This window comes from Erinaceus europaeus, chromosome 14 (assembly GCF_950295315.1).
Source record: "Erinaceus europaeus chromosome 14, mEriEur2.1, whole genome shotgun sequence".
Classification (NCBI taxonomy): domain Eukaryota; kingdom Metazoa; phylum Chordata; class Mammalia; order Eulipotyphla; family Erinaceidae; genus Erinaceus; species Erinaceus europaeus.
Window position 1 is genome coordinate 25185462 of NC_080175.1, and position 71703 is coordinate 25257164.

The window sequence follows — 71703 nt, forward strand, 5'->3', positions numbered from 1 at the left end:
AGACCTGCTTCACCGCTTGTGAATCAACTCCTCTGCAGGTGGGAGCCGGGGGCTTGAACTGGGATCCTTACGGCAGTCCTTGCACTTTGAGCCACACGCCTTAACCTGCAGCACTACCACCAGACTCCCCTGTTTTTATTTTTTTAGATAGAGCACTACTCAGCTGTAGTTTATGGTGATGTTGAGAATTGAATTTGAGACCTTAGAGCCTTAGGTAGGAAAAAATTTTTGCATAACTACTATGTGGTACAGGGGTATATAGCATAATGGTTTTGCAAAGTGACTCTCATGTCTGAGACTCCAAAGTTCCAAATTCAGTCCTACCCCCTCCCACCACCATAAGCCAGAGCTGAGCAGTACTCTGGTAAACAAAAATCAAAACAGCAGTATTTTCCCTGGACCCACAGTAAGTATCTTTTATTTTATTTTATTTTATTTTATTTATTCCCTTTTGTTGCCCTTGTTGTTTTATTGTTGTAGTTATTATTGTTGTTGTCGTTGTTGGATAGGACAGAGAGAAACGGAGAGAGGAGGGGAAGAGAAAGATAGACACCTGCAGACCGCTTCACCGCCTGTGAAGCGACTCCCCTGCAGGTGGGGAGCCGGGGTTCAAACCGGGATCCTTATGCCGGTCCTTATGCTTTGCACCACCTGCGCTTAACCCGCTGCGCTACAGCCCGACTCCCACACTAAGTATCTTATAAGCTTGGCTGTGTTAAAGTTATGCAAAGAGGGCAGGTAAAATATTTCACCTAGATAGTGTACTGCTTTTTTTTATTAGTGATTTAATAATGATTGAAAAGATTGTGGTATAAGAGGGGTACAATTCAATTCAATTCCCACCACCAGAGTTTCATATCCTCTCCCCTCCATTGGAAGTTTCCCTATTCTTTATCTCTCTGGGAGTATAGACCAAAGATCTTTATGGGATGCAGAAGGTGAAAGGTCTGACTTCTGTAATTGCTTCTCCACTGATCATGGGTGTTGACAAGTTGACTCATACCCTCAGCCTGTTTATGTCTTTCCCTCCCAGAGCTCTGGGGAGGTAGAGTTCCAAGACATACTTGGTGAGGCTGTCTGCCCAGGGAAGTCAGGTTGACCTCATAGTAGCATTTACAACTTGGTGTCTGAAGAGCATTAAGATATAAAGCAGAGCAATTTGTTTAGTAATCAGGAAGCTAAAGATAAAAATAGAGCAGATGAAATTTGGGATCTTTATGTTAGAAGGAGCTAGGAAGTCTATTTTAGGTATATTCCAAGGGGCCTATGACCTTACCAATTTTTTTGCTTGAGCTCCACAGCTAACATGCAGTGGTCTAGGAGTATTGTCTGGGGAGATGGTGTTAGAGTTGAAAATAGGACTAGAAAACTGGATAAGGGCAGAGAGAAGCTCCCAAATATGGGGGAAAGTATATAATTGCCATTAACTATAAACCCCATCAATCTGATTTTGGGCCCATTTCTATTTATATTTAGCACAGGAGTCTATGTAAACTCTGCATCCCTGTCAGTCTGAGCTTACATTACATGGTCATAGCTAGGAACTTTCTAAGCTGCATTCATGTCAGGACCAGTCTTCCTCAAATGGCAGATTATGTTGACCTACCTTCCCTCCTGGGAGTGGGGCAGTTTTTACCACTGTTGTTCTACATTGAGGGCAATGTCCTGTAGAGGCCCGCAGGAGGGTTTATGATGTTGTTCCTGATGGAGATGACCAGTGATGGTGAAGAGAAGGATCTGTTAGAGGGCTAGGCCCATCATATCTATATGGGAATCCCAGGAGTCCCTGACAAAGGCCCTGGATAATGGGGTGGCCTGGTAGTGACCAAAATGGTCATCACTAAAGTGGACAGTGCACTACTTTACCTTGTGTGCACCACAGGTTCAAGCCCAGGCCCCATTACAGTGAAGGAAGCTTTGGTGCTGTGGTCTCTTTCATTCTCTTCCTTTGTATCATAAAACAAAACAAAATGAGACAACAATAAAAACAGTTCATACAAAGGGGAACTAGGAGGAGGAACTACTTGTGTATTCTCATTATAATTTTTTCAGCTACTTATTATTCATAATGCAGCATCATTATGGCACCCAGTGTTGTGATTAGCACACCAACTCAGTCATTTTTATTTTTGCTTTATTGGTACTACAGTGTAGTTTTAAAAATGTCTCATTTACTTATTCCCTTTTTGGATAGAGACAGAGGGAAACTGAGATAAAGGGCGGGGGTGAGAGGGAAAGAGAAAGAGTGAGACACCTGTAGCCCTGATTCACTGCTTCTGAAGCTTCTCCCCCACAGGTTCTTGCTCAATCGAGGGTGCCACCACCTGGTCCCTACAGTGTAGTTTTTAAAAGGATATGTATTTATCTAGTTATTTTCTTAGAGATGAGAGCATCGTTCTGGCATATATGACGCCAGGCGATCAAGCTCAGAGTCTTCTACATGTAAGTCCTGTGCTTTACTCCTGTGCTGCCTCCAGACCACATTACATTGTAGTATTTTGTTTGCTTTGCCACCTGGGTTATCAGTGGGGCTCAGTACTTGATGGACTCCATTGCTCTTGGAGGCTTTTTTTTTTTTTTTTCATTATTTTTTGCCTCCAGGGTTATTGCTGTGGCTGGGTGCCTGCATTACAAACCCACTGCTCCTGGTGGCCATTTTTTCCATGTTGTTGTTGCATAGGACAGAGAGAAATCAAGAGAGGAGGGAAAGACAGAGATGGGGAGAGAAAGATAGACACCTGCAGACCTGCTTCACACTTGTGAATCGACCTCCCTGCAGGTGGAAGCCCGGGCCTTGACCTGGGATCCTTAGCCAATCCTTGCTCTTTGAGCCATATGTGCTTAACCTGCTGTGCTACCATCCGCCCCCCTATTTTTGTCATTCTTTTGTTCCTTCTAGATGGAAGTGAGAGACAAAGAGGAAGAGATAGAGAAAGAGAAGGATAAATATCATAGCACTGCTCTAAACATGAAACTTTCCATCTCTGGCATTCCTCTGTCATGGCCTAGGGATTCAAACTTGGGTCATTGTGTATAGTAACATGTACTTTACTGGGTAAGCCACCTGTCAGCCCCCTACAGTGTAATCTTAACAGACGCTAAATGCAATATATTTATTAGATATATAGTAACTCTTTCTACAAAACAATATGTCAAGGTCAATCTTGAAACATTTAATTTTTTTTAATATTTATTTATTCCCTTTTGTTGCCCTTGTTGTTTTATTGTTGTAGTTATTGCTGTTGTTCTTGATGTCGTCATTGTTGGATAGGACAGAGAGAAATGGAGAGAGGAGGGGAAGACAGAGAGGAGGAGAGAAAGATACCTGCAGACCTGCTTCACTGCTTGTGAAGCGAGTCCCCTGCAGGTGGGGAGAAGGGTCTGGAACCTGGATCCTTCCGCGGGTCCTTGCGCTTTGCGCCATGTGAACATTTATAATAAGGGTCCAGGCGGTAGTGCACTGTGTTAAATCGGCAAGGACTTGCTGAATGATCCTGCTTCCAACACCCGGCTCCCCGCCTTCGGGGAAGAGGAGGTCGCTTCACAAGCAGTGGAGCAGGTCTGCAGACGTTTCTCTGTCTCACTCCATCTCTATCTTCCCCTCTTCTCTCAATATCTCTCTGTCCTATCCAACAACAGCAGCAACAATAACAACAACAGTAACAACAGCAGCAACAACAATGGAAAGAAAGATGGCCACCAGGAGCAGTGGATTCGTAGTGCAGGTACCGAGCCCCCAGCGATAACCCTGGAGGCAAAAAGAGAGAGAGACAGAGGAAGAGAGAGAGAGAAACATTTATAGTAAAAGAAAATATTTTCCTTATTAAACTCTAAGGGCCCATATAGAAAAGCTTTTTGGGCTTTCTCTTAGGCCGCGGACATGCTATCCAGGCTCAGGAAGACCCGCAAGCTCGGGGCCACATGAGCCACGGCCTCTGCTGCATCGGCAAGCACGCAAGCACCCAGGAGGCGAAGGCAATGCGGGCGGCCTGCATCACCACAGGATCAACTTGGACAAATGCCACCCAGGCTACTTCCGGAAGGTCGTCGGCATGCGCCATTACCACCTGAAGAGGAATCAGAGCTCTGCCCGACTGTCAACCTGGACAAGCTGTGGACCCTGGTCAGCGAGCAAACGCGGGTCAGTGCCGCCAAGAACACACCGCCAGGGCCGCCCCCATCATAGACGTGGTGTGGCCAGGCTACTACAAAGTCCTGGGGAAGGGCCAGCTCCCGAAGCAGCCTGTCATTGTGAAGGCCAATTTTTTCTTAAGTTTTTATTTATAAAAAGGAAACATTGACAAAACCATAGGATAAGAGGGGTACAACTCCACACAATTCCCACCACCAGAACTCCATATCCCATTGCCTCCCTTGATAGCTTTCATATTCTTCGTTTTTTAAAAAGATTTATTTATTCCCTTTTGTTGCCCTTGTTGTTTTATTGTTGTAGTCATTATTATTGTTGATGTCATTGTTGGATAGGACAGAGAGAAATAGAGAGAGGAGGGGAGACAGAGAAGGGGGGAGAAAGATAGATACCTGCAGACCTGCTTCACTGCCTGTGAAGTGCCTTCCCTGCAGGTGAGGAGCCAGGGGCTTGAACCGGGATTCTTACAGTGGTCTTTGTGCTTTGTGCCACCTGTGCTTAGCCCACTGTACTACCATCCGAATCCCACTTTCCTATTCTTTAACCCTCTGGGAGTATGGACCCAGGGTCATTGTGGGATGCAGAAGATGGAAGGTCTGGCTTCAGTAATTGCTTCCTTACTGAACATGGGTGTTGACAGGTCGGTCCATATTCCCAGTGTGCATCTCTCTTTCCCTAGTGGGGCAGGGTTCTGGGGAATCGGAGCTCCAGGACATATTGGTGGGGCTGTCTATCCAGGAAAGTCTGGTTGGCATCATGGTAGCATCTGGAACCTGGTGGCTGAAAAGAGAGTTAACGTATAAAGCCAAACAAGTTGTTGACTAATCATGAACCTAAAGGCTGGAGTAGTGCAGAAGAAGAGTTGGTGGAGGGTCTCCATTCTGTAGATAGCTAGTAGGCCTATTTTAGTTATATTCCAAAGGGCCTGTGGCTATACTAGTTTTTTTTGTTGTTGTTGTTTTCCCTGAGCCTGAAATCTGATATGCAGGTGGATCCTAGTTATTGTCTGGGGAGATGATGTCATGGCTGGAAAAAGGACCAGAAAGCTGGATCAGGGAAGAGAGTAGCTCCCAAATGTGGGAAAGGTGTATAAATATTGTTGACTTGTAAACCCCATCGATTTGATGTGATCTGGGGCCCATAATTAGCTTAGGAGCCTATGTGACCTCTGTATCCCTGTAGATCTGAGCTCACATTCTGTGGTCATCAGTAGGAACATTCCAAGCTGCCCCAATATCAGGACTCATCTTCCTCAGGTGTAGCATAGAGTATGTTGTCCAGCCTCCCTTCAGAGGATGGAACATTCTCTACCGCTGTAGACAATAGTCTACAGTTAGTCAGTATGAAGTTCATAATAAAATAGTGTCTACTTAGACTTAGATACTCTCCTCACCTATTTTTTATTATACTTCCCTCACTCACTCCCAAGCTACCCTTATCAAAGCAAGGACTGCAAAAGCTGAATAAGGGCAAGAGATTGGTATACTTTAACAATGACTTTTTAGTCACTATCAGGCCACCCCATCAGCTGGGGCCCTATTCGGGGAGTCCTGAGATTCCCAAACAGACATGATGGGCCTAGACCTCGAATAAATAAATCCCTCTTTCCATTGTTAGCAGTCATCCATATCAGGAACAACAAAACAGACCCCTTTGTGGGCCCCCATAGGACCTTACCCTCAACTTGGATCAACAACAGTAGAGAATGTGAAGGCCAAATTCTTAAGTAGAAGAGCCTAGGAGAAGATCAAGGGTATTGGAGGAGCCTGTGTCCTGGTCGCTTGAAACCACATGGGAGGTTCATTAAACACCATGACTGTGAAAGAGAGAGAGAGAGAGAGAGAGAAGCTTTTTTTTTCTGGGAGGGGGGTTAGGCGGTAGCACAGCAGGTTAAGCGCACATGGCGGGAAGAGCAAGGACCAGAATAAGGATCCTGGTTCCAGCCTCTGGCTCCCCATCTGAAGGGGGATCTCCTCATAAGCAACAAAGCAGGTCTGCAAGTGTCCATCTTTCTCTCCTCTCTGTCTTCCCCTCCTCTCTCAATTTCTCTCTGTCCTATCCAATAACAACAAGGGCAACGAAATGGGGAAAATGGCCTCCAGGAGCAGTGGATTCGTAGTGCAGGCACTGACACCCTGCAATAAGAGACATGACAGCACTGCTTCACCACACATGAAGCTATCCCTTTGCATTGTGCTCCCATGTGGGGGCTAGGGGCTTGAGCCCAGGTCCTTGAGCATGGTAAAGTGTGTGCACACTCCAGGTGAGTCATCTCCTGGTCCCAGTGCAAAACTGTACTTGCTATCATCATATATATTTTGAGGTACTGACTGGCCAGTAGGAAAAAAGACTTCTGACTCTGAAAGTAAATAGTTCTAGATAAAACACACCATTTCCCACGTATCTTTGTGTTTTTCATAGAGTTACAAGTAAATATTGCTTCTGGCTTTATGAATTACTTGAGATGATGACCTACCTTTCTCTGTCTGGCTTATCCTAATTTGAATAATGCCCTCGAGGTTCATTTCATGTTGCTTTGTTATATGGAACTTGCAAGCATGTGATACTGAGTTGGGTCCTAGGCATTACATATCCAGATTTATGCTGTTTTTTTGTTTTGGTTTTTTTTTCTCTCTCTCATAAATAAAAGTATCTGTAAACAAAACCATGAATGCATATGTGGGCTTGGAAAGTTGGCAGGGAGCAGAGCTCCTGTATTGCTGGCGTGAGAATATGAATTCTTACCCCAGTATTGCTTATGTCAGAGAGAAGCTTGACCTTTCCTTTCTTCTCCCTTTCCCTCTCATTCTCATTATTAAATAAATAAGCTCTAGACTGGTAAAATAGTTTACTTGGATAGTGTGTTGCTTTGCCATGCACAGATCCAGGTTCAAGTGTGGCCCCCACTGCACTGAAGAAAACTTAGGAGTGGGGTGGTGACACACCTGGTTGAGCGCATGTTACAATGGGCAAGGACCTGGATCCAGCATCCGGTCTCCACCTGCAGGGGGAAGCTTTTTAGACAATAAATAAAGATTATTTTTTAAAAAGTTAAAAAAAGAAAGAAAACTTCATAGCTGTGGCCTCTCTGTCTCTAAATGAATAGCATTAAGTTAAAAGCATTAAGCAGAGAGTCGGGTGGCAAGGCAGCGGGTTAAGCGCACGTGGCGCAAAGCGCAAGGACCAGAATAAGCATCCCAGTTCAAGCCCCCGGCTCCCCACCTGCAGGGAAGTCGCTTCACAGGCGGTGAAGCAGGTCTGCAGGTGTCTATCTTTCTCTCTCCCTCTCTGTCCTCCCCTCCTCTCTCCATTTCTCTCTGTCCTATCCAACAACGACAACATCAACAACAATAACTACAACAACAAAACAAGGGCAACAAAAGGGAAAATAAATAATAATAATAATAAATAAAGCATGAAGCAGTGAAGGTGTGTCAACTTTTCAAAGGGGCCACCTCCCAGGCCTTTCAGTGAGAAATTTGAGAAGGATTTCGCTAAGACGCCACCAGCAAGGCCCCTGCCTCCCTCCACACCTGAGGAGCTCAGCCTCCGCCCTACAAATAGGTGAGAAGCTGTGAACTACGTTTCCCAGCAGGCCCAGCGGACTCTGCGCCTGCGCATGGGCAGCGCAGGCAGGTCGGCCGAACTCCCGCGCTATCCCGAAGCCGGCTCTCGCCTTGCCAGGTCTTTGCCTGGAGAGTAATGGAAGGGGTCTCGGTGCTGACCAGGGGCAACGCGGGCTCTGCCAAGGCCGAGGGGGCCGAAGCCATGCCGCCTCCGCCTCCCATCTCCCCTCCCGCCCTCACCCCGGCGCCCTCCGAGGGTGAGGAGGGCCTGCCGCCGTTGCCCGAGGCTGGGGCCCCCGGCTGCTCGAGCTCCCGGCCCCCGGAGCTGGAGCCCGAGCGCAGCCTGGCGCGTCTGCGGGGCCGCTTCGAGGAGGATGACGAGGAGCTGGAGGAGGAAGAGGAACTGGACGAGGAAGAGGAGGAGGAGGAGGAAGAGCTGAGCAACTTCTCGCTGAGGCTGGAGGGTGGCCGGCCCGACTCGGAGGACGAGGAGGAGGTACTTGGCGCCCCTTGCCCGACCACGCTGGTGGCCCCGGGGCCTCCCGGGCGCCTGTGGCCTCGGGTCCCGGACTCGCTCCGTGAGGCCCCGGCGATCGCCCAGAGCTGCCTCGCTCCCGCTCCCTGTTGATGGGGATCCAGACCTCTGCGGGCCGGGCAGGAGGAGGCTGCTGGACGGGGGAGACAGTGCATTTCTGCAGTGGATTTTCCCACCTAGTCAGTATCCAGTTCTGGAAAGATGATTTTTTTCTTTCCTTTTTCTTCTTCTTAGCCTGGTAGATAATACACCTACCTCATCAAGTCAGGCCATCCATCCGCCCAGCCAGTGAGAATCTATTAAACACCAGTTTAATAGAAAGCGTGGCTGTGGTGTGATTTATAAAATCAGGTGCTCCTCATCTAGCACTATAGTGTCAGGACAGCCAAAGGAACGAGATGGTTGTTTTGTTTTGTTTTGTTTAACCTCGTGGTTATATTGTGTCATTGTAACTTTCCGCTGCGTTTGAAAATTCTGTACTTTGTTTCCACGCTGCAGCACCGTTACATTACTTGTAATGGAATTGGGGATTCTGATTTAAGAAGTTGAGAAGACAAGGATTTGTATTTTAAATTTTTTCCATTTGCATTTGCAGCGCCTGATTAATCTCTCTGAACTGACTCCATACATCTTGTGTTCGATCTGCAAAGGTTACTTGATAGATGCAACAACCATTACAGAATGTCTTCATACCTGTAAGCATACCGTTCAAACTTCTGCATAATATACTCGGTTTTTTGAAATGCCTCTCTAGCATCCTAATTTAAACATTTTCTTTTTCAACAGTTTGTAAAAGCTGCATTGTGAGACATTTTTACTACAGCAACAGATGTCCAAAATGCAACATAGTAGTACATCAGACTCAACCTCTTTATAACATAAGGTAAGGGAAATACTTAAGTAACATTTATATTTTGAGGATACTTCTGAAAGCTTGATTGGGAATAAATTCTTGACCAGTCTCAAAATTATTACAGAGGAACTGTAAATTCTTTAAAGGGACATATGGAGAGCACTTACTATGTACCAGGCACTGTGTATTTGCTGGACACCAAAAGAAAGAAAGAGAGAAAGAAAGGAAAAAGACATCGACCTCTTTTCCTGAGAGTTTGAATCTAACTACTAAAATTTCTGAGGCTAGAGTAGCCTTGTCATTTCAGCATATTTGAAATTCTGTTTTTTTAGACATAATAACTGAAACAACTGATGACTTTAGAAAAGTCGGTCACAGGTCATTGTGACTTATTTCTCAAAAATTTTATGTTCAGTTTCATAAGGGGAAAGACGTATTAAGAGTTGCATTCATTCATCAGTTGCTATAAAGTTTCTAGTGCTTTCATAGATGCATGTTTTGTAGGGGCTGGGTGGTGGAAAGCACATGTTACAATGTGTAAGGACCTGGCTTTGAGCCCCTAGTCCTCACCTGCGGGAGAAAGCTTCACAAGTGGTGGAGCAGTCTGCAGGTCATTTTCAGTTTTCTTCCTCTCTGTATCTCCCTTCCCCTTGATTTCTGGATGCCTCTATCAGCTAAAGATAATTTTTTTTTTTTTTAGCTAAAGATAATTTAAAAAAGGAAAAAGATTATTTTGCAGATGATAGATAGAAGTTCAAAATTGTCTCTGCCCTCAAGCTCACTTTCTTGTTAAGGAATATGACCAGTACCCATGGAACAAGTTGGCACACTGTTCTAGTCTGATTACTTACAAGTTCAAATACATATAGTTAAAGTTCTCAAAGTGAGTTATATCAATCTATCTACCTAAAATAACTTCCCTCTGAGAAAGGAGTTCTTCATTCCCAAGAGAAAACAGTACCCTGCAAAGAACATCATTCATGTTGTACTAAAATGCATTTTCCTGAATTCTGAGGTATTCTCCATCCTTTCCTTTTATTAGGTTGGACCGTCAGTTACAAGACATAGTGTACAAATTAGTGGTCAATCTAGAGGAAAGTAAGTTTCTTTTATTACATAGTGTGAATCCCAGAATCTCTGCTAATTCTACTAGTTACATTTTAAGTGTAATTTAGTCTGTGTTTTATCATTTTTTAGGAGAAAAAAAGCAAATGCATGATTTCTATAAAGAAAGAGGTCTAGAAGTACCTAAACCTGGTAAGTTTGGGTGTATATCATAATGTATTTATAGATTAAAGAATATTAGCTTATAAAACCTACTCCCTTTTAATCTATGGTGAGAAATGTTTCGATGGTTATTTTATGATCAAACAGCAAAATTTTGAAGGTAATGGTATAGTGTAATCCAATTTAATTATAAGAACTAAAGAGTACAGACACTAGAACTAGATTGTCTGAGCTTGATGCTAGCTCATCCACTTACAATGACTGACAAATTATTTTGGTTTCTTAGCCTCTTAATCTATAAAAGAAGGGATTGTGACAACACTCCATAAAATAGTTGTCATAAGAATATACTGAATAGGGAGTTGGGCAGTAGAGCAGTGGGTTAAGTGCAGGTGGTACAAAGCACAAGGACCAGAGAAAGGATCCCAGTTTGAGCCCCCAGCTCCCCACCTGCAGAGGGGTCCCGTCACAGGTGCTGAAGCAGGTCTGTAGGTGTCTATCTTTCTCTCCCCCTCTCTGTCTTCCCCTCCTCTCTCCATTTCTCTGTCCTATCCAACAACAATGACATCAATAACAACAACAATAATAAAAAAGGGCAACAAAAAGGGAAAAAATATATATAAATATTTTTAAAAATAAAGTCAGGTTGGAAAATAATATTTAAAAAAAAAAGAATATACTGACTAGTGGGCTGGATGGTAGTGCAGTGGGTTAAGTGCACATGGTGCGAAGCATAGGACTGGCCTAAGGATCCTGGTTCGAGCCCCTGGCTCCCCACCTGCAAGGGAGGTCACTTCATAGGTGGTGAAGCAGGTCTGCAGGTGTCTATCTTTCTCTCCCCCTCTCTGTCTTCCCCTCCTCTCTCCACTTCTTTCTGTCCTATCCAGCAACAGTGACAACAACAATAATAACAAGGGCAACAAAAGGAAAAAAATAGCCTCCAGGAGCAGTAGATTCAGAGTCTAAGTACTGAGCCCCAGTGATAACCCTGGAGGCCAAAAAAAAAAAAAAAAAAGAGCAAAGCACTTAAAACAGTGTCTGGAACATAGTAACTGTTTAAACATTCATTTGTATGGACATAGTAATGTCACCAAATGGAAGTCAAATAAATTTGGAATTCAGTCCTCTTCCTCCTCCTCCTAAGAAAACTACCATTATTTATTTTTTTATAAAAAGATTTATTTTCTTTTGATGAGAGAGAGAGAGAGAGAGAGACAAACAGACAGACACCAGAGCAATACTCAGCTTTGACTTATGGTGGTACCAGGGTACAATCCTGGGATATTCAGGCCTTAGGCATGCAGGTCTGGTGTGTTGTTGCTGGCTGTTTCCCTTGTCTTTGTTCTGTTTCCTTTGTGGGTGGTTTTAGGCAAATTACCCAATCACAATAAACTGTTATCTTAGGTTTTTTCATAGATAAAAGAAATGTAGGGGCCTGGTTCTCCAGTAGTGCCTTGCTTTGCTATGTATGTGACCCACATTTGAGCCCAGCCCCATTGCACTTAAGGAAGCTTCAGTGATGCTGTTTCTCTCTCTTCCTCCCCCCTCCCTCTCTCCCCTCCTTCTCCCTCCCTCTCTGCCTTCTTCTGTCTGAGAAAGAAAAAAGTAGCAGTAGTATCTATCATGAGTTTATAAAAAAGACTTCAGATGATGCATGTAAAAGGTTCAGCATGATTCCTGGTAAATAGCAGTGCTTATGAAGGGTTATCTCCAACTGTTATCGCTAAGATGAACTCTTACTCTCTCTGTCACTCTGCTACACCAGCCACACGTGTCCTCCTTACAGTTGCAGTAAGCGGTCCCCAGAATTCCTGGTTGTATTTCACTGGACTTGGTAGATTAACTGACAGTATTAACTAAGGTATATTGAGTACTTTATTATTTATTTATTTTAAAGATTTTATTTATTTATTTATTGATAAGAAAGATAGGACAGAGAGAAAGAGCCAGACATCACTTTGGTACATGTGTTGCTGGAGATCAAAGTCAGGACCTCATGCTTGAGAGTCCAATACTGCACCACCTCCCAAACCAAACTTCATGGTCTTCTAACGATCCAGCAATTATATTTATCTAATTACGTTTCAAAGATCTCAGTCTATACAGTTTTTTTTTTTAATTTCTAACTCAGCTTTTTGTTTTGCTATTAAATAGCAGTTCCACAGCCAGTTCCTTCAACCAAAGGAAGATCGAAAAAAGTCTTAGAATCCGTGTTTCGTATTCCACCAGAGCTGGACATGTCTTTACTACTAGAGTTCATTGGGTGAGTATCCTAAACATTTTGTTTAATCTTTAAATAAAGTCTTAAATTTTTTTTTTCCCTCCAGGGTTATTGCTGGGCTCGGTGCCTGCACCATGAATCCACCACTCCTGGAGGCCATTTTTCCCCCCTTTTTGTTGTAGCCTCGTTGTGGTTATTATTATTGCCATTGTTGATGTTGTTCGTTGTTGGATAGGACAGAGAGAAATGGAGAGAGGAGGGGAAGACAGAGAGGAGGAGAGAAAGATAGACACCTGCAGACCTGCTTCACCGCCTGTGAAGCGACTCCCCTGCAGGTGGGGAGCCGGGGCCTCCAACCGGGATCCTTACGCCGGTCCCTGCACTTTGCGCCACATGCGCTTAGTCCACTGTGCCACCACCCGACCCCCTTAAACATTTTTTTTAATCATCTTTACTTATTTATTGGATAGAGACAGCCAGAAATCAAGAGGAAGGGGGAGGGAGAGAGACATAGAGACACTGGCAGCCCAGCTTCACCGACTGTGAAGCTTTCTCCCTGCAGGTGGGGACTGGGAGCTTGAACCCAGGTCCTTGTGCACTGTAACATGTGCACTCAGCCAGGTGTACTACTACCCAGCCCATAAATAAAGTCTTTACAAAGTCTTTTTTTTTTTTAATTTTTAAAAAAATATTTATTTTCCCTTTTTGTTGCCCTTGGTTTTTTTTTTGTTTGTTTTTTTAAGATGTATTTATTTATGAGAAAGTTAGGAGGAGAGAGGAAGAACCACACATCACTCTGGCACATATGCTGCCAGGGATCAGACTTCATGCTTGAGAGTCCAAAGCTTTATCACTGTGCCACCTCCTGGACCACTGTTTTTTGTGTTTTTTTTAATTGTAGTTGTTGTTGTTATTGATGCCATTGTTGTTGGATAGGACAAAGAGAAATGGAGAGAGGAGTGGAAGACAGAGAGGGGGAGAGAAAGATAAGGCACCTGCAGACCTGCTTCACCACCTGTGAAGCGACTCCCCTGTAGATGGGGAGCCAAGGCCTCGAACCAGGAGCCTTACACCGGTCCTTGTGCTTTGTGCCACATGTGCTTAACCTGCTGCGCTACCATACAGAGTCTTAACAGTTAGGAAATCATCCTGAACTCAATGTAGGTCAGGTTCTCCCTAGGTGAATCTTGTAATTTTTGTTTCCACCAGGAATTCATAGTGCTGGACTGGGGTTTTCTAATGGAGTGGGGGTGGGGTGGAGGACACCATAGCAATGATTTCTTCCATTGTGGTGGGAGCTTGGCTCAAACCTTGTTTGTGCACATGTCAGAGCAGGCTCACTATCCCAATGAACTATTTTCCCAGCTCCTGCTGTCTTAAAATTAGTTATCAAATATAAGTCTTAGAAAAAGGTCCAGAGGACTGACTGGGGAGACAGCATAATGATTATGCAATTGACTTTAATGCTTGAGGCGCCAAGGTCTAGGGGTTAGTCCCCAGCATTACCATAAGCCAGAATGAGCAGTGCTCTGTGAAAATAATTATGGTGATAATGATAATAAATTAAATAAATTTTTTAAAAAAGAAAACAGTCCAAAGAATCATACCTTCTACTTCCATCATCTGATTTAAGAAATGAATGTGCTAACTTAGTAGAACCTCCTTTTTTTTTTTTTTTAGTAGAACCTCCTTAAACACTTTCTTTTTTTAAAATTGTTGTTGTAGTTATTATTATCGTTGTTATTGATGTCGTTGTTGTTGGATAGGACAGAGAGAAATGGAGACAGGAGGGGAAGACAGAGGGGGAGAAAAAGATAGACACCTGCAGACCTGCTTCACCGCCTGTAAAGCAATTCCTCTGCAGGTGGGGAGCCGGGGGCTCTAACTGGGGTCCTTATGCGGTCCTTGTGCTTTGTGCCATGTGCACTTAATCCACTGCCCTACTGCCTATCCCCCAATATTACTTTCTCTTCATTCTCCTTTCCTTTAAAAATTATAATAATCACTCCCGGGGCTGGGTGGTGGCACACCTGGTTAAGCGCACATGTTACAATGTAGAAGGACACAGGTTGGAGCCCCCAGTCCCCACCTGCAGGGGGAAAGCTTTGCAAGTGGTGAAGCAGGGCTGCAGGTGTCTCTCTGTCTCCTTCTCTCCCACCCCCTTCCCTCTTGATGTCTGACAGTCTCTATCCAATAAATAAAGATAATAAAAGAGAGATTTATAAAAAAAAACTAAAGAAAATATAATAATCACTCCTAAAAATAGTGATTGTAGTTCTCGTTCATATCTCCTCCCTCCCTCCCTCCCTCCCTCTCTCCCTCCCTCCCTCTCTCCCTTCCTTCCTTTTTGTAAAGATGAACTGAGGATCTCTTGTTTGAGAGTCCAAGGTTTTATCCGCTGTGCTGCCTCCTGGGCCACTATAGTTTATCTTTTCTTTTACTTTTGAACAAATGTTTCTAGAGGGTTTTTTCTGTTTGTTTTGTTTTGCTTTTACCAGAACACTGTTCAGTTCTGGTTTATGGTGGTGCAGGGGATTGATTGAACCTGGGATGTTGGAGCCTCAGGCATGAGAGTCTGTTTGCATAACCATTATACTATCTACTCTCTGCCCAAGGGGTTTTTATTTTGTAGTTATAAAGTTTGTTCTAGTTCTGACACTTTACTGACTGTATGACTTTGACAAATTACTTCAGAGTCTCAGTTTCTTCATCTATAAAGAAGAGATTTTTGTCTATATCTTTCTCTTTATTTTATTTTTATTTATTTTTTGCCTCCAAGGTTATCACTGGGGCTTGGTGCCAGCACTACAAATTCACTACTCCTGGAGGTCTTTAAATTTTTTTTTTTTTTATTGGATAGGACAGAAAGAAATTGAGAGGAGAGGGGAAGATAGAGAGGGAGAGAGAAAGAAAGACACTTGCAGACCTGCTTCACTTCTTGTGCAGTGACCCCCTCTGCAGGTAGGGAGCTGGGTGCTCAAACCAAGATCTTTTCATGGGTCCTTGTGCTTTGTACTATGTGTGCTTAACCCTGTGTGCTACTGCCCAGCCCCCTCTTTCTCTTTACATATATGAACTACTTCTCTAATAATGTATGTCTACTGTGTCTAGCATATGTTCATCTTCAACTGTGCAGAGTTTTACCAAATTGTTTTCCTAGGTAGTGGAGCATTTTCCTTGTTCATATAAACTACGTGTTTCAAACCCATTATAGCATGACAGCGCACTCCATTACACTGCAGTTTTGTTCTTAAAGAGATTATCTTAATGAGTTAGCATATATCAGACTGTAGTTTCCAAGATACATAGTTGACAGAATAACTAAAATGTCTTTCTTGGAAAATACAGCTTTTCCATTTTATGTCATTAATAACCATTTTAATTCCTTTTTTAAAAAATTTATTTATAAAAAGGAAACACTGACAAAACCATAGGATAAGAGGGGTACAACTCCACACAATTCCCACCACCAGAACTCCGTATCCCATCCCCTCCCTTGATAGCTTTCCTATTCTTTAACCCTCTGGGAGTATGGACCCAAGGTCATTGTGGGATGCAGAAGATGGAAGGTCTCACTTCTATAATTGCATTTTAATTCTTAATTACTTCCTCCTTATAACTATCTCAGGTTGTGTGTATCATTTATTGAGCATGTAGTTTGGATTAATCCAGTGTGTCTCAACTACTGTTAAGTACTTCTAAGAGATGAGAAACCTTTTCTAGACTCTATATATAGTCCCAGTAGTATCAGCTAGTTATAATGAAAGATCTATTGAAGGAATGAGAAGAAAATATCCTCAGGCCAATAAGTTCTGTTATTAAAGTACATGTATCAACCTAAATGTTTAAAATGAAATGAGTCAAACAGTGGTGTATCACAAATGAATGTGTGTTGATAGAACAGTGTGTGTGTGCTGTTATGCAGCAGTCTTCAGTATTTTCTAATTCAAGAAGCAAGATGAAGATGAGAATACGTAGTATGTGCACAATTATGGTTTATTTTAAGAAGGTGGAGGAAAAATGTACATATGTTATTTTTTAATTTATTTACAAGATAGGAGGAGACAGAGAAAGAGAATCAGAGTATCATTCTGGTACACATCCTGCTGGAGATGGAAGTCAGGACCTCATGCTTAAGAGTCCAACACTTTATTCATTGTGCCACTTTCTGGATATATCTCATAACTCGCTCCTGAAAGAACCTAAAAGAAAATTGCCCAGGTAGTTGGGCGGTAGTGCAGCAGGTAAAGTGCACATGGCGCGAAGCACAAAGACCAGCATAAGGATCCCGGTTCAAGCCCCCGGCTCCCCACCTGCAGGGGAGTCACTTCACAGGTGGTGAAGCAGGTCTGCAAGTGTCTATCTTTCTCTCCCCCTCTCTGTCTTTCCCTCCTCTCTTCATTTCTCTCTGTCCTATCCAACAACGATAACATCAATAACAGCAACAATAACTACAACAACAATAAAAAACAAGGGAAAATAAATAAATATAAAAAAAATTAAAAAGAAAAGAAAATTGCCCTTGGCCATTCCTTGTAGAAAGCCACTGTAGTCAATCTAGAATGAGAACATTTCCCTTTTTATTGTATTTGAATTTTTATCATGTAGCTTGAGCTTTTAATGTTAAGTTAGCAAAAGATTGAAAATTGCAAGCAATTTATATTTCTAAAATTATTTTGGTAAAATGTGATCTTTTCTTTTTTTTTTTTTTTTTAATTTTTTTAAATATTTATTTTATTTATTTATTCACTTTTGTTGCCCTTGTTGTTTTGTTGTTGTAGTTATTGTTGTTGTTGTTGTTGTTGGGTAGGACAGAGAGAAATGGAGAAAGGAGGGGAAGACAGAGAGGAGGAGAGAAAGATAGACACCTGCAGACCTGCTTCACCGCCTGTGAAGCGATTCCCCTGCAGGTGGGGAGCCGGGGTTCGAACTGGGATCCTTATGCCAGTCCTTGTGCTTTGCGCCACCTGCGCTTAACCCGCTGCGCTACAGCCCGACTCCCAAATGTGATCTTTTCTATGGGTGCACAGTAAGAACACTGCTTTTGAACAGTGGCAGTAATGCACAGATAGCAAGTTTATCATCAGTGTGTTACATCATTCTTCTTTAAAAAAAGAAAATTGGGGCCAGGTGGTGGCACACCTAGTAAAGTGTATGTGTTACAATACTCAAGGACTGGGTTTAAGCCCCTGGTCCCCATTGGCAAGGGGGAAACTTCATGAGCAGTGAAGCAGTGCTACAGGAGTCTCTCTTTTTCCCTCTGTATGTCACCTTCTGTCTTGATTCCTCTCTGTTGCTATCTAAAATAAATTGTGTGTGTGTGTGTATGTGTGTGTGTATTTACTAATGACAAGGGAGAGAGAGAGACGGAGGGTAGATAGCATAACAGTTATGCAAACAGACTGTCATGCCTGAGGCTCCAAAGACCCAGGTTCAATCTCCCGCACCACCATAAGCCAGAGCTGAATAGTCCTCTGGTAAAAAAAGAGAAAGAAAGAGAGAGATAACACAAAGCAGAGCATTGCTATGGCACTTATGTAGGGATCAAGCTCAGGACCTCAGGTTTAAGAGTCCAATTCCTTATCCACTGTGCCACCTTGCATTATTACCTCATTCTTACTGCTCATTACCTCATTATTACTGCTCCACAGTAAAATTCAATAATTAATCATGGTAGTTTTCCCTAATGAGTAAGACTTGACCACAGTGCCCAAGACAGTCATTATCAGCTACTTAAGTGAAATTGTTAACACATGTCCTGCTGTAGAAGCTAGAGTCCTGGGAGTCGGGGGGTAGCGCAGCAGGTTAAGCGCATGTCGCACGAAGTGCAAGGACCAGTGTAAGGATGCTGGTTTGAGCCCCCAGCTCTCCACCTGCAGGGGAGTCGCTTCACAGGCGGTGAAGCAGGTCTGCAGGTGTCTCTCTTTCTCTCCCCTTCTCTGTCTTCCCCTCCTCTCTCCATTTCTCTCTGTCCTATCCAACAACTACGACATCAATAACTACAACAATAAAAAAACAAGGGCAACAAAAGGAAATAAATAAATATAAAAAAAAAGGGGGAGTCAGGTGATAGCACAGCGGGTTAAGCACACGTGGCGCAAGGCACAAGGACCGGCGTAAGGATCCTGGTTCGAGCCTCTGGCTCCCCACCTGCAGGGGAGTCACTGCACAGGCAGTGAAGCAGGTCTGCAGGTGTCTATCTTTCTCTTCCCCTCTCTGTCTTTCCCTCCTCTCTCCATTTCACTCTGTCCTGTCCAACAACGATGACATCAATAATAATAACTACAACAATATAAAAAACAAGGACAGCAAAAGGGAATAAATAAATAAATATAAAAAATTTAAAAAAGAAACCCTTTAAAAAAAAAAGAAGAAGATAGAGTCCTAAATGTGAATAAGGAGATCTAAATTCTAGCCTTTCTGTTTTCTAGTTTTATAAATTTGTTTATTTATACTGTGTTTATTAAGATCCTGTATCTCAGCATAGCACTCTACTAGCTACTGGGAATGTAATGTACCTTAATTCCAAATCTTAAGAGGAATCTTAAAGGAGAGATTAGATTGGACTGGGATGTAACTCAGCCATAGAATCTTTGCTTCATGTATATAGGGCCCATGTTCCATCCCTAGTACCACCACCACTACCCTAACTTTACTTACTTTATTTGGTAGAACAGAAAGAAATTGAGAGGAAGAGAGAGACAGAGACACATGCAGCACTACTTCATCACTGGTGCCTTGAACCTGGGTCCTTGTGCCTGGTAATATATGCACTTAGCCAGATGCATCACCACCTAGCCCCAGTCTATTTCTAAAGAGAACCAAAAGACAAGAATCAGCATATTTAGTTACAAGGGGAAATATATTTGACTTATAAGTAAACAGATTTGTCTTGAAGATTTATTAATAGTGAGAGAGAGAAGGAAAGAACCAGAGCATCACTTTGCACAAACAATGCTTGGGATCAAAGTCTAGGCCTTGTGCTTTCAAGTCCAACACTCTAGCTACTGTGCCACCTCATGGGACTGCAAGCAGGCAGTTTCTAACAATGTTGTTCACAAATAGAACAAACTGAATTACTGCTTAAGAAGCATCTCTCTTTATGTAGTTAAGCAAAAAGCAGATGTTCATATATTATGGGACTCTATGAATTCCCTTCCTTCCTCCACCAGGGTTCCCCCTTAGACTCAGAGCCTGCACCACTCCCTCACTCCCTGCAACCATTGTTTTCCTTTCCCTCTTTCTTTCTTTTTTTCCTTTTTGATAGAAGATAAGTGACAGGGAGAGAGAGACAGAGAGAAGAAGAGATACCAGCCCTGCTTCACTGCTTATAAAGACTTCCCCTTGCAAGTAGGGGCCAGGTGACCTGTGCACTCTGCTGGGTGAGCCTTCATCTAGCCCCTGGAGCTCATTCTCGCAATGAGTAGAATGTTTTATTACTCTTAAGATTAAATAGCCATATAGTTAGTTATGTATGATTTATGCATAAACACATTTTATGTTGATACCAATATATACATATGTATATGATCAATATTGTTGCTACTATTATTATTATTATTTTGGCTCTAGGGTTATCACTGGGGTTTGATGCCTGTGCTACAAATCCACTGCTCCTAGAGGCTATTTTCCCCCCATATTTGTTGCCTTTGTTGCCCTTGTTGTTGTTGTTATTTCTATCATTGTTGCTGGATAGGACAGAGAGAAATTGAGAGAGGAGGGGAAGACAGAGAGGTGGAAAGAAAGATAGACACTTGCAGACCTGCTTCACTGCTTGTGAAGCGACCCCTCCTGCAGGTGGGGAGCTGGTGGCTCGAACTGGGATCCTCACACTGGTCCTTGTGCTTCGCACCATGAGCACTTAACCTGCTGCACTACTGCCCAACCCCTGTATGATCAATGTTATACTTTAATATACTTACATTGTAGTAATGCTGCAGAGGTGATTCTACCGTGGTTGTTCCTATTCTTCACAGCATGATGTAGAAGAAAGAACATGAATTTTAGCACTCACTGGTTCTGTGACCTTAAGCAAGTTATTAATCTTCTCTGAGCTTAATCTCCTGTATCTGTAGAGCGAGAATACTAATAGCTGATACTCAGAGCTATTGGGAGGAGGACTAAATGATATAGGAAGACTTAGAAAGCATGGTGCAAAGTAGGTACTCGACTAAAGGTGATACCTCTTGTCTCCTTAATGATATAAAAGCAACTGATTTAGTCAGGAAATCCTTTTTTTCTTCAGAATGAAAGACACCTGTGCAACTCATGTACAAATGCTTATGCTATAAGTAAAGCAAGAGGAAAACTTGTGACCTTGGAGAAACCTGTCATTTAAAGGTTACTACAGAGGAATAAAATACAATAATTGTGATATGAGTGCTTAACCAGGTGCACCACCACCTGCCCTTACATTAATTGTGATAAAGCAAAAAGTTTACTTTTTAAGCTAAAAATGTTAGCATTCTAAATGTGGGTAAAATGTAAATACTAAGAATATATTTTGGGGGTCGGCCAGTAGTACACCTGGTTAAGCATACATAGTATAAAGCACAAGGACCTGTGCAAGAATGGGGGTTCAAGTCCCCAGGTCTCCACCTGCAGGGGGGTCACTTCATAAGCAATGAAGCAGGTTGGCAGGTGTCTGTCTTTCTTTCCCCCTCTCTATCTTCCCCTCCTCAATTTCTTTGTCCTGTCCTATTAAAAAAAAATCAGGAAAAATGGCTTCCAGGAGCTGTGGATATGTAGTGCCAGCACTGAGCCCTGAGCCCGGAGCCCCAGCAATAACTCTGAAGGCCAAAGAAAAAAAAATACACACACACACACACACACACACACACTCTCTCTCTCTCTCTCTCTTACTTTTTGGGCAGTAAGTAGACAGCATAATGGTTATGCAAAGAGAATTTCATGCCTGAGGCTCCAAAGTCCCAGGTTTAATCTTTTCTGCACTACCATAAACCAGAGCTGAGCAGTGCTCTGGTTAAAAAAAAAAAAACAAAAAAACAGTGGTCCGGGAAGTGAGGCAGTGGATGAAGCACTGGATTCTCAAGCATGAGGTCCCGAGTTCAGTCTCCAGCAGCACATGTACCAGAATGATGTCTGGTTCTTTATCTTTCTCATTAATAATTAATTAATTAATTAAAAAACCAAAAAAAAACCCCAAAAAACAAACAAACAAAAACATAGGGGGCCAGGTGGTAGCACAGCAGGTTAAGCGTACATGACAAGAAGCTCAAGGACCAGTGTAAGGATCCCAGTTCGAGCCACTGGCTTCCCATCTGTCTGGGAGTCACTTCACAAGCAGGTCTGCAGGTGTCTGTCTTTCCTCTCTGTCTTCCCCTCCTCTTTCCATTTTTCTCTGTCCTATCCAACAACAATGACAGCAATAATAATAACAGCAACGATGAACAACAAGAGCAACAAAAGGGGAAAAAAATGGCCTCCAGGAGCAGTGGATTCACAGAGCAGGCACCAAGCTCCAGAGATTACCCTGGAAGGGAAGAAAAAAAAAAAAACAGAACTCCCTCTGTCTTCCCACTAGGTAGCAGGAACGACAACTATAATACTTTGATTTCCTAAAGTGCTAGGTTGTCGTGTTTTAAGTTTAACTTGATGCTCCTCAAATAGTTTTATTTGTGTTGTTTTACTTTTGTTATGTGACTAAACATATAGTTTGAAATATTTTATTAATGAATTCTGCTCTCATTTTTCAGTGCTAATGAAGGCACGGGACATTTTAAGGTATTTTATTTTTACTTTTCATTTGTCTCATAATAGGATTCTGTAACAGACAATTCTGCCAAATAATCAACAGATGGCAATTCCACCCAGTTATAACACAGTGTTGTAAATAAAAGTTGCTATGATATGAAATGAATTAATGCCCTCATAAGTTTATAAAGAAAAGAGTTTAGTAGAGATTTTTTGCTATTTAGAAGAGTGGTCTTAAAAAAATTGGCAGGAAGGCAGGAGCAGTGGCACAGCTGGCAGAGTGCGCACATTAAGGACCCAGGACCAAACTCCAGGTCCCAGTTTATAGGAGGGAAAGCTTCACAACTGGCAGAGCACTGTTTCAGGTGTCTCTCCTTTCTGTTATCCTTCTCAAAGAAAAAAGGTGGACTTACTATGTGGACCTGAGCCCCAGCAATGACCCTGATGGGGGGGAAAAAACCTCTGACACTAAATCGTGTTCATCTGGTGATTAAAAAAAAATGCTGTTAAAGAATTGGGGGGTAGAGTGGGCATTGGTGCACTCCGTTAAGCACACATATTACCAAATGCAAGGACCCAGGTTTGAGCCTCTGCTCCCCATCTGCAGCGGGGACACTTGACAAGCAGTGAAGTAGATCTGCAGGTTCTTATCTTTCTTTCTCCCTCTGGATCTTTCCCTCCCCTCTTAATTTCTCTATGTCCTATTGAATGAAAAAAAAAAAAAAAGGAAAGAAATGGTTGCCAGGAGTGGTGGATTCATAGTGCTGGCACCATGTGAGCCTAGCAGCAATCCTGGAGGCAAAAAAAGAAAAAAAAAGATTTCTTTACATGATTGGTGTTTAGAGTTAAGTATAAGCTTAAAATTGTATTTGCATGCAACATTTTTGCCTCAGGTTAGTTAGCCTGCCCTAACTTGTGCTTCAGTCACTGACTGAACTTTAGACGTAGACAGAACTTCTTGCTAACATACTACAGTTCAGAGTTGTCCTAAAGGTTTTAGTAACACAGGTGCCATTGAACATTGACCTCAGTATAGTTCCCATAATATGAGTCATCCAGAAAAAGGTGACTTTTTCAGTTTTTTTTTCAATATTTTTTATATTTATTATGAGATTGATTAGAGACAGAGAGAAATTAAGAATAACAAGCAAGGTGGGGAAAGAGAGAGAGAGAGAGACCTGCAGCACTGTTTCACCACTCTTAAAACTTCTTCCTTTTTTAAAATTTTTTTAAAAATTTTATTTATTGCATAGAGACAGCCAGAATTCAAGAAGGAAGGGGGGATAGAAAGGGAGTGAAATAGAGAGATAGCTATAGCCCTGCTTCATCACTTGCAAAGCTTTCCCCCTGCAGGTGGGGACTGGGGGCTTGAACCCTGGTCCTTGCACATTGTAACATGTGTGCTCAACCAGGTGCACCACCACCCAGTCCCCTTAAAGTTCTCTGTAGGTGAGGAACTAGGGGCTTGAACTCATGTCCTTGCACACTGTTACATGTTCACCCAACTAGGTCACCACTGCCCAGCCCCTATTAAGATGACTTTTTTTTTTTAAGGGTTAAATCAAGGGGGCCAAAAAGGATTAAGTCAGATCTGATAGTTACTTGGGATCATAAATATATAAATAAATAAATAATTCATTTTTTAAATTTTTATTTAAAGATTTTATTTATTTATTTATTTATTTTAATTGGGGAATTAATGCTTTACATTCAACAGTAAATACAATAGTTTGTACATGCATAACATTCCCCAGATTCCCATTTTAAAATACAACCCCCACTATTTCATTCATCATTTTTCATGGACCTGTATTCTCCCTACCCACCCACCCACCCCAGAGTCTTTTACTTTGGTGTAATACTCCAATTCCATTTCAGGTTCGACTTGTGTTTTCTTTTCTAATCTTGTTTTTCAACTTCGGCCTGAGAGTGAGATCATCCCATAGTCATCCTTCTGTTTCTGACTTATTTCACTCAACATGATTTTTTTAAGGTCCATCCAAGAATATTCATGAAAACAAGAGGAGAAATGGGGAAAAATTACTAATTGGAATAGTCTCATTTTGGTTGTTAAGAATATTTTTTATTCGTAGGGCTGGTAAGATAGCTCACCAGGCTAGCGTGCCTGCTTTGCCATATGGAGGAAGCTTTGTGCTGTGGCATCTCACCCTCTCTCCCTCTTCCTCTGCCTGCAGATGGCAGCCTGGAGCAGTGAGACCCCAGCAGCAACAACAAAAAAACGGGAATTGTGTTCCGTTCTGTTTTCTTTGTTCCTTTCTGTCTTTCTTGGCTCCATGCCAATAGAATGCTACCACTGGTGCTTACTCTCTCCTCTTCCTCCTTCTCCTCCTCCTCTTTTTTCCACCACCTCCCTCCCTCCCTTCCTCTTCCTCCTCCTCCTCCTTTTTGCTACCAAGGTGATCTTAGCACTCAGTGCCTACATGAAGAATCCACCACTCCCAGTGACCTTCTTTCTTTCTTTCTTTCTTTCTTTCTTTCTTTCTTTCTTTCTTTCTTTCTTTCTTTCTTTTAATTTTTATTGTCTACTCTATTTATAAAAAACAAACATTGACAAAACCATAGGATAAGAGGGGTAAAACTCCACACAATTCCCACCATCAGAACTCCACATCTCATCCCCTCCTCTGATAGCTTTCCTATTCTTTAACCCTCTGGGAGTATGGACCCAGGGTCATTGTGGGATGCAGAAGGTGAAAGGTCTGGCTTCTGTGGTTGCTTCTCTGCTGAACATGGGCATTGACAGGTTGATCCATACTCCCAACCTGTCTCTCTCTTTCCTTAGTGGGGCAGGGCTCTGGGGAAGTGGGGCTCCAGGACACATTGGTGGGGTTGTCCATCCAGGGAAGTCTGATTGGCATCATGGTAGCGTCTGGAACCTGGTGGCTGAAAAGAGAGTTAACATATAAAGCCAAACAAGTTGAACCTAAAGGCTGGAAGGAATAGTTCAGATGAAGAGTTTGGGGGTCTCCATTTTGCAGATAGTTAGTAGGCCTATTTTAGTTATATTCCAAAGGGCCCATGACTATACTAGTTTTTTTTTTTTTTCTTTTCTTTCTCTGAGCCTGAAATCTGATATGCAGGTGGATCCAATTTATTGTCTGGGGAGATGATGTCATGGCTGGAAAAAGGACCCGAAAGCTGGATCAGGGAAGAGAGTGGCTCCCTAATATGGGAAAGGGGTCTAAATATTGCTGACTGTAAACTCTTTCTTCCTTTCTCTCTTTTTTTGGCACCAGAGTTATTGCTGGGACTCAGTACCTGCACTATGAATCCACTACTCCTAGCAGCTTTTTTTTCTTCTTCTTCATTTTGTTAGACAGGACAGAGAGCAGTTGATAAGAGTAGGGAGAGAGAAAGACACCTGCAGATCTGCTTCACCACTTGTGAAACAACCCCCACTGCAGGTGGGGAGTTGGGGGCTCTGCTCCAGGTAGACTATTTTTTTTTAACCTTTTAGTATCAGAAAGGGACAGAGAAGCATAGCATCACATGGCACTATCACATGGTGCTGGGGCTCAAACCTGTGTCCTCACACATGGTAAAGTTTGCACTCCAGCAGGTAAACCATCTCCTGGATCCCTGAATTATGTCTTAGTACAACTGTTAAATTATGAAAATAACTGACATCCCAGGAGTTGGTACAGTGACTAGTCAGACAAGCATGAGGTCCTGGGTTCTATCTACAGGCATTGCATAAGCAGAGTGGTGCTCCGGTTCTTTCTTAATGTTGATAATAAATAGACAAATCTTGGTGTACTGGACCAGAGTAAAGGACTGAGGAAAGAGCAGAAGAGGAGGTGGAGAGGGTGCTAGGGTCCTAGTGCATGAGGATGGAAAAGGACCTAAGTTGGGAATAAAAATATTCTGCAGACAACCTGTCACCAGATGAGAAATTGGACTTTTGTTATCAGAAGCCATGCTGCAGAGCATTAACCCACCAATAAAATGATAAAAATCATAATAGTAATAAATAAATATTTAAAAAGTAGCCATGTCTAATCCAGTAGAAAATGAATGGGAGCATTGTTTTTATTTTTATATATACATTTTAAGAATAAAAAAATATATGTGATAAGAATAATTTATGATTATGTTTGAATGTTAATTTGAATCAATCACTGGATAGTACATATTTTTACTCAAAGAAATATTTTTAGTGTTTGTTTTTGTCATCACTGGGACCTCATTGCTCAGGGCTAACTTTTTTTAGCTAGAGAGACAGAGACAGTGATGGAAAGAAACCACAGCTTACTTCAGTTCTGTGGGAGCCAGGATCAAACCTGGCAAAAAATGGCACACTATCCAAATAAGCTATTTTGCTAGTCCCTTTTATTTGTTTGTTTGTTTATTTAATGAGAGAAACCCACAACATTGCCCCCAACATGTACACTGCTGGGGATTAAACTTGGGACCTCACACATGCGACTTCTGTGCTCTGCCTCTAACCCAACTCCCTAACCTCTGAAATCTTTTATTTTTATTCTGTCTACAGTGATAACACTAAAAACAGTTATTTTTATACTAGGTTAAAAATTGATGATTTTCTAGATATTTTCCAGACATCAAGACTTAAAAGTGTGATGATGATACCATATTTTGAAAAAGAATTATTTTAGAGAAACACACTGAAGTATTCACAGGTGAAATGGTATGTCTACAGTTTGCTTTAAAATAAATCTGAGAAATGGGAGGGGACAGGAAAGTAAGTGGTATGGGAGGTAGATAGATGTATTTAAAATAAGATTAGAAAAAAAGATATGTCTTGAGTTGATAAAACTAATAGCTAGGGGCCAGGCGGTGGCACACCTAGTTAAGCACATACATTACAGTGCACAAAGACACAGGTTCAAGCCCCTAGTTCCCACCTGCAGGGGAGAAGCTTCACGAGTGGTGGAGCTAGTCTGCAGGTGTCTGTCTCTTTCCCTCTCTATCCCCCTCCCCTCTCAATTTCTCTGTATTTATTATCTGTCCAGTAATAAATAAATTTTTTTTAAATGAATAGGTAACTGGCTTTTTTATATTAATCTCATTGTCTTGAGATATTGTTTTTAGTTTTAATTGATGAAGCCTGTTAATTTACAGAATTTATGTTACTTATTAATGAGAGGAATAGGATGATAGAGAGAAGAAGAATCAGATCACTGTGGTACATGTGCTGTCGGGGATCCAACTCAGGATTTACCCACTACACCACCTCCTGGACCATATATTTTCTACTTACTAAAAAAAGAAAATCGGGGGAGTCGGGCGGTAGCGCAGCAGGTTAAGCGCACGTGGCGCAAAACGCAAGGACTGGAGTAAGGATTGCGGTTCGAGACCCCAGCTCCCCATCTGCAGGGGAGTCGCTTCACAGGCGGTGAAGCAGGTATACAGGTGTTTATATTTATCTCCCTCTCTCTGTCCTCCCCATCTCTCTCCATTTCTCTCTATCCTATCTAACAACGACAACATAAACAACAACAATGAAAAACCAACAAGGGCAACAAAAGGGAATATATATAGAAAATCGGTTCCTTTTAAAAAAATATTTATTTTCCCTTTTGTTGCCCTTGTTGTTTTATTGTTGTAGTTATTATTGTTGTTGTTATTAATGTCGTCATTGTTGGATAGAACAGAGAGAAATGGAGAGAGGAGGGAAGACAGAGAGGGGGAGAGAAAGATAGACACCTGCAGACCTGCTTCACCGCCTGTGAAGCGACTCCCCTGCAGATGGGGAGCTGGGGTCTCGAACCAGGATCCTTGTGCAGAAAATCAGTTCTTATACCTTAAATTGAGTTCAAGCAAATATATACAAGTAGGCTGATGCCTGGTGTTAAACTTTTCAACAAGTATATCTGTGGCATAAAACAGAAGCCTTATTAAATTGAATTTCAGGAACAAGGAGGAGACTCAACAGTAGCATGCACAACTCACATGACCGAGGTCCTGGGTTTGATCCTGCCACTAAGAAAGCACTAAACAGAACTATACGCCTGTGGAGTGGTGCCTTGAATACTCCCCTCTTCCCCAATCTAAAATGAAAAATTGGCCCAGGAAGATTACTGTAGCGGCAAAGCACAGACAGAAGATGTTGGGTTCATTCTCCATCCCTGTTTAAAACAGTAACAAACAACAAAAACCCCAGTATTTCATCAAGCAGTAATACTCCATTTTTTTTTCCAAGAATCTTTTTTTTAACTTTAAAAAAAATTTTTTTTTTAATATTTATTTTATTTATTTATTCCCTTTTGTTGCCCTTGTTGTAGTTATTATTGTAGTTATTATTGTTGTTGTCGTTGTTGGATAGGACAGAGAGAAATGGAGAGAGGAGGGGAAGACAGAGAGGAGGAGAGAAAGATAGACACCTGCAGACCTGCTTCACCGCCTGTGAAGCGACTCCCCTGCAGGTGGGGAGCCGGGGTTCGAACTGGGATCCTTATGCCGGTCCTTGTGCTTTGCGCCACCTGCGCTTAACCCGCTGCGCTACCGCCCGACTCCCTTTTTTAACTTTTAATTATGAGAAAAGAAAAACACTGAAAAAAGCACACAGAATATAACCTCCGTGTACCCAGAGTTAATTAATTAATACCCAATTATATTTCTATTTTCTAGCAATACTCTGATAAATAAGCTTTTTTGCCACTTCATCTATAAACATTTCAGTATTATTATCAGACAAGCCTTGTTATTTTAACGCACTATCAGGAAAATGAGCTCAGGTCCTCATGCATGTGTGACACCATTCTCAGCAGCGTCCTCAGCACATTTCCCCCCCAACTATCTGCATTTCTATCTGTCTATCTATCTTTGGTGTTTCCCCTGTCCAGGTCAGCTCTTTTGCATAGAAAGGCAAAGTGAGATAAACTCCCTTCAGTGCTGTGGGCTCCAGGCTCAAACCTGGATTGTACACATGACAACGCAGACTCACTATCCTGTGAGCTATGTTTCCAGCCCCATTCTTTTATTCCTTGTGAGAGACAGAACAAAGAGGTACTACAGTATTGTGCCACCATTTATGCAACTCCTCCCACATGCTGTGTGTGACGCACCCATATCATGCTGGGTCTCAAAACTAGGGCCTCACTGGCAAGAAGGTGTGTGCTCCACCACTAGGTGGAACTATTTCCATACTGAAATGACATAACCCTCCCTCCCCTCCTCTCCCCTTTTATTTCATTCAACTAGAGTACTGCTAAATTCTGGCTATTGTGTCAGGGGTTAAACCAGGAACCTCTATCATGGTATCATTGTGCCAACTACCCAGCATGATAAATATTACAGTTACCATGTATCATACTGGAAAAAGTTGTACTATGTGCACTTAGCCTGGTGCACCACTGCCCGGCCCCCTGAAAAAAGTTGTAAAAATGTCAGTATCATTAAAGATTATAAAGTGACGGAACTGTTTACTATAAAGGAGATTATAGTGGCTGAGGAGGAGTCTCAGTGGGTAGAGCAGACCCCTTGAATGTGAGAGATCTTAGGTTTGATCCCTAGCCCTGCATATGATGGATAGTGTTCTAGTCTCTAGTTCTCATAAAATAAATACATCTTCTCTCTCTCTCGCTCACACTCTTTTTTTTTTTTTTTTTTTCGTCTCCAGGGTTATTGCTGGGGTTCAGTGCCTGCACCATGAATCCACTGTTCCTAGAGGCTACTTTTTCCCATTTTTTGCCCTTGTTGTTGCCATTGCTGTTGTCGTTGGATAGGACAGAGAGAAATTGAGAGAGGAGGAGAGAAATATAGACACTTGCAAACCTGCTTCACCACCCATGAAGCAGCCCCCCTGTAGGTGGAGAGCTGGGGGCTCGAACCGGGATCCTTAGGCTGGTCCTGTGCTTTGTGCCATGTGCACTTAACCCACTGTGCTACTGCCCGCCCCACCAAAATAAATACATATTTTAAAAAATAATAAAGCTGTGATCTGGGAGGTGGTGCAATGGATAAAGCATTGGATTTTCAAGCACGAGGTCCCAAGTTCAATCCCCGGCAGCACATGTACCAGAGTGATAACTGGCTCTTTCTCTCTCTCCTCCTATCTTTCTCATTAATAAATAAACAAAATCTTTAAAAAATAATAACATACAAAAATAGTAAAGCTGAGGGGCAGAGGGCGGCAACTTGGTTGAATGCACACATTACAGTGCACAAGGACTTGGGTTTGAGCCCTCACTCCCCACCTGTAGCGGGGACGCTTCACGAGTGTTGAAGCAGGACTGCGGGTGTCTGTCTTTCTCTCTTCTCTTTTTTTAAATATCTTTTTTCTTATTTATTTATTTATTTATTCCCTTTTGTTGCCCTTGTTGTTTTATTGTTGTAGTTATTGATGTCTTTCTTGGATAGGACAGAGAGAAATGGAGAGAGGAGGGGAAGACAGAGGGGGAGAGAAAGATAGACACCTGCAGACCTGCTTCACCGCTGTAAAGGAACTCCCCTGCAGGTGGTGCGTTGGTGGCTCGAACTGGGATGATTATGCTGGTCTTTGCGCCACGTGCGCTTAACCCACTGCGCTACCGCCCAATTCCCTCTCCTCTATCTTCCCACTCTCAATTTCTCTCTGTCTACCTAACAAAAAAAAAAGAAAAAATAGAAGAGAAATAAAGTCAGTTGTAGAGACATGTCAACAAAATGCTATGTGTGATTCTTCATTAGCTCTTGGATTAAAATAAGATGAATTTATAAAGGATACTTTTAGAACAATTGAAGACATTTTAATTTTAATGTATATATAGATTTATATTAATAAGTGAAAAGAAGTCCTAATGTTTTTAATGTAACACTGAAGAATGAACTGAGGACTGCAGCAAGCAGCCTATTTGAACTTAGTATTTTTTTAGTGATTTACAAAATTGTAAGATAATAGGGGTATAATTCCATACAGTTCCCACCACCAGAGTTCTGTGTCCCATCCCCTCCACTAGAAACTTCAATAGTTCTCTCAAGGTCACTAATATGAGCTAATTATTTTTTGTTTGTTTGTTTGTTTGTTTATAAAATGGAAACACTGACGAGACCATAGGATAAGAGGAGTACAATTCCCACCACCAGAACTCCATATCAAATCCCCTCCCCTGATAGCTTTCCTATTTTTTAACCCTCTGGGTTGTATGGACTCAAGGTCATTATGGGGTGCAGAAGGTGGAAGGTCTGGCTTCTGTAATTGCTTCTCTGCTGAACATGGGTGTTGACAGGTCAAGCCTGTCTCTCTCTTTCCCTAATGGGGCAGAGCTCTGGGAGAGGGGGGCTCTAGGACACATTGGTGGAGTTGTCTGTCCAGGAAAGTCTGGTTGGCATCAGGGTAGCATCTGGAACCTGGTGGCTGAAAAGAGAGTTAACATATAAAGCCAAACAAGTTGTTGACTAATCATGAACCTAAAGGCTGGAATAGTGCAGATGAAGAGTTGGGGAGGTCTCCGTTTTGTAGATAGCTGGTAGGCCTATTTTAGTTATATTCCAAAGGGCCCATGACTATATTAGTTTTTTGGGTTTTTTTGTATTTTGTTTTTGTTTTTCCCCTGAGCCTGAAATCTGATATGCAGGTGGATCCTAGTTATTGTCTGGGGAGATGATGTCATGGCTGGAAAAAGGACCAGAAAGCTGGATCTGGGAAGAGAGTAGCTCCCAAATATGGGAAAGGTGTATAAATATTGTTGGCTGTAAACCCCATCAATTTGATGTGATCTGGGGCCCATATTCAGCATAGGAGCCTATGTGATCTCTGCATCCCTCTAGATCTGAGCTCACATTCTATGGTCATGAGTAAGGACGTTCCAACCTAGCCCAATTTCAGGATTCATCTTCCTCAGGTGGTAGATAGAGTATGTTGTCCATCTTCCCTTCGGAGGTCTCTACCGTTATTGATCCAAGTTGAGGCCAAGGTCCTATGGGGGCCCACAAAGGGGTCTATTGTGTTGTTTCTGATAGAGATGACCAGTAACAATGGAGAGAAGGATTTATTCGAGGTCTAGGCCCATCATGTCTGTTTGGGAATCTCAGGACTCCCCGAATAGGCCCCTAGCTGATGTGGTGGCCTGATAGTGACTAAAGAGTCATCGTTGAAGTATGCCAGTCTCTTGCCCTTATTCAGCTTTTGCAAGTCCTTGCTTTGATAAGGTTAGCCTTGGAGTGAGTAAGGGTTGGCCAAAATTATTTTTGGGGTGCAGAAGGTGGGAATCTGGCTTCTGTAATTGCTTCTCCTTTGGACATGGGCATTGGGAAGTTGATCCATACCCCCTAGCCTGTTTCTGTCTTTCCTTAGTGGGGTAGGGTTCTAGAGAAATGAGGTTTCAGGAAGCATTGGTGAGGTCATCTGTCAAGGGAAGCCTGAACTTACTTTTTAGACATTTTTTATTTGAGAGAGGAGAAATAGCACAGCACTGTTCCACTTGAAATGAAGTGTCCTTGTGAGAACGCTGAGATACTGCAGTTAATGCTTTGTTACCTGAATTTAGTGTAGGATTCCTATACCTACATTAAAAAAAACCATAAGAAGTTGTCAATTTGGTCTGGTTCATATCAGTGTCTCATGATGACAACTAGGCTCTCCTTTTTTTTTTTTTTAATATTTATTTTATTTATTCCCTTTTGTTGCCCTTGTTGTTTTATTGTTGTAGTTATTATTGTTGTTGTCATTGTTGGATAGGACAGAGAGAAATGGAGAGAGGAGGGGAAGACAGAGAGGAGGAGAGAAAGACAGACACCTGCAGACCTGCTTCACCGCCTGTGAAGCGACTCCCCTGCAGGTAGGGAGCTGGGGCTCGAACCGGGATCCTTATGCCGGTCCTTGTGCTTTGCGCCACCTGCGCTTAACCCGCTGTGCTACAGCCCGACTCCCTAGGCTCTCCTTTTTTATGTACTTTTCAAAGAAAGGGAACTAAGCAGAAATATTGTTTTTCTTTTTTAAATTTAACTCAAATTTCATAGTAACTATTCTTTTGTAAGTCTGTTGAATCACCTTTATTATAAAATTTACATTAAGGTTTATGTATATTTTATATATTTAATCTGAAAAATAGTTTCATCTGAATTTTTTTCCCCCCTAGCCATTGGAAAAGAAGTTTGTCCGAGTTTCAGGAGAAGCAACTATTGGGCATGTAGAAAAATTCCTCAGAAGAAAAATGGGTCTTGATCCAGCTTGTCAGGTATTGTACATGTATATAAAGGGCCAAGTAAAATTGTCAGACTACCTTTAGCATTTTGAAGAGCCATGCCTAGGCTTTCATGTAGCTTTTCCTCATAGTAGTATCTGTAGGTGTTGGAGATACTGATTGAATATTGCTGCACAGTGATTCTCACTCCAACTTTAGTCATATTTGACTTAATGTTTGTTTCTATTTATTTACTTATTTTTTAAAAATATATTTATTTATTTTCCCCTTTGTTGCCCTTGTTGTAGTTATTATTGTTGTTGTTAGTGAAGTCATCGTTGTTGGATAGGACAGAGAGAAATGGAGAGAGGAAGGGAAGGCAGAGAGAAGGAGAGAAAGATAGACACCTGCAGACCTGCTTCACTACCTGTGAAGCGACTCCCCTGCAGGTGGGGAGCCGGGGTTCGAACCGGGATCCTTATGCCGGTCCCTGCGCTTAACTCACTGTGCTACCGCCGGACTCCCTTTCTTTCTTTCTTTTTTTTTTTTAACCACAGTTATTGCTAGGGCTTGGTGCCTACATGGCTTCATCATTCTTAGCTGTCTTTCCCCTACCCCCTTTTTCTTATTTGATGGAGGGTGAGAAAAAGAGAAAGTTAGAGAGAAACAGAGAGAAGAGACACAACACTGCTCCACACTCATGAAGCTTCCCATCACACAGGTGGGTCTCCCTTTCTGTTTCTATGTGAAACTGAAAAAGGAAAAACAGGAGCCCACCAGGAGCAGTGAAATTACACAGGCACCAAAAAGCTCTGGCAGGGAATCTTTCTACTAATTTTTATTAGTAACTTATGAAATTATAAAACAATGGGTATAATTCCACACCTTTCCCAGCACCAGAGTCCCACATTCCCATTTCCTCCATTGGAAACTACTGTAGCTCTCCCAAGACCACACATCTGGGTTGACTATTACTCCTAAATTACACACACACACACACACACACACACACACACACACACACACACACAGATTTATTTTTTTGCCCATTTTTTCTATGGTCCTGTCATTTTCTTTTTAAGTCATGCCTACACCTCTTACTACTTCCAAGTGTTCTTCTCTTTCTTATCTTTCTCATGAATAAATAAATAAGTTCTTAAACAAACAACAGAAAAGATTTACTGTACTATATTTAACCTCACCATGCTTTATATCATCTAATGATGTCTACTAACACCAATACTAGTACAAAAAACATTTGATCAGTACAGGACAGTGATGCTGATCTATCTGGTATAAGGTCATAGGCAACTTAGTATTAAAAAAAAAAAATAACATTGGGGGCCTTGTGATAGTATACCTGGCTGAGCACATATGTTACAATGTCAAGGACCCAGGTTTGAGTCCCCAGTCCCCACCTGAAGGGGGGAAGCTTTGCAAGTGGTAAAGCAGTTCTGCAGGTGTCTCTCTGTCTCCCTCTCTATCACCCCTCAGACCCTCTTGATTTCTGGCTGTCTCTGTCTAATAAGTAAATAAAGGTAAATGTAAAAACAACAACTTACATTTAGAAGTGCTTAAGCAATTTAAGCCCAAAGTCAGAATTCAATCAGTTTATAAATTTGAAACATTAAATACCCCACCCAGCATCAAACCTTTGAGATACTTAGAAGACAAAACATTATATAGGTATTAGAGAGAGTTGATCAAAGATATCCATGGTACATTGGGTTTTTGCTTGTTTATTTCTTTTTCTTTTTTGTTACAGAATTACATACATAACATAATCTCATTTTTTTTTAAATATTTTATTTATTTATGAGAAAGACAGAGGGAGAGAGAAAGAACCAGACATCACTCTGGCACATGTGCTGCCGGGGATCAAACTTGGGATCTCATGCTTGAGAGTCCAAAGCTTTATCACTGCGCCACCTCCCGGACCACCATAATCTCATTTTTACAGACACAAAAAAAAATCTACACACACACACATTGCATCTAGAACTGTACACATCAAACTGAATCACTGGCTAATCTCTAGGAGTTAAGATTTGAGTCCAAAAGAAAAATATAGTAACCTGGAACTGGGAGATAGCTCACCCAATAGACTTTTTTTTTTTTTTCCTGCTCTGAGGTGACTTTTTAGGTAGGAAAAGAGCTTTCTCAATAAAATAAATAAATAAATATAGGCTGTGAAAAAAAAAGGGAAAAAAAACCCTACTGGGTGAGGTGTCTCCCAGTTCCAAGTTACTATATTTTCCTTTTGGACTTGATCTTAAGCAGACAAGACGCTTCACAAGTAGTGAAGCAGAGACAGCAAGGATGGCATTGGGAGCCCTCCAAATGGAGCAGTGCTGTAATATATAGATATATCGATATAAATAGATAGAGATAGATAGATAGATGGTCTATCTCCCCATCTCTGTGTCTCAATCTCCCCTCTTGCTCCCTTTCTTTCCCTCTCTAAATTAAAAATGAAAAAAAAAAATGGGTCTGGGAACCCGATCTATGGTATTTCACATGCACCACAAAAACTTTTTTTTAATTAATTAATTAATTTCCTTTTTGATGCCCTTGTTGTTTTTATTGTTGTTATAGTTATTATTGTTGATGTTGTCATTGTTGGGTAGGACAGAGAAAAATGGAGAAAGGAGGGGAAGACAGAGAAGGGGAGAGAAAGATAGACACCTGCAGACCTGCTTCACTGCCTGTGAAGTGACTCCCTTGCAGGTGGGGAGCGGGGGCTCAAACCGGGATCCTTTTGCCAGTCCTTGCGCTTTGCGCCACCTGTGCTTAACCCGCTGTACTACTGCCTGACTCCCCCAAAAACTTTTTTAAAAAGATTATTCCTGGGGGCCAGGAGGTAGCGCAAGGGGTTAAGCACACATGGCGTGAAGCACAAGGACAGGCAAAAGGATCCCTACCTGCAGGGAAGGTCGCTTATCTATCTTTCTCTCGCCCTCTCTGTCTTCCCCTTCTCTCTCGACTTCTCTCTGTCATATCTGGCAATGAAAACAACAACAACAAGGGCAACAAAAATGGGGATTAGTGGCCTCCAGGAGCAGTGAATTTGTGGTGCAGGCAACGAGCCCCAGTAATAACCAACCCTGGAGGCAAAAAAAAATAAAGATTGTTCCCTATAAACCATTACCTTCCCCACCCCCATGAAATGAAAAAAAAAAAAAGCAAAGTAGTGTAAGTTTTCTTGGTGTGTACTTTAAGTTGGTATTTGACTTTTTTTAATATTTATTTTTTTATTATTTATTCCCTTTTGTTGCCCTTGCTTTTTATTGTTGTAGTTATTATTGATGTCGTTGTTGTTGGATAGGACAGAGAGAAATGGAGAGAGGAGGGGAAGACAGAGAGGGAGGGAGAGAAAGATAGACACCTGTAGACCTGCTTCACCACCAGTAAAGCAACCCCCTACAGGTGGGGAGCCGGGGGCTCGAACCGGGATCCTCACGCTGATCCTTGCGCTTTGTGCCATGTGCGCTTAACCCGCTGTGCTACCGCCCGACTCCCTGGTTTTTAAGTTGGAAAATGAGATATTCTTTGAAAGAAAATCATGCAAGCAATGAGAGTGCCTTTTTCAAGCATTATATAATACTCCTTTAATCATTTTATCATGGAATTAAAATTTTTTTCTAATTATCTTTGTTTATTGGCTAGAGACATCCAGAAATTGAGGGGGAATGGAAGGAGAGAGGAGGAGAGAGACACCTGTAACACTGCTTCACCACTCATAAAGCTTTCTCCCTGCAGGTGGGGACCAGAGGCTTGAACCTGGGTCCTTGTGTGCTGCAATGTGTGCGCTTAACCAGGTGCGCCACCACCCGGCCCCTTATTTATTTATTAATGAGAAAGATAGGAGGAGAGAGGAAGAACCAGAGATCATTCTGGTACATGAGTTGCCAAGGATCCAGTTAAGAACCTCATACTTGAGAGTCTAATGCTTTATCCACTGAGCCAATGCCCTGACCATACCATTTTACTTTCCCTCCCTCCCTCCCTCCATTCCTTCCTTCCTTCCTTCCTTCCTTCCTTCCTTCCTTCCTTCCTTCCTTCTCTCCCTCCCTCCCTCCTTCCTTTCTTTCTTTCTTTGTAAAAAGTTTCTAAAGGGGGTCGGGCCGTGGCGCAGTGGGTTAAGCGCACATGGTGCAAAGCGCAGGGACTGGCATAAGGATCCCGGTTCGAGCCCCTGGCTCCCCACCTGCAGGGGAGTCGCTTCACAGGCGGTGAAGCAGGTCTGCAGGTATCTATCTTTCTCTCCCCCTCTCTGTCTTCCCCTCCTCTCTCCATTTCTCTCTGTCCTATCCAATAACGAACAACATCAACAGTGGTAATAATAATAACCACAACGAGGCTACAACAACAAGGGCAACAAAAGGGGGAAAAAATGGCCTCCAGGAGCGGTGGATTCATGGTGCAGGCACCGAGCCCAGCAATAACCCTGGAGGAAAAAAAAAAGTTTCTAAAATCTTTCTTGAGTAATGAGTCTAAAACAAAATAGTGAGAGTCAGGCGGTAGTGCAGCGGGTTAAGCTCACGTGGCACAAAGCGCAAGGACTGGCATAAGGATCCTGGTTCAAGCCCCTGGCTCCTCACCTGCAGGGATGTCGCTTCACAAGCAATGAAGCAGGTTTGCAGGTGTCTGTCTTTCTCTCCCTCTCTGTCTTCCCCTCTTCTCTACATTTCTCTGTTCTATCCAACGACATCAATAACAACAATAACTACAACAGTAAAACAACAAGGGCAACAAAAGGGAATAAATAAATATTTTTTTAAAAATAAAATAGCAAAAGCCATTATAGAAAGTCATGTTAATTTTTTTCACATGCCTGTTTGACACAGATAGCCACCTGACATGACACTATTGCTTACCCACAGGTTGATATCATCTGTGGTGATCACTTACTGGAGCGCTATCAAACTCTAAAGGAGATTCGACGAGCTATAGGTGATGCAGCAATGCAAGTAGGTCTGATTTACCACGTCTTTGCCATTTCATGTTATCTATAAAGCTGTAGTATTTATTGACTGCTTACTGGATATCAGGTACTGTTCCGTATAGTTTGTATGAGCTAATATTAGACATAATTCTGTGAGGTAGGTATTCCTTTATCTGTCACTTGTTTCATTTATTATGAGAAAGAGATCAGAGTACTGCTCTGTTTTATGAATGCCAAGGTTCAAACCCAGAACCTCATACATACACGGTATGTGTTATACTGCGGGACTCCACCCCAACCCCTATTCATAAGGACAAGGAAACTGACTGACAGGAAGGACATATCATGTGCCCGCTATGGGTTAGTCAGTGAGCAAGAGCTGAAACCCTAGGCACTTTGATTCTAGAGATTTTTTTTCTCTCTCTCTCTTTTTTTTTTCTGTCTAATACTCTTAGGGTAATTTTTTAAATGATTTATTTATTTTGTAAGAGGAGAAAGAGATGTGGGTGGGGAGAAAAGGGAGACAGAGAGGATCACCCCGTAGCTCTTACATTGCTGCTAAGGAGCTGACTTGGAGCCTCAGACATGCAAGTCCTTTTGTGCTCTAATGCTGACTGAGCTTGCTGTCTCTGCATTAGGGGTTTCTTTCTTCTTCTTTTTTTCTAATTGGATAGAGACAGAAAAAATGAAAGGGAAGAGGAAATAGACACACACACACACACCCCTGCAGCACTGCTTCACTGCTTATGAAGCTTTTCCCCTGTAGCTGGGGGTCTGGGAGCTTGAACCCAAGTTCTTGTCATGGGAATTTGTGAGCTTAACCAGATACACCCCTGGATTAAAGTTTTAAGGGCTACTGGGCAAATGTGTCTGCAAATATATTCAAGACACATTAGACTTACTCATTGGGTTATATTCATATATCATTTCTTACTCAAGAGGTAATAAGCGAAGGTATAAATATTAGAGAGAGGCGTCGGGCGGTAGCGCAGCTGTTAAGTACACATGAAGCAAAGTGCAAGGACTGAGAGAGAGACAGACACTGGCAGACAGAGAGGCCTCATAGTGCCAAAGCTTCACCCAGTACCAAAGCATTCCTATGTGGTCTGCTGGGGACATGAACCTGGCTTGTGCGCTTAACAAGGCAGGTATATTATAAGTGAGGTATCTTGCCTGGCTTATCTTTTTTTTTTCTCAATTTTTTTTTTTATTGTTGTAGTTATTCTTGTTGTTATTGATGTCGTTGTTGTTGGATAGGACAGAGAGAAATGAAGAGAGGAGGGGAAGACAGAGAGGAGGAGAGAAAGATAGACACCTACAGTCCTGCTTCACCACCTGTGAAGCGACTCCCCTGCAGGTGGAGAGCCAGGGGCTTGAACCGGGATCCTTATGCCAGTCCTTGCGCTATGTGCTACTGCCCGACTCCCTCGCCTGCCTTATCTTAACCTATAGGGTGAGTGTGACTATAATATGAATCTGGTCAAGACAAATGAAAGAACAAGATGGGCGCTTGAGCACACACATTACCATGCACAAAGACCTGCATTCAAACCACTATTCCCTACCTGCAGGGGGACACTTCACAAGTGGTGAAGCAGGTTTGCTGGTTGGTGTCTCTTTCTTGCTCCCTCTCTATCTTACCCTCTCTCTCAATTTCTTTCTTTCCTATTAAAAGAAAGAGAAAAAAGGGGGGCTGAGCAGTAGGGCATGGGGTTAAACGCACATGGCATGAAATACAAGGACTGGCTTAAGGATCCCAGCTCCCAACCTACAGGGGGATCATTTCACAGGTGGTGAAGCAGGTCTGCAGTTGTCTGTCTTTCTCTCCCCCTTTCTCTCCTCTCTGTCTTTCTGTCCTCCCTTCCTCTCTCGATTCTTTCTGTCCTATCCAACAATAACAACAACAATGGCAAAAAAAATGGGCTCCAGGAGTAGTGGACTCATAGTGCAGGCACCGAGCCCCCGTGATAACCCTGGAGGCAAAAAGAAAGAAAGAAGGAAAGAAAGAAAGAAAGAAAGAAAGAAAGAAAGAAAGAAAGAAAGAAAGAAACAAGGAGAGGAGAGGAAAATGGCCACTAGGAGTAGTAGATTCATTGTGCAGGCATAAATAAATAAATAAATAAATAAATGTGACGATAAAGCGAGCAAGATAGAATCTATGATTTATTTATTTATTTTTTTAAATATATATTTTTTAAAGATCTATTCTTATGAGAAAGAGTGAGACAGATCAGAGCACTGTTCAGCTCTGGTTTATGGTGATGCCTGGGATTGAACCTGAGGCCTCTGTTTTGGTTACCAGAGCACTGCTTAATTCCATCTTATGGTGGTGCTGGGGAATGATTGGATCTTCTTGTGGGCCAGGGAGACAGCATAATGATTATGCAAAAAGACTTTTATGCGTGAGGCTGCACTTCCCAGCACCACCATAAGCCAGAGCTGAGCAGTGCTATAGTTGGTTTCTTTATCTATCTATCTCTCATCTCTCATAAAAATAGAATAAATATTTTTGAGTGATATACCTGGGTCTAGGCAGTGACATGCCCAGTTGAGTTCACACATTACCATGCACCAGGACTTGAGTTTAAGCCTTTAGTTGCCACCTACAGAGGGGAGCTTCACTAGCGGTGAAGCAGTGCTGCAGGTGTTTTTCTTTTCTATCTCCCCTTCCCCTCTCAGTTTCTCTCTGTCCTATCAAATCAGGTAAGAACTGTATTTTTTAAAATGACTTACCTGTTTAACTCAAACCCTTTGCGGTCTGGAGCACTGTCATCAACCCCAGAAACTCTCGTCCTCTTTTCAGTCATTTCCTCTCCCTAGCACTGAGTCAGTAACCATTTCTTATTTGTTCGCATTGTAGCCTTTCGTGCTCTCATGTGGCGTCAGCCATTGAGCCCAGAGCGTCTTCATCGAGGTCATGTGCTTTACCCATTAAGCCACCTCCCCAGTCCTAAATCACATATTTATTTATATTGTTTTCCTGGCCTCCCACTAGGAACATTACTTTTTAAAATTTTTATTTATTTATTATTGAATGGAAACTGAGCGAAATTGACAAGAGAAGGGGAGATAGAAAGGAAGAGAGACAGATAGACACCTGCAGCCCTGCTTGACCAGTTGTGAAGCTTTTCCCCTTCAGGTAGGGACCAGGGCCTTGAACCTGGATCCTTGTGCACTGTAATGTGAACACTTAGCTAGGTGCGCCACCACCTGGCCCCACATTAAAAATTTTAAACCCTCTTGGAATTCATTGGACTTCCCAGGAACAGAAGCCAAATTACAATGAGTTGAATATTGAATGAGAACTAAAGGCCATGGAAGAGCTTAACAAAGATGAAAAAGATAGGAGTAACAGGTAGATAGGATTGGAAATTCCAGACATGTCCGCTTCCACTTTGTTTCTAGGTCGTTCAGAGTAAATTCACTGTCTGCTGCACATTGGGTCTTCCCTTTTAATAAGAAGTACAGGGGGCAGAGTGGTGGTCCACTTGACTGAGCAGACAAGTTACAATGCCCAAGGACCTCAGTTTAAGCCCCTGGTCTCCACCTGCAAGGGAGAAGGCTTTGCAAATAGTGAAGCAGGGCCACAGCTTCACTCTAGCTCATCCTATCTTCCCTCTCAATTTCTCTCTGTCTCTATCCAGTAAATAAATATTTTATTTAAAAAACACTTTTTTAAAAGGTGCCAAGTGGTACAACTGGTTGAGCATACATATTACCATGTACAATGACCTGGGTCCCCAAGCCTCCTGTCTCTACCTGCAGGGGCAGCTTCACAAACTATAAAACAGGGCTGCAGTTATCTCTCTCTTTCCTTCTCTATACCCCCCCCTTTCAATTTCTGTCCATCTATCAAAAGTAATAATTAAATATATATATATATAATATATATGTAAATTGCTTGCTTGGTACAGTCTTGGTGACCACAAAAAAGAGTTAAGAGTGGGGATCTCTGGGTCCATGCTCCCAGAGGGATAGAGAATGGGAAAGCTACTGGGGAGGGGATGGGATATGGAGATTGGGTGGTGGGAATTGTGTGGAGTTGTACCCCTCCTACCCTATGGTTTTATTAATTAATCCTTTCTTAAATAAAAAAAAAATAAAAAATAAATAAATTTAAAAAAAAAAAAAGAGTGGGGGTCAGGCGGTAGTGTAGCATGTTAAGCACATATGGCTTCAAGCATAAGGACCAGCACAGGGATCCCTGTTCGAGCCCTCGGCTCCCCACCTGCCAGGGGTGTCGCTCCACAAATGGTGAAGCAGGTCTGCAGGTGTCTATCTTTCTCTCTCCTTCTCTGTGAGGAGCCGGGGCTCGAACAGGGATCTTTACGCCGGGTCCTTGCACTTTGCACCATGTGCGCTTAACCCTCTGCGCTACTGCCTGACCCCCCCCAACCCCCGGAGTTATTTATATATGGTAAGATTACCCAATGACTTCAGAGGACAGCAGTGTAGAGTTACTATTTATAATGTTCGTTTTGGATGATACTGAGGAAAGTTAAATCACATGTGGCCAGGAGGTGGTGCAGTGGTTGAGGTGCTGGACTTTCAAGCATGAGCTTCTGAGTTAGATCCCTGGCATCACATGTACCAGAGTGATGCTTTGATTCTATCTTTATCTCTAATTAATAAGTAAACTATAATTAAATACATATATATAATGTATATATATACATACATATATATATAATATATTAAATATATATATATACACACACACACAGTTAAATAAATCACATCAGATAGTCTTTAAGGAGACAAAATGTATGATATATATATATTTATTCCCTTTTGTTGCCCTTGTTGTTTTATTGTTGTAGTTATTACTGTTGTTGTTACTGATGTCATTGTTGTTGGATAGGAGAGAGGAGGGGAAGGTAGAGAGGGGGAGAGAAAGACACCTGCAGACCTGCTTCACCACTTGTGAATCGACTTTCCTGCAGGTGGGGAGCCGGGCCTCAAACCGGGTTCCTTATGCCGGTCCTTGCGCTTTGTGCCACATGCACTTAACCCGCTGTGCTCCTGCCCAACTCCCATGTATAGCATATTTTAAGCTTCCATTAAATTGGTAAGAGTTCAAGATTTTCTCACTTAAAAGAGTGAACTGAAAAAAAAAGTGAATTACGTTTCTGTGGAAATGAATGTCTCATTTCTGAGTAGATTTATGATGCTCTTTTTAGGTAAGCCTGGTGCTTGGGTGGTCTGCTAAGTAGTTTACGCAGAAAGAAAGGTGTATCTCTTTTAGTTCTTTTTTGAGAACCTTAATAACTGGTTTCAGAATTGTCTTCTGAATCATTAGAAAAGGCACATTGGGGAATTGGGCGATAGCACAGCGGGTTAAGCGCACGTGGCGCAAAGTGCTAGAACCGGCGTAAGGATCCCAGTTTGAGCCCCTGGCTCCCCACCTGCAGGGGGTTTGCTTCACAGGCAGTGAAGCAGGTCTGCAAGTGTCTATATTTCTCTCATCCTCTCTCTTTCCCTCCTCTGTCCGTTTCTCTCTGTCCTGTCCAACAATGACGACATCAACAACAGTAGCTACAACAACAATTAAAAAAAAAAAAGAAAAGGGACATTGACAAGGAATCTTCACTGATCAGCTAAGTGAATAAACAAGTTTATCTTGAACTTTTTGTTCTTTCTCTCTTTTTAAAATTTTTTAAATTATCTTTATTTATTTTTTGGATAGAGAAAGCCAGAAATTGACAAGTGGGGTGATAGAAAGAGAGACAGAGAAACATCTGCAGCCCTGCTTCACTACTTGCGAAGCTTTCCCCTGCAGGTGGAGACTGAAGGCTCACACCGGGTTCTTGCACATGTAATATGTGCGCTCATCCAAGTGCGCAACCACCCGGCCTCCCTTTTGTTCTTTCTAAATCAAAGACTTTCACATTAGTGTTGACTTAAGAAAAATTAACCGGCATGGTCTGGGACATAGCTCAGTGGCAGAACATGGGACTGAATTTGGTCCCTGGCATTGCATATGCCAGAGTGATGCTCTGTTTTTTTTTTTATAGTAAATAGAAATGTCTTTTTTTTTAATGGATTCGGCTTGGTCATTTTTATAACTGATATCAAATAACTGCTAAATATTTTCCCCCCTCCTTCAGGATGGTCTGCTGGTCCTTCATTATGGTCTTGTAGTATCTCCTCTGAAAATCACTTGAAGATTCTATGTGGAAGGAAACAAAATAAGAAGACCTTTGCAGGATTGCATCTCACCAAAGATTTTTATAAAACATGCAATTGATACTACTTTGTGCTGTAGAAGACATATCAGTTTTCAGCACCATGAATTAAAAGCATTTATAAGTACAACTTGGAATGATGAAATGCATCTGTCTTACTAGAGACTATGTGTAAAAAACGAAAAAGCATTCACAGCTCAGGGGAAAATTTCACAGCACTGAATGTTTAAATCCCTTGTGATTTCAAGTACTTAGACAATTGATTTTACTTCCTAATTTTTTAGATAAACCAGTTACTATTTTCTTCATTGAGCCAATTGTATCCCTTTCAAGTTGCTTGGGATTCTATTCTCAAACAGTATCATCTGATCAATCATCCTCTGGAAAGACTTTTGAACTGAAGATGCAAAGCCAGTCTGTGTCTCTTTCAGGCAGTGACCAAAACTGTTGACTACTTTTGTATGTTGCTATTAGATTTTGAACCTCCTTTCTTTTTTTTTTTTTAAATAATACCAGCGACACTACTAAAGGTATAATAATACTTCTAAAAGGGATGAATTATGACTATGTGTCCTGGAGGGCTTATGATCTGTACTCCAGTCCTTCAGTGTAATAAAGATTAATAAATTTTACAACAACAGAGGATGCTTCTTTGCAACATTATGTTAATCTGATTAACATTCATTTTATTTGAATACACTGTGTGATTGGTGACACTTGTAATGGTGTTGCTTCTGAAACTAATTGAAAATCTGGGGGCTGGGTGGTAGAGCACATGTTACAATGCGCAAGGATCTGGGTTTGAGCCCCTAGTCCTCACCTGCAGGAAGAAAGCTTCACGAGTGGTGAAGCATTGTTACAGGTGTCTGTTTCTTTTTCTCTCTGTCTGTCTGGCTATCTCTGTCAAATAAAGATAATACTCCCCCAAAAAAATTTTGAGTGAGTTTGAGACATCTACAGAATAATTACTGTTTCCTCAGCATGATAGTTCAGTGCTTGTTTTCCCTATTCCTTTGTCCCAGAATAAACAATTACATGTTTCAGAACTCACTTGCATGCAAAGATTTCAGTTTTAAACATTTTACTTCTTATTGGCATTGTGATAAATTCTGAAAGAAATATTTCATAGACTCCTCTCTCGATTTCTGTCTGTTCAATTCAACAACAGCAATGACAACAATAGCAATAGCAACAATAACACCAAAAAGGGCAACAAAAATGGGGAAAATGGCCTCCAGGAGCAGTGGATTCTCATAGTGCAGACACCAAGGCCTATTGAGAACCCTGGAGGCAAAAAGAAAAAAAAAAACAGTTACAATTGAACAAGGATTGGGGCAGGGTGGTGGTTCACCTGGTTGAGCGCACATGTTACAATGTACAAGGACTGGGGTTCAAGCCCCTGGTCCCCTCCTGCAGGACGAAGCCTGCAGGACGAAGCTTTGCAAGTGGTAAAGCAGTGTTGCAGGTGTCTGTCTCTCACCCTATCACTCCCTTCTCTCTTGATTTCTGGCTGTCTATCAAATAAAGATAAAATAAATAATGTTTAATAAAAGAGGAGTCTTTCCTAAAAAATTTAATTACAAATGGATAAGGATTGACAATCTTCTTAAAAGAATTTGTGCATATAAATCTTGTAACATTAAAAAAATAATAGGGATGGGGAAATAGTATAGTAATTATGCAAAACGATTTTAATGCCTGAGTGCCAAAGGTCACAGTTTCAATCCCCAGCACCTCCATAAACCAGAACTGAGCAGTGCTCTGGGGGAAAAAAATCTTAAACAATTTTTAATAAAATTTATTTTAATCTATTTTAAAATGTTTGTGTTTATGGTGGGTTTATTTTAAAAATAACCATAAACCCTTTAGGAGACAAGATGTTTAACTCAAAGTTGTTAAATCTCTTACAAATACTTAGTAAACATCTCTGCCTTCACTGATGATACTAGATGTTACTGTTTGATAGTGGAAAGAATAATACCCATGGAATTAATTGTCTCTTTAAGTGTCTTTAACACAAACTACTTAATTTTATTTATTTTTGCCATTAAGGTTATTGCTGTGGTTTGGTCCCTGCATGATAAATCTGCTGCTCCTGGGGGGGTTCCTCCCCCAACTTTGGATAGAAACAGAACTGAAGAAGGGAAAATAGGGAGGGAGAGAGAGACCTATAGCATGAAGCTTACTCCCCTGCAGATAGAGATTAGGGACTTGAATCTGTATCCTTGCACATAGTAATGTGCACTCTACCCAGTGTGCAACTGCCTTGTCCCCAATACTTAAATTTTTATTCTGCTTGATGTTAACATATTTCTCAGGGATCCCCAAGACCACCCTCTCAGGTTCAGTGATTCACTGGGATTTATAGGTCGCAGAAAAGCTGGTGATAGTTTATTGCAATGAAATCATATCAATGTTAGCAAAGGGAAAAGATCTGCAAGGCAGATTTCAGTTAAAAAAAAAAGACACGTACTTCCAGTTTTCTGCAGTGATAATGCTGATTTCTCTAATGTTATATGACATGTACAAAGTGTTGCCAACTTTGGAATCTAACATGAGCATTCGTGTATATAGCTTTTATTGGGCGTCAGTAATAGGCATACATTGCATGTGTAATTGACTCAGCTGTTGAGACCTCAGCACCTCCCAGTGGTCAAACTGATAAAGCATGTCACAAAGGTATAAAAAAAACCCCAGGTATACAAAAACAGGCATTAACCTACCATAAATCACATGGAACCATGAACTGTCTGATTTGACTCAAGGTCTTAGGTATAAAAAGACTCTTACACAGGACATTCCAAAGACTCAGAAGTTAGGCCTTATAGTAGAATGGGAACACTTCCTTTTTTTATATATATATATTTATTCCTTTGTGTTGCCCTTATGGTTTTCTTGTTGTAGTAGTTGTTGTTATTGATGTCATTATTGTTGGATAGGACAGAGAGAAATCAAGAGAGGAGGGGAAGACAGAGGGGGAGAGAAAGATAGACATCTGCAGACCTGCTTCACCACTTGTGAAGTGACTCCCCTGCAGGTGGGGAGCCGGGAGCTCAAACTGGGATCCTTACGCTGGTCCTTGCACTTTGTGCCATGTGCGCTTAACCTGCTGCACTACCGCCCAACTCCCGGGAACACTTAATTTTAAAGGTAGAATATTAAATGTAATTATTAGACAAATATTCCCATAGTAAGTGAGCCAAAAGAATATCACTTGCTAGAGGTTGTATGAACAATAAAGATTATAGCCCTCAAGGAGCTCTTAACCTAAATCTTAGTGGGCTGGCAAAATACTAAGTTGTCGGAAAAGACATTTTATATATATATTTTTTTCTTCCATGGTTATTGCTGGGGCTCAGTGCCTGCACTACGAATCCATTGCTCCTGGAGGCTAATTTTTTCCCCTTTTGTTGCCCTTGTTGTTTATCATTGTTGTTATTGCTATCGTTGTTGTTGGATAGGACAGAGAGGGGAGAGAAAGATAGACACCTGCAGACCTACTTCACCGTTTGTGAAGCGAACCCCAGGGGCTTGAACCGGGATCCTTACAACAGTTCTTGCACTTTGCGCCATGTGCACTTTACCCGCTGTGCTACTGCCTGCCCCCACCCCCATAACATAGTTTTATGCAAAAGTATGTCATGACTTTAGGAAGAGAAGGCAGGACCATAGAAAAAAATGGGGAAAAAAAACAGCGATTCGTGAACTTGGGAGAACATTTTCCAAAGAAAGGAATGGGGACACAGAACTGTGGTGTTGGTGGGAAAGGAGTGGAATTATACTCCTGTTATATTATGGTTTTGTAAATCAATATTAAATCACTAATAAAAAAGTGAATCTTTAAAAATATGGAATGACTTTTCCAACAGCCCAGTTGCTCACGTAGATCATGCACTGCTTTGCCATGTGTGTGACCCAGATTCAAGGCTGGCCCCAACCCCATTGAAGGAAGCTTTGATGCTGTGGTTTCTCTTTCTCCTTAACTCTGTAATTTAAACAAACAAACAAACAAACAAAAACTTTAAAGGGCAGATTATAAAACAGTGAAATAATGAAATAGCTCACTTGGATAGTGCATTACTTTGCCATGTACACAACCCAGGTTTGAGCATGGCCCCATTGCACTGAAGAAAGCTCTGGTGTTGTGTTTCCCTTCACTGTGGCTCTGTGTTTCTATCAAAAAGTAAAATGGCGGTTCACTAATAGCATAAGAATCACAAAAAAAAAACTCAACCCATTTCCCCCTCATTTCCTGGATTTGATCTTCAAGAACCCCAAAAAGGGGTGGAGGGGGGTGCACTTGATACCATGCATACATTACAGTGTGCAAGGACCTGGTTTCAAGCTTCTGGTCGCCAGGAGGAAACTTCCTGTAGGGGGAAGCTTCAAGAGTGGTGGAAGAATGCTGCAGGTCTCTGTCTCTTGCCCCATCTAAATTTTTCTCTGTCTCTATCCTAAATAAATATTTTAAAAAGTACCCCAAAAGGGGTGTCAGGCGGTGGCGCAGTGGGTTAAGCGCATGTGGCACAAAGCGCAGGGACCAGCATTAAGGATCCCGGTTCGAGCCCCCGGCTCCCCACCTACAGGGGAATCGCTTCACAGGCGGTGAAGCAGGTCTGCAGGTATCTATCTTTCTCTCCCCTTCTCTGTCTTCCCCTCCTCTCTCCATTTCTCTCTGTCCTATCCAACAACGAATTGCGTCAACAAGGGCAATAATAATAATAGCCACAACGAAGCTACAACAAGGGCAACAAAAGGGGGAAAAAAATGGCCTCCAGGAGCGGTGGATTCATGGTGCAGGCACCGAGCCCAGCAATAACCCTGGAGGAGGAAAAGAAGAAGAAGAAAAAAAAGTACCCCCAAAGAATTAAAATATGAGGGGGCCAGGCATTGGTGCACTTATTTAAAAGCACACAGTACCATGCTCAAGGAATCATGTTCAAGTACCTAGTTTCCATCTGTAGGAAGCTTCATGAGCAGCAAAGCAGTACGGCAGATGTCTCTCCTCCTTCTCTCTTCCCCCTCTCCTCTCAGTTTCTCTGTGTCTTATCACTATATCGTTTCTTCTCCAAAACAGAAGATTCCGGGTGCATCTGGGTGACAAGTCTAGCAGATGGAGACTTGTCTCAAGTGGCCTCCCCCAGGGCTCTGTTCTGGCTCCTACGCTATTTAATATTTACATCAATGACCTTCCAGAAACTTCTTCAAGGAAGTTCATCTACGCCGATGACATCTGCTGTGCAACTCAGGCATCCAAGTTCGACATCCTCGAGGAAACACGAAAGACATGTCTCTGATATCTGATTACTGTAAAAAATGGCGACTAATCCCTAGCACTGCAAAAACGGTATCATCTGTTTTCCATCTACACCATGCCTCGGCCTCGCGTGAGCTTAATGTGCAGCTTGGTGATACGAGAATCCGGCATGAAGCCCAGCCAGTCTATCTTGGCGTTACTCTCGATCGCACCCTGTCATTTCACGAACATCTCATAAAAACTGCAGCAAAGGTGGGCGCGAGGAATCACATCATTGCAAGACTGGCCAGCTCCTCATGGGGCGCGAGCGCTTCCACACTACGATCATCATCTCTGGCATTATGCTATTCCACTGCAAAATACTGTGCCCCAGTATGGTTCCGTAGCCCCCATGTCCACTTGGTCGATTCCAAATTATATTCCTCCATGAGGATAATTTCTGGAACCATCTGTTCCACCCCGGTTCCATGGCTGCCAGTTCTTAGCAACATCGCCCCGCCAGATATTCGTCGGGATGCGGCATCATCTAAGTTCATTTCCCACGTCAACGCTCGACCGGACCTGCCAATATACACGGATATCTTCGCCCACCCTGTCCAACGCTTGACGTCTCGTCACCCAATCTGGTCCCCTACGCCTACACTGAACTTCTCTGTTCCAGTCTCTTGGAAACAGAGTTGGCAGTCAGCTGAGGTAAAGAACAAACACCTCATCCCAGACCCCTGCAAGCGTCAACTTGGCTTTGACCTAGCACGTTATGATTGGGCCCTCCTCAGTCGCTATCGAACAGGCCATGGCCGGTGCGCCGCTATGTTCCATCGCTGGGGAGCCAGAGACGACCCGAACTGCCCCTGCGGCTACAGACGGACTATGACCCACATAGTCAACGACTGCCACCTCTCCAGATTCAAAGGAGGTCTCAAAACTTTACATCAGGCTCAACCTGACGCTGTTGACTGGCTACAGAAGAAGGGCAAACGCTAGAAGAAGAAGAATCAAATAAAATAAAGGGGGCAAATGGCCACAGGATCAGTGGATTCGTCATACAGGCACTGAGTCCCAGCAATAACCCTGGCAGCAAAATAAATAAATTTATAACTGGTTATCTGTATTTTATTGCTACCAGGGAGTAAAATAAGAACGCTGATTAGTTTATAAATCTGTACCACAAAGCCAATGATATAAGGTTATATTAACAGTTTCTTATCAGGAGTGTTAATAGTGTGTCTAGTGCATTTTGTATCCAGTTGTGGGTAACATACCTCAAAGATTGACAGATGGAAAGGCAGTGAGCTAGGGAACGGTTAAAAGGAGATACCCAGAAACCAAAAGAACAAGAATGAGCAAGGATTGAGTAGTTTCTTCTAATTAGCTTGAGAAGTGGAAACAAGAGAAGAAGGAGGCAATACATAGTAACTATCTTCAAATAACTAAGGTCAAAAGTTTGGATGAGGGAAAAGATAAGAGAGGAGGAAAAAGCCCTTTCTTACTGCTGTGGCCTTGCTACCACCACCAGCAGTGTGCTTTTAGTTAAGATCACAGTTTTTTCTAAAGGAATTTCTTTTTGCTGGAAGACAGTAGAAACAAAATCCAATGTGGAATAAAGGTGTATAAAGTGCAGGTTTCAGAGACTTACTTCAGTGTATAAAAGATTTGTTTGACTGGCACATTTGTTTACAGGTCCCATTGTTTTTGCCTAACCCTCTTTGAAGTGACTGACACTAATTTAGGATGCCCAGAGGGATAGTTTCTGGTCATAGTAATTTGGCAGGATGTGTGCTATCTCCCCAGCCCTTTAGATGCCTTCTTAACTTGTCTTCCATAATTCTTCTGGACTCCAACCCTACACAAACTTATTCACATACACACAATGAATCTTCTATAGTGTCTTTGACTTTGAATTTTTCTAAGTAATTCCTTGGGACTGGGGAGACAATATAACGGTTATGCAAATGACTTTCAAGCCTGAGGTTCTGAGCTCCCAGTTTCCCAGTTTTAAGTCCCAGCACCAGTAAACACCAGAGCTCTCAAATTAAAAAAAACAAACAAAAGTAATTCCTCTGATGCATTTATTTGCTCTACTCACCTTACCCAAAATATATGCAGTGTTTATTGTAGAGGAATATTTTTGTTGGAGCACTAGGTCATAACTGCTTATCAGATACATGTGACTAATTTTTATAATTTTTTTTCACAGATTTGCTGTGGTTTCTCATCTGAATTGTTCCACTGCTTCCAGTGGAATCTTTTTTTATTTCCTTCCAGATAAAGGGTGAGAGAGGAGATACAGGTTTCCAGCTCGCCACCCTTTGCAAATGGAACTCCTGTGTGGTGACCTGGGACTCCAACCCAGGCCTTTGTGCCTGGTAAGGAATGTGCTCTGCTAGGTAAGTTATCTCCCAGCCCTCTGAATTGTCACATTTTTTTAAATGTAAAGTTCTACTGGCTGCAATCAATATGATTTAAACACCTACTGATTATTTATTTTTTAATATTCATTTATTTATTTTCCCTTTTATTGCCCTTATTGTTTTTCATTGTTGTTGTAGTTATTATTGTTGTTGTTATTGATGTCGTCATTGTTAGGACAGAGAGAAATGTAGAGAGGAGGGAAAGACAGAGAAGGGGAGAGTAAGATAGACACCTGCAGACCTGCTTCACCGCCTGTGAAGTGACTCCCCTGCAGGTAGGGAGCCGGGGGCTTGAACCTGGGTCCTTAAGCTGATCCCCTACTGATTCTTTAATAGACCCTTGCTTTTTTTTTTTTTTTTTTTTGCCTCCAGTGTTATTGCTGGCTGGGGGTTGGAGCCTGCACTACAAATCCATTGTTCCTGCCAGCCATCTTTTTTCCATTGTTGTTGTTATTATTATTGTTGATGCTGCTGTTGTTGGATAAGACAGAAGTTGAGAGAGGAGGGGAAGATAGAGAGGGAGAGAGAGACACCTGCAGACCTGCATCACTGCTTGTGAAGCAACCCCCCTGCAGGTGGTGCGCATAACTCCATATGCCACCACCCTCCCCACCTTCTTTCTATTTTTTTTTTTGAATGACAAATTCAGAGGGGAGAAACAGAGACACCTGCAGACCCGCTTTACCACTCATGAAGCACCTTCCCTGCAGGCAGGGAGAGAGGGCTTGAACCTGGATCCTTGAGAATGGTTAATGTGTGTGCTTAACCAGGTGTGCCACCGCCCGGCCCCTCAGAAGGTCTTTGCTTTTATTTATTTATTTATTTTCCTCTAGGGTTATTGCTGGGCTCGGTGCCTGCACCATGAATCCACCGCTCCTGGAGGCCATTTTTCCCCTTTTTGTTGCCCTTGTTGTTGCAGCCTCGTTGTGGCTATTATTATTGCCATTGTTGATGTTGTTCGTTGTTGGATAGGACAGAGAGAAATGGAGAGAGGAGGGGAAGACAGAGAGGGGGAGAGAAAGACACCTACAGACCTGCTTCACTGCCTGTGAAGCAACTCCCCTGCAGGTGGGGAGCCGGGGGCTCGAACTGGGATCCTTATGCCGGTCCTTGTGCTTTGTGTAGGGGGTCGTTTGGCAAGCAGTAAAGCAGGTCTGCAGCTGTCTGTCTTTCTCTCCCCCTCTCTTTCTTTCCCTCCTCTCTCAATTTCTCTCTGTCCTATCCAACAACAACAATAACAGCAACAACAGTGGAAAAAAAAATAGATGGTGCCAGGAGCAATAGATTCATGGTGCAGGCATGGAGCCTCAGAGACAACTCTGGAGGCAAAAGAAATAGGAAAAGAAAGAAAGAAAATCTAGTGGAGGGTGTGGGAGATGGCTCTCCTGGTTGAGCCTCCGGTCACCACATGAGAGGACCAGTATGGGGGGAAGTTTCATGAGCCCTCAAGCAGTACTGTGGTATTTCTCTCTTCCTCTATTTCTCTTTCTGTCAACTTCTTTTTTTTAAAAAAAAAGAAAGAAAAAGAATAGAAAGAAAGAAAGAAAGAAAGGGGAGAAAGGAAGTCTGCCTGCTAGAAGAATCATGAGAAGGATGTAAGCATGGAGTTATAGTAATAAACCTACTGGAAAAGAAAAAAGCTAGTTGAAGACTATTTTACCTTTTTATTATTATTATTTTAGTAATTTAATAGTGATTGACAAGATTATAAGATAATAGGGATACTTTTTTAAATTTTAATTTATTATTTTAATGTATTTATTTATAAAATGAAAACACTGACAAGACCATAGCTTAAGAGGAGTTTGATTCCCAGCCACCAGGTTCCAGATGCTACCATGATGTCAACCAGACTTCCTTAGACAGACAACCCACCAATGTGTCCTGGAGCTCTGCTTCCTCAGAGCCCCCATACCACTAGAGAAAAAGAGAGCTCTGGTTTTTACTGGTACTGGGACTTAAAACTGGGAAACTGGGAGCTCAGAACCTCAGGCTTGAAAGTCATTTGCATAACCGTTATATTGTCTCCCCAGTCCCAAGGAATTACTTAGAAAAATTCAAAGTCAAAGACACTATAGAAGATTCATTGTGTGTATATGAACAAGTTTGTGTAGAGTTGGAGTCCAGAAGAAGAATTATGGAAGACAAGTTAAGAAAGCATCTAAAGGGCTGGGGAGATAGCACACATCCTTGCCAAATTACTATGACCAGAAACTATCCCTCTGGGCACCCTAAATTAGTGTTAGTCACTTCAAAGAGGGTTAAGCAAAAAACAATGGGACCTGCAAACTGTGCCAATCCTCTCCTGATAGCATTCCTATTCTTTAACCCTCTGGGAGTATGGACCCAAGGTCATTGTGGGATGCAGAAGGTAGAAGGTCTGGCTTCTGTAATTGCTTCCCTGCTGAACATAGGAGTTGACAGGTCAATCCATACTCCCAGCCTGTCTCTCTTTTTCCCTGGTGGGGTGGGGCTCTGAGGAAGCAGAGCTCCAGGACACATTGGTGGGGTTGTCTGTCCAGGGAAGTCTGGTTGACATCATGGTAGCATCTGGAACCTGGTGGCTGAAAAAGAGTTAACATATAAAGCCATAAAAATTGTTGATTAATCATGAACCAAAGGCTGGAATGTTGCAGATGAAGATTTGGAGTCTCTTTTTGGAAATAGCTAGTAGGTCTGTTTTAGGTATATTCTAAAGGGCCCATGACTTTATTAGTTTTTGCCTGAGCCTTACATCTAATATGCAGGTGGACCCAGGTTATTGTCTGGGGAGATGATGTCATGGCTGGAAAAAGGGCTAGAAAGTTGAATCAGGGAAGAGAGTAGCTCCCAAATAAGGGAAAAGTATATAAACATTGTTGACTGGGGCCAGGTGGTGGCACACCTGGTTAAGCACATGCATTACAGTGTGCAAGGACCTGGGTTCAAGCTCCTGGTCCCCACCTGTATGGGAAAACTTTACAAGTGGTGAAGCAGCGTTGCAGGTGTCTGTCTCTTTCCCTCTCTCTATCTCCCCTCCTCTCTCAATTTCTGTCTCTATTAAATAAGAAATAAATAAAATATTTTAAAAAACAAAAGAAAAATATATATTGTTGACTGTAAACCCCATCAATTTGATCTGGGGCCCATATTCAGCAGAGGAGCCTATGTAACCTCTACATCCTTGTAGGTCTGAACTTGCATTCTGTGGTCATCAGTAGCAACATTCTGTGTTGCACCAATTTCAGGACCCATCTTCTTCAGGTGGTAGATAGAGTATGTTATTAGTAATTAAAGACAAAGGTTGTAGAGTCAGACTGTATTATTGATTCCCAGTGTTGTTATTTGCAAGTTATGTGACCTTGAATTCATATAATAAGTCCTAGAAGTCATATAACTTCTATAGTTTTTTATTTTTAAGGAGGGGAGTGGGAGAGAGGTGGAGAGAGGGAGAGAGGCACTCCAACGCTAAAGCTTCTTTCAATGTGGTGGGAGTCAGGTTCAAACCTGGGTCACAAACCTGGTAAAGCAACACACTATTCAAGTGAGCGAATTTCTATCAACCTTCTCTTCCTCCTGCCTTCCTTCTTTTCTTTCTCACTCAGAAGGCTAAAGCCCCCCTGAGTCAAAGACTGAGAAGTTTTAAGCCTCTGCCTCTTTTCTTCCGGCACTAAGAACAATGTTACTTGCTTGCTGTGCTTAAAGTGAAATCGCCCAAACGGCTTGACTCAGCGCCCTCGATGCCCAAAGCTCTGATTTGACTTTGCTGTTCTTCAACCTGCGCCCGCACCCCTTTCCACTCCAACCACACGAGAGCGCCCACCTGAGGCTGCAGAACTTTCAGCTGTAGATTATGACTTCAGTTCGGTCTCTTGTATTTATTTGTTGTTTGGGGAGGAAAGGTCATATGGTCCCAGTTATTCCATGGTCACGCCTCCCAGAAGTCCAGCAATAAGAGTCCTTAAACACAAAGAACTAAAAGGTAAAACACCCTAACTTGCAGCCAGGTGGTGGCACAGCTGGTTAAGTGCACACATTACAGTGTGCAAGGACCCAGATTCAAGTTCCTGATCCCCACTTGCAGGGGGGAAAACTTCACGAGTGGTGAAGTAGGGCTGCAAGTGTCTCTCTGTTTCTCTCCCTCTCTATCTCCCCCTTCCTTCTCGATTTCTGGCTGTCTCTACCCGATAAATAAATATAATTAAAATAAATCTAAAAATATTAAAAACAAAAAAAAACACCCTGACTTTAGCTCTTCCCCACTCCACCCCCCATTTCCGGTGTTCTTTTTAATGAATAAGAGTACATTAATATTACAAGATATGTCTACTGGCCATTTTCCCCTTCACATTTCCTCTTTTCACCTCCTTCTTTCATTAACCAGAGGCTGGAGTACAGGCTCCAAAGTGGACCTGCTTTTAGTTTTCTTTCTAATTTGAATTTCCCAACTCTTGGGTTTGTGGCTTTTACTTTGACTATGTTAGTTCATGGACAGAACTTCAGTTACCAGGAAAAGGATTTCTTATATTGAGCTAAAGTCTGACAATAAAGGTAAAAGATTCTCTCTCTCTCTTTTGCATTTTTTTAATTTACAAAATAGTAATATTGACAAGAAAGGAACCCTCCTGCACTGCTGGTGGGAATGTAAATGGGTCCAACCTCTGTGGAGAACAGTCTGGAGAACTCTCAGAAGGCTAGAAATGGACCTACCCTAGGACCCTGCAATTCCTCTCCTGGGGATATATCCTAAGGAACTCAACACATCCATCCAAAAAGATCTGTGTACATATATGTTCTTGGCAGCACAATTTGTAATAGACAAAGCCTGGAAGCAACCCAGGTGTCCAACAACAGATGAGTGGCTGAGCAAGTTGTGGTATATATACACAATGGAATACTACTCAGCTGTAAAAAATGGTGACTTCACCGTTTTCAGCCGATCTTGGATGGACCTTGAAAAAATCATGTTGAGTGAAATAAGTCAGAAACAGAAGGATGAATATGGGATGATCTCACTCTCAGGCAGAAGTTGAAAAACAAGATTAGAAAAGAAAACACAGGTCGAACCTGAAATGGAATTGGAGTATTGCACCAAAGTAAAAGACTCTGGGGTGGGTGGGTGGGTGGGGAGAATACAGGTCCATGAAGGATGATAAATGACATAGTGGGGGTTGTATTGTTAAATGGGAAACTGGGGAATGTTATGCATGTACAAACTATTGTATTTACTGTTGAATGTAAAACATTAATTCCCCAATAAAGAAATAAATTAAAAAAAAAGAAATATTGACAAGACCATAGGATAAGAGGAATATAATGCCATACAATTGCCACCACCAGAACTCTGTATCCCATCCCCTCCCTTGAAAGTTTTCCTATTCTTTATCTCTCTGGGAGCATGGATGCAGGGTCATTATGGGGTGCAGAAGGTGAAAGGTCTGGCTTCTATAATTGCTTCCCCGCTGAACATGGGTGTTGGCAGGTCGATCCATACTCCCAGCCTGTCTCTCTTTCCCTAGTGGGGCAGGGATCTAGGGAGGCGGGGCTCCAGAACACATATCCTTTTGCCCAGGGAAGTCAAGTTGGTTTGATGGTAGCATCTGGAATCTGGTGGCTGAAAAAGAGTTAAAATATAAAGCTGAACAAATTGTTGACTAATTATGGACCCAAAGGCAAGAATATTGCAGATGAAGATTTGAAAGTCTCCATTTTGGAAAAAGCTAATAGGTCTATTTTAGGTATATTCCAAGGGTCCTCATGACTTTACCAGTTTTTGCCTGAGTCTGACAGTTAACATGCAGGTGGACCCAAGATATTGTCTGGGGAGATGGTGTCATAAAGTACTTAATCAAATGATTTTTACTTGGACCTAGACACCCTCCTCACCTATGTCCTATTTCACTTCCCTCAATCACTCCAAACATAACCTTGTCAAAGTAAGGACTTCAAAAGTTGAATAAGGGTAAGAGACTGGCATACTTTAATGATGACTCTTTAGTCACTATGAGGCCACCCTATCACCTGGGGGCCCTAGTCAAGGAGTCCTGGGATTCCCACACAGACATGATAGGCCTAGACCGATAACAGACCCCACTCTTGACGCTCACCAGTCATCTCAATCAGGAACAACACAATGGGTCCCTTTATGGGCCCCTATCAGGCCTTGCCCTCTATGTGGATCAACAATGGTAGGTTGGGACTCTTCCATTCTCCGTTTAAGGAAGATGAGTCCTTAAATTAGTGCAGCCTGGAATGTTCTTAGTGTGACCACAGAATGTGAGCTCAGCCCTACAGGGATGCGGATGTTACATAGGCTCCTGTGCTGAATATGGGCCCCAGATCAAATCGATGAGGTTTACAGTGAACAATATTTATATACTTTCCCATATTTGGGAGCTACTCTCTTCCTTGATCCAGCTTTCTAGTCCCAACTATAACACCATCTCCCCAGACAATACTTTGGGTCCACCTGCATGTTAGGTTTTTGTTTTGTTTTGTTTTATTTTAAAGAAACCTAATAACACAGCTGGGCTTATTTATTTATCTATTTATTTTGACATTTATTTGTTCCCTTTTGTTGCCCTTGTTGTTTTATTTTTATAGTTATTATTGATGTCGTTGTTGGATAGGACAGAGAGAAATGGAAAGAGGAGGAGGGTGAGAAAGACAGACATCTGCAGACCAGCTTCACTGCTTGTGAAGTGACTCCCCTACAGGTGGGGAGCCAGGGGCTCGAACTGCACTACCGCCCGACTCCTTGTTAGTTTGTTTTTTACCATCACACTGCTCAGCTTTGGCTGATGGTGGTGTGGGGGGATTGAACCTGGGACTTTGGAGCCTCAGGTATGAGAGTCTCTTTGCAGAACCATTATTTTATCTACTCCTGCCCAGGATTAAGGATTCTCTACCTTGAGAAAATAAAGAATTAGGAAAAAAAGTCATATAAGAATATTTACGAAGGAAAACCATGGGAAATGAAGGCTATACTACTCATTCATATTTATCGCATAGCAGGTGGACTTTAGTGAGTTAAATTTCTTAATAAACACATCTACTGAAAACTGACCCTCCCCAACCCCCACAATTATCAGTAATTTACTAAGAACAGATGCTGATTGTATTCTAAAACTCTAGCCCTTTATGCTAATGATTTTGGTTACACTCCGATGAGCTTTCTCTAACCTTGTGCCTGAGCTAGAGTGAAATGTATCAGACCTCCACACAACAGAGACCACTTGCCTCATCAGGGGAGAGAGTAACCATCTGGCAATGAACAGCAATTAATCAGTGAGGAGCAGGTCTGGCAACCCCTCCAAGATCAATCTTCATTTTTCTTTGTAGTCTGAGCTTTCTCTGCTTTGTTTTATTCAGAATCACTGAAGCACTGTAAAAACATAAATCTTTTCAGTAGCCGCGGTGTATGACTCACTCTGTTTTATTCCAAGCCTGGTGGGTGTGTTTTTTTCAAGGGATTGTAAGAAATAATTTATAAATTTTAGCTATTCCCCACCACCGCCCTTAGTAAGCTTGGGAAAGAGCAGAAAACCCACAGGCAATGAAATCATCTTTGAGGAGAACCATAGAGGAGAGAAACACTTTGACTTAGTAGTAACCATTCTTTTCATCCTTTGAATATAATAAATTCTTAGTCAAAACTCTTTTATAATGAGAAAATAAATCTTAATAAAAATTTAATTTATTTAAAAAATAAATAAGAATAATAAGAACCCACTTGGCAATAGCAATAATTCCATTTCCATTATAAATAAGAGAACATATCTGCATTTAGCATTAAGCATTTATACTTTCTTCACATTAGAAAAATATATTTTGTTCCAATTTTTTAAAAAGTATGTAGAAAAAAATAAATAAAAATAATTTTTTTAAAAGTATGTAGGTATATGGTATGGTAAGGTAATGTAGCAAGACAGTCCTTTATCTAGATCCACTAACACTGGCCCCATCTGCAAATGGCATATCCATATGAGAGCTTGAGAAGTAATAAGGGGTGGGGCAGGCAGTGGCACAGCAGGTTAAACACACATATACGAAGCACAAGGACCCAAGCAAGGGTCCCAGTTCAAGCCCCTGGCTCTCCACCTGCAGGGGTGTCATTTCACAAGTGGTGAAGCAGGTCTGCAGGTATCTCGTTCAAGAGAGAGAGAGAGAGACAGAGAAATAACAAGAGGCATTATGACAGTAACTTAAGTCGTTTGTTAACTTTGAGCATGCAACCCAAAGAATAATATTGTTTACTTTTTTTATTCTCCTCCCCCCACTTTTGTTGCCCTTGTTGGTTATCGTTATTATTGTTGTTGTTATTGATGTCATTATTGCTGGGTAGGACAGAGAGAAATTGAGAGAGCAGGGAAGACAGAGAGGAGGAGAGAAAGATAGACCCCTGCAGACCTGCTTCACCACCTATGAAGTGATCCCCCTGCAGGTGGGGAGCCAGGGGCTCAAACAGGGATCTTTCCGCCAGTCCTTGTGCTTTGCACGATGTGTGCTACGGCCTGGCCCCCAGTAATATTATTTCTATAAAGAGAACTACAGTTTCACATGTGAGCTTCGCTTTAAAGGCCTACCAAGCCCCGTTCAGTCATTTCCATTTTAAATCACTGTTTTCATGTGTATCCGTTTGTTCTAAGAAAAAAAAGTGTTTTTTTTTTTGTTGTTGTTGCTAAAGATCACTTTATAGAGGAAATATTGATTTACAGGATTGTTGTTGTCACTGGGATACCATTCATCTCAAGACAGGTATCATCTTCCTCCACTGTAGAACACTGGGCCCCAGCCCCAACTGCACCTAACACGGTTAAGTGCACACCCTGCCTACCTCCATCTGAGTCCTTGGATCTGTTTTGATAGATCACACTCCATTAAATCTCACCTTGTCTTTCCCCTTGCTAAAGAAAAAAAAAATCTTTCTGACTTAGTTGTTTTTCAGACCATTAGAGATTAGTTGGAAATCACTGATGGCTGTTGATAAGCAAGCTATAATTCTAGTCTTTTGTTTGCATCCAGGGAGCTTCCTGTTTTTTTTCTTTCTTTTTCTCCAAGTGCTGCTTTGAAATCAATACTCTTATTAGATCTGGATTATATCATCTTAATGGAATCTCTTTGGACTGAGATTGACCCAGGGTGACTGAATGTGATGGCCCCAGCTGGAGCTGGCAGTCAGGCAGACTTCCGTGATTCTATTTTTCTGATAGCTCCATAAATTCTCTACCAATGGACTTTTTAAATTGAGGTGACATTTGCATAACATAAACTCATTTTATTTACCTTCTCTCTCTTTTTTTTTTTTCCTACCAGAATTTAGCTGGAATTTCATGCCTGCAGGATTCCATTGTTCCTGGTGGGCTTTTGTTTTTTTCCCCCAGATAGAGTGTGAGAGACCGGAGGAGGGTGGAGAGAAAGAAAGGGAAAAAGAAAGAAGAGACACAACAGACCACTCCACTGCTCGTGAAGCTTGCCCACTGCATGCTACACCCATGTGGTAGACTCACACCCAGGTTCTTGTACACGGTCAAGTGTGTGTTCTGTGTGAGCTACCTTCTGGCCTGCCCCCAAAATCATTTAAAGTACTCCCAGAGGGATAAAGAATAGGAAAGCTATCAGGGGAGGGGATGGGATACCGAGTTCTGGCAGTGGGAATTGTGTGGAATTGTACCCCTCTTATCTTTTGTCAGTGTTTCCTTTTTTTTTTTTGCCTCCAGGGTTATCACTGGGGCTTGGTGCCTGCAGTGCTCCTGAAGGCCATTTTTCCCTTTTTTTTTTTTGCCCTTGTTGTTACTCTTGTTGTTGTCATTATTACTGTTGTTGTCATTGCTGTTGTTGTTGCTGGATAGGACAGAGAGAAATGGAGAGAGGAGGGGAGGCATAGAGGGACAGAGAAAGACACCTGCAGACCTACTTCATCGCCTGTGTAGCGACTTCCCTGCAGGTGGGGAGCCGGGGGCTCCAACCGGGATCCTTATGCCGGTCCTTGCTCTTTGCGCCGGTCCTTGCGAGTGTTTCCTTTTTATAAATAACAATTTTTAAAAAAGTAAATATTGTTGGATGGCTACCATTATCTAGTTCCACAACCTTCCCATCTCCCCAATATGAAACCCAATACCCATCTTACTTTTTTTTTTTTGTCTCCAGGGTTATTGTTGGGGATCAGTGCCTACACTACGAATCCACTTCTCCTGAGGCCCTATTTCCCCATTTTGTCGCCCTTATTGTTGCCCTTGTTGTTGTAGTTATTGTTATTGTTGCCACTGATGTTGTTGGATAGGACATAGAGAAATCGAGAGAGGAGGGGAGACAGCGAGGGGGAGAGAAAGATAGACACCTGCAGACCTGCTTCACTGCCTGTGAAGCGATCCCCCTGAGATGGGGAGCCGGGGGCTCCAACCAGGATCCTTAGCAGGTCATTGCGTTTCGTGCCATGTGTGCTCAACCCGAGGTGCTACCGCCCGACCCCCCCCCCACACATCTTAATCTTTTTAAAGATAGAGAGGTAGAAAAGGGGCGGGGGGAGAGCGAGAGGCCAAGACTACAGCATGGAAACCTGCAATGCAGTGGGGCCCAGGATTAAGCCTGGGTCATATGCATGGCAAAGGAGAACACTATTCAAGTGGGCTATTTTGCCATCCTTGATTTGTTTGTTTGTTTGTTTAAACCAGAACACTCATCAGCTTTGGTTTATAGTGGTGTGGAGGATTGAAATTGGGACTTCGAAGCCTCAGGCATGAGAGCCAGCCCTAAGTTTTAAATGCCAAAAACACTTCTATGTTTGTTCTTATAACCGTGAGGTGTTTCTAGTTTCTGTGCTTGTATTCACAGGTAAGTTCTAGAAGTTTATTCTGGGACTACAATATGACTTACGTATTTCTCGAGGTATTTAACACCGTGGGTTAACGTGGCATAAAGTGCTAGGACCGACATAAGGACATAAGGATCCCGGCCTGAGCCCCCGCTCCCCACCTGCAGGGTAGTAGCAGGTCTTCAGGTGTCTATCTTTCCCCCTTTCTATCCTCCCCATCTCTCTCCATTTCTCTATGTCCTATCCAAAAACGACATTAATAACAAGAATAATAACTACAACAATAAAACAAGGGCAACAAAAGGGAATAAATAAATAAATTTAAGAAATAGTTTTATGTATTTTTATTCATTTATTTTTAACATTTTATTTATTTATTTATTTTCCCTTTTGTTGTCCTTGTTGTTTATTTTAACATTATTGTGGTTATTGATGTGGTTGTTGTTGGATAGGACAGAGAGAAATGGAGAGGAGGGGAAGACAGAGAAGTGGAGAGAAAGATAGACACCTGCAGACCTGCTTCAGTGATTGTGAAGTGACTCCCCTGCAGGTGGGGAGCCGGGAGCTCGAACCGGGATCCTTTAGCCAATCCTTGTGCCACGTGTGCTTAACCTGCTGCTCCACCGCCCGGCTAGCTGTTTTATGTATTTTTAATGAGAGAGATATAGAGAAAGAGAGAGAGAGAGATGCAGAGCACTGCTCAGCTCTGGCTTATGGCGGTGCTGGGGGTTGAACCTGGCATCTCAGAGTCTCAGGCATGAAAGTATTTTTGTATAACAATGATGCTATCTCCCCAGCCCAAAAGTCTTTTTTCTTCTTTTTTTTATTTATTCATTTATTTTCCCTTTTGTTGCCCTTGTTTTATTGTTGTAGTTATTATTGTTGTTGTTATTGATGTCATCATTTTTGGATAGGACAGAGAGAAATGGAGAGAGGAGGGGAAGACAGAGAGGGAGAGAGAAAGACAGACACCTGCAGACCTGCTTCACCGCCTGTGAAGCGACTCCCCTGCAGGTGGGGAGCCAGGGACTCGAACTGGGATCCTTCTGCCGGACTTCACGCTTCACACCACGTGTGCTTAACCCACTGCACTACCGCCCAACTCCCCCCAGCCCAAAATTCTTAAGGAATTGTTTCTTCTATATTCTGTCACTTCAGGTCCTTTGACAATAAGCTACATAAATCCTTTGCATAATTGGCTTTTGAAACATCTTGCAAAGGGACTTCGAGGTAGCTCACTTGGTAGAGCACACTACCATGCATAAAGATCCTGTTTAGAACCACTGGTTACCACATGGGAGAACCATGCAAAAAGGCTTTAGAGGTCATGAGGCAGTGCTGTTGTATCTCTTCTTCTCCTCTCTCTCTCTGTCTTTCACTCACTATATGAAATAATAGACATCTGGGAGTAGGAGGATCATTAAGGCATGGAGCCCCAGTGAAGCCCTGGTAGTAAACCACAACAAACCTCTTACTTATATTTTAAAAACCATTTATTTGGGAGTTGGGTGGTAGCGCAGCAGGTTAGGCGCACCTGGCGTGAAGCTCAAGGACTGGCATAAGGATCCTGGTTTAAGCCCCCAGCTTCCCACCTGCAGGGAGTCACTTTACAGGCGGTGAAGCAGGTCTGCAGTGTCTTTCTCTCCCCCCTCTGTCTTCCCCTCCTCTCTCTATTTCTCTCTGTCCTATCCAACAACGACAATAACAATAATAACTACAACAACAATAAAAACCAAGGGCAACATAAGGGAAAATAAATCAATAAATGTAAAAAAATTAAAAACAGAAAAAAGCACATTTATTTACTTATGAGAGAGAAAGAGGAGAAAAAGAGAATTAGAGCAGCACTCTGGCACATGCAATGCTGGGGATCAAACTTTGGATTTCATGTCTGGGAATCTAACACTTTATCCACTGTGCCACCTCCTGGCTCCCCAAACAAGCCTTATAAAAAATAAGAGGGCTAGCAAAATAGTTCACTTGGATAGTGTGCTGCTTTGCCATGGGAAGAACCTAGGTTCAAGCCTGGCTCCCAAAGCATGGAAGAAAGCTTTGGTGATTTGGCCTCTTTCACTTTCTCTATAATTAAAAATAAATAAAGTAAATGGGTGAGGGATGCAATAGTGCTACAGCATGTAAGGCTCTGGGTTTGCCCGCCTTGCTTCTGACCAAAAAAAAACAGAAGAAGAAATACCATCTAATTCAATTTACTATTTAGCAGTATTAGAGCTGACTCATCACTGTATGGGCCCAGAGCCAAACAGAGAGATATCTCCACCTCAGGCAGAGCAGGAAGTCCGCAAATGTAGCTATTTGTCTAGGGGGTTTGGAGAAGCCTGGGGTGCCTGAGGCAGAGAAACTCCAAGTGAAACCTGGTGAGTGAGGGATGAGAAAATAAAGATTTCTGCAATACCCCCTCAGATAAGGGGCTGTCCTTTGGAGTAGAGACACAGATAAAGAAAGGAAAGCAAGCCTGGCAGGGCCAGAGAGGAAACCAAAGCTCCAATTCCCTCGACTACTTCCTGTGTGGTATTTAAAGAAGGCTCCAACCTTGTCGCCCTGCAGTTTTAGTTCTTCCTTTGTAAAGTGGTACAGCTATTGTTCTTAAAGAGATGTTTCGGGAGTCAGGTAGTAGCGCAGTGGGTTAAGCGCACGTGCCATGAAGCGCAAAGACCGGCTGAAGGATTCCGGCTTGAGCCCCCGGCTCCCCACCTGCAGGGGAGTCACTTCACAAGCGGTGAACCAGGTCTGCAGGTGTCTATCTTTCTCTCACCCTCTTTGTCTTCCCCTCCTCTCTCCATTTCTCTCTGTCCTGTCCAACAACAACACCACCAACAATAATAACTACAACAACAATTAAAAAAAATGGCAACAAAAGGGGAAAAAATGTTTCGAAGCTTAATTGAGGTCATGCTCTGTTTGCCACCTGGTATAGCCTGGTTTATAAGACTCAATAGGTGATGGGCCAGGTGGTGGCGCACCTGGTTAAGGATACACATTGCAGTGTGCAAGGACCCAGGTTCAAAAACCTGGCCCCACCTATGGGGGAAGCTTCATGAATAATGAAGCAGTGCTGCAGGTGTCTCTGTCTCTCTCCTCAATTTCACTGTCTCTATCCAATAATAAATAAATAAAAATATTTAGGGAGTCGAGCGGTAGGGCAGTGGGTTAAGCGCAGGTGGCGCAAAGCACAAGGACCAGCTTAAGGATCCCGGTTCGAGCCCCCAGCTCCCCACCTGCAGGGGAGTCGCTTCACAAGTAGTGAAGCAGGTCTGCAGGTGTCTTTCTTTCTCTCCTCCCTCTCTGTCTTCCCCTCCTCTCTCCATTTCTCTCTGTCCTATCCAACAACGACAACAATAATAACTACAACAATAAAACAAGAGCAACAAAAGGGAATAAGTATTTAAAATATATATTTAAAAATATGAATAGGTAACAGGTCTTAATGAGTCTTAGGATGCTGGGGGTCTGTCTCATCACTTGTGGATCTCAAAGTCATATTGAGTATCAATATGCATTGCAGACAGGCTTCCCCACATGCTCATGGGCTCCCTCTTTTGTCCTGTCATGACAATGGATGTTAGCTTCCCTCCCCTCCTGCAGCCTGCCTTATGATTTTGCACAGCTTCCCATTCTACAATCATCTTTCTGGCTTAATAATATATCAACTCCATAAGATATGCTAAAGGTTGTCTCTCTATCCCCCCTCCTTCTTTGACACCAGGATTATTGCTGGGGCTTGGTGCCAGCACTATGACTCTACCGCTCCCAACAGCCATTTTTTCCTCCTTTTCCCTATTTTATTTGATATGACAGAATGAAACAGAGAGGAGGTGTAGATAGAAAGGAAGAGAGAAAGACACCTACAGACTTGCTTCACTATTTGTGAAGCATCTCCACTGTAGGGATGGGGATGGGGGGGGTTTCTAACATGGGTCTTTGAGCATGGTAATGTGTGTGTTCAACCAGGTATGCCACCACTTAGCCCCCAAGGTTTTTCTGTAACAGTGAACATATGTCAATGAGTGGTGCCTCACCAGCAACTGGAAACAGAAGATACATATTGCAGCCATGGAGTTAGAGTATATAAGGGTCAGGATTTTGGTTTTGCAAAGAGAAGAATCTATTAACCAAATAGATTTTTCAGAAGTGGCAAACAGTGTCTCGATTGCAAACTCATATGTTGCTGAGATTTGTTCCCGCATAGACCCTAAAAGATATTTAGATTACTGCAAAACTCTCACTGTTAGTGCAGGTCCGATAGACCTCGTTTACTGGCATCAGTGTTAATTTATCTTTGTGTGGCATACCCATGCCTTTATCTCCGTGGACTAAGAATGACAGTATTTCTTAGGATGCAGCAGGCTCCAGCTTCAACATCAGCACCGAGGCATCCCTCATTTGCAGCCTCCATCCTGGAAATTGGCATGGCATCAAGGAATCTCTACTTGGCACCCATGCACCTTTGGATACCAGAAGTAGATAGTCCTAGAGAAGTCACAATTCCTTGAACCTATCCCAGATTTTTAGCTCTCCTCTGGCATTGAACTCAGGACCTCATGCCTGTAAGTTCAGGGCTCTACCACCGCATACCTCCCAAGGGATACATTTATCTAAGGATATCTTTCTCGGGACTGGGTGGTGGCGTACCTGGTTGACCGCACATGTTACAGTACACAAAGACCCAGGTTTGAGCCCCTGGTCCCCACCTGCAAGGGGAAAGCTTTGCGAGTGGTTAAGCAGGGCTGCAGGTGTCTCTGTCTCCCTTCCTATCAACCCCTTCTCTCTCAATTTCTAGCTGTCTCTATCCAATAAATAAAGATTAAAAAAAAATGTGTGTGTGCACACACGTGGGTCAAACCTTTTTCTAAGATGCCTGTAGTCCAATAAAAGGTTAAGAATCATTATAATGAAGAAATATTTCATTACCAGTAAACACCTACTTCTGCAAAAGCATATTCTCATTTTTTAAAGTTTTTTAAAAATATTTTATTAATTGGAGACAGAGAAATTGAAAGGGAATAGGAGATAGGAAAGGAGCACTGCAGCACTGCTTGTGGAGCTTCTCCCCTGCAGGTGGGGACCAGGGCTTGAACCTGGGACCAGTCACACTGTAACATGTGCACTCTACAGGGCACACCACTGCCTGGTCCCACTCCTATTTTCAAAGACTGAAAATTTAAGACTTTCTTAGTAAGACCTTTTCTTCTTGTATATTCTGCTATTTCATGTCAGAACTATTTGCCAACTGAAGCTAATTATATCATTGTCCAGGTACAGGATGAAATCTCATAATTTGATTGATTTGGTTTCCATACATCTTGCCATAAACTATGTCTTCAGTCCAGGCAGTTTGAAACAAATGCAGACAATAGCCCCAAGGCTTTCAAGTGAGGAAAATAAACCCTAGAGATGCATGCATGGAACAGAAAAGGCAAGATTTTAATGACATGCTGGAGGTTAAACCTAGGGTCTCATGCATGTGCTTTATCCTAAGCCACCTCCCCTGCTCCCACCCTGGTCCAATTTTTCTTTTTGAGTGGGAGAGGGCACAATGCTCGGCTCCACCACCTATGGGATACTTCTTGTTGCTCTCATGAAGTGCCAGGGATTGAACCCAGAGATTCATGGATAGAAGCTGGGCATTCAACCTAGTAAGTCACCTCTCCAGTTCATGATTTTTGAACTATTTGGGAAGCAATGGTCTCAGTGAATTGAAACAGCATGTCTCTTAATTAAAGCAGAAACCACAGAACACACATTATGTTGGTGGGATTCGTGTGACTTTTATTTCTTATTTTACTAATGTTTAAGGAATAAAGACAGAGATAGGATTAAGGGAAAGGAATTGAAGTATTTTTCAAGTTAATTGAACTATTGAAGCATGTGTGAGGATACATAAGTTCAGTAAAAGCATCATGTCATCATCACTAGAGCTCTCAGCGGAAACTTGTGGAGACACAGGTTTGGCAATTGTTCATTTCTGATGAAAGAAACTGGTGACGGAATAAATCCTGCATCAAACTTGGCACCGTGGAAGACTGAACAATAAGCTGCTACGCAGCTGGGCCGGTGGGAAGCTGACTCTTCAGAATCTGCTTCCTAGCATGTGAATGGGCACCTGTGTGCCTCCCCTCTGGTCTGAGCACCTCTTCCTGTCTGTCAAGGAAGGGAGACTCTACCTACTGTGCAGCAGTGGGAAAACTGGTGGGCAAAATGCTTTGAAAACAGAAAGGTTTCTTTTTCCTACTTGCTGGGGGGTTCTGAATGGCCAGAAATGGCGTTTGCTTTTGGATGGTAGCACTGTACCCTGATGATAAAATAGCCTACATTCAGCACTCTTGGAAGGCCTAGGAGAGAGGGTGAAAACAAGGCCTCTTGTGGAGCTAGGTGAGTGGGAAGGGGGTATCTGGATTCCTCCTAAAGGGCACGGATATCTAATTCTATACCATCACAATGAGCTGATACAGATAAATGAGATTTTGGTCTTTTCCATTCATATAATTACCCTTTCTAGCTTATATTACTAAATCTAAGGTCAGTTGAATTATAGCTTGGGATAACTATGAGCATATTTCTAAAATTAAGGTGAAATGCTACATTCTTAAGTTTTTTTCCCCCTCAGCTGAATTTGAATAATCTCAAAGTCTAAATTCTAGGACTCTTTTCATAATTTTATTTGTTGGGGCAACCATTAGCAATTATCACTGCCATTTTTTTTAACCTATAGGATCAGAAGGAAATGAGTAGAAGTCATTACACGAATCAGGGAAATGGTCAACATGCATCTAAGTTTCCCACTAAGCATAGAGCATGTGGGGGGGAGCAAATTCTTGGGAGAAATATCTAAGTGTGTTTAAAAGGGAAGAATACTACATTTAGTTTGTTTGTTTGTTTGTTTTGTTTTTCTTTTCTGACCAGGAGGATATATGAAATTGAGGGCATATGTGTGAAAAGGAAAATGTCTATCAAGTACTTGTAATTTGTAAAATAGTTCTATGAGAATAACACTGGGAATAAATCATTGATTTATCTTTGGCAGTGATCTTATGTTTTAGGCATCTAAATGAAAGTATATCACTGGGCTATGGCTGGGCATAGTGAATAAATATAAGTTTTCATTTCAACTCACAGCAAATGACAATGATCACAGATTTAGCACCTTAGTTTGTACTTCTTCTGTACTTGAATCATCTATCACTGTGAAGCCTGAGCTTTAGGTTAGAAAGCTGTGTTCTTAAATAACTCCTTTGTGTTACTCTAGGACTGCAGTTTGCTACAATCTAAGGAGTTTTTTTTTTTTTTCTTGATAGCTAGTTATCAAAGTATTCAATGCTAAACGTGAGACTGAAGCCTTAAGATATACATATACACACATATATATTGTGTGTGTGTGGTGATAGGTGTTTTGGTTTAGAGTGGGCTGTTTAACAAGTCAAATGCATATTATCCCTTTTAAGCATAGACATTTCTGAAAGTAGCAGAATTAGATTTTTTGGCTTGAAATGGTACTTTCCTCTATGTTTGATTTCTCGGTTTTCTTAGTACCTATTACTGTCTCCTCCAATATTTCTTCAAAACTTTCCTCTATCTGGGAGGTTTTCTTAGAGGTTGCCTTAGAAGCTTCCTCCTCCTCTTTCTTAAGAGACAGCCCACTGGATGAGACTTTGGAGGTTGTAGAAGTGAGAATTCTAGGTGGAAGCAGATAACCTGGGTTGGGGAGTGGATTCAGCCCTGAAATGCTTAATCCACTGGTGCTGAAACGTGTCTCTTCACCTTCCAGTAGTTTCCTGTAAACCCAACAGAGAAAAGCCATCAGGAAATTAACCTTTAACTTTCTTTTACTATCTGTATTTTTACCGAAGCACAGAACAGTTGTTTCATGGTGGAGTGGGGGTATGGACCTGTGACGTTAGTGCCTCAGGCATGCAAGTCTTTTGCGCAACCATTATGCTGTCTCCCCTACCCACCAGGACTATTTGTTTTTTAAATAACCTTCTAGCCCCTTCATTAAAAAAAAATGTTTTGGTTTGTACCCCTCCTACCCTATGGTTTTGTTAATTAATCCTTTCTTAAATAAAATTAAAAAAAATTTAAAAAAAAATGTTTTGGTAAGATTTTGTTGTTTCTTTATAATACTGAGATCAGTAAATATTGAATTCCAAAGTCCAAAGACATGGAGTTTTCTAGCATTAAGCATGTACACAAGCACATATATGTACACACCCACACCCCCTTATCACCAATTGTATAAAGCAATGCCAAGGTAAAACCTATTCTATTTACAAATATATTTGAAAATGGTAACACTTCTTCTTTTGGCCTGGTCAACCCATTTTTGGCAGAATCTACAAAGTCCTAGGGAGAAGAAATTTTGCTACAACTTTCAGTGTAGCAAGGATAATGAGGTGAAAAGTCCATAACGGAGGGAAGAATTGCCTAGCTCAGCCTTAATTTGCCATCTGTACTTTCTCAACATAAAAGGGTACACAGGAAATTGAGCCAGCGGCAACAGAAACCATTGAATGAACTGTTAAGGACTTCTCAGCCTGGGGTAAGCAGCATCATTAAAGAGTAACCATGATACTTAGTTTATTGTAACTCAAAGTTGCTTACTCTCTCTCTTGCTACAAGGGCTTCATCAATTTTACTGTTCCCAGTGGATTTTTTTCCATCTCCCCAAATACAGGGTAAGAGACAGAGGGAGAGACAACAGAGAGACATCACTGTTTCACCTCTTTTAAGCTTCCCCTGAGCACA

General features: G+C 42.2%; 2 protein-coding genes and 1 pseudogene across 4 annotated transcripts in view; 2 read left to right on the forward strand and 1 right to left on the reverse strand.

The window, feature by feature from the left end:
• The first annotated feature begins 3880 nt into the window (after positions 1-3880).
• On the forward strand, positions 3881-5935 carry LOC103120200 (large ribosomal subunit protein uL15-like; annotated as a pseudogene).
• Positions 5936-7774: 1839 nt separating this feature from the next.
• PCGF6 (polycomb group ring finger 6) lies at positions 7775-45125 on the forward strand. Of its 3 annotated transcripts, XM_007530589.3 has the most exons (10): positions 7777-8212; positions 8847-8946; positions 9038-9134; positions 10147-10202; positions 10302-10361; positions 12486-12594; positions 22269-22296; positions 33309-33407; positions 38237-38323; positions 44406-45125. In XM_007530589.3, exons 1-10 carry the CDS (start codon positions 7853-7855, stop codon positions 44460-44462), a joined length of 1053 nt encoding a protein of 350 aa, XP_007530651.1. In that variant the 5' UTR covers positions 7777-7852; the 3' UTR covers positions 44463-45125. The 3 variants fall into 3 exon arrangements, with proteins under 3 accessions (XP_060027382.1, XP_060027381.1, XP_007530651.1); XM_060171398.1 differs by lacking the exon at positions 38237-38323 and having other exon boundaries at positions 7776-8212; XM_060171399.1 differs by lacking the exons at positions 10147-10202; positions 10302-10361; positions 22269-22296 and having other exon boundaries at positions 7775-8212.
• A 23579-nt stretch (positions 45126-68704) lies between these two features.
• Positions 68705-71703, reverse strand: part of INA (internexin neuronal intermediate filament protein alpha) — a 13920-nt gene continuing 10921 nt past the window's right edge. The window contains exon 3 of the mRNA XM_007530609.3: positions 68705-70733. Within this exon, the coding sequence (XP_007530671.1) occupies positions 70430-70733 (304 nt within the window). The 3' untranslated portion in view covers positions 68705-70429. The remainder of the gene's footprint in view (positions 70734-71703) is intronic.

Excerpts from the sequence above, each read along its gene's own strand:
- PCGF6 (XM_007530589.3), top strand. The coding sequence starts at position 7,853 with ATGGAAGGGGTCTCGGTGCTGACCAGGGGCAACGCGGGCTCTGCCAAG. Across the intron at positions 9,135-10,146 it reads CAACCTCTTTATAACATAAG|GTTGGACCGTCAGTTACAAG; the intron begins GTAAGGGAAATA and ends TCCTTTTATTAG. Across the intron at positions 10,362-12,485 it reads TCTAGAAGTACCTAAACCTG|CAGTTCCACAGCCAGTTCCT; the intron begins GTAAGTTTGGGT and ends GCTATTAAATAG.